The 72,089-nt window shown below is 38.2% G+C and overlaps 4 protein-coding genes and 1 long non-coding RNA gene across 5 annotated transcripts; 2 read left to right on the forward strand and 3 right to left on the reverse strand.

Moving 5' to 3' along the window:
* Positions 1-20,120: 20,120 nt before the first annotated feature.
* Positions 20,121-21,629, forward strand: LOC113287742 (vacuolar protein sorting-associated protein 28 homolog 1-like). Its single transcript, XM_026536576.1, has 2 exons — positions 20,121-20,270; positions 20,587-21,629. The coding sequence occupies exon 2, from the start codon at positions 20,761-20,763 to the stop codon at positions 21,388-21,390; it is 630 nt and encodes a 209-aa protein (XP_026392361.1). The 5' UTR covers positions 20,121-20,270; positions 20,587-20,760; the 3' UTR covers positions 21,391-21,629.
* A 325-nt stretch (positions 21,630-21,954) lies between these two features.
* LOC113287741 (syntaxin-124-like) lies at positions 21,955-23,643 on the reverse strand. Its single transcript, XM_026536575.1, has one exon. The coding sequence runs from the start codon at positions 23,317-23,319 to the stop codon at positions 22,414-22,416; it is 906 nt and encodes a 301-aa protein (XP_026392360.1). The 5' UTR covers positions 23,320-23,643; the 3' UTR covers positions 21,955-22,413.
* A 305-nt stretch (positions 23,644-23,948) lies between these two features.
* On the reverse strand, positions 23,949-27,340 carry LOC113287740 (QWRF motif-containing protein 3-like). The gene is made up of 6 exons (XM_026536574.1): positions 25,887-27,340; positions 25,640-25,759; positions 25,318-25,434; positions 25,122-25,211; positions 24,883-24,990; positions 23,949-24,369 (listed from the first exon to the last, which is right to left on the reverse strand). The coding sequence occupies exons 1-6, from the start codon at positions 27,096-27,098 to the stop codon at positions 24,316-24,318; spliced, it is 1,701 nt and encodes a 566-aa protein (XP_026392359.1). The 5' UTR covers positions 27,099-27,340; the 3' UTR covers positions 23,949-24,315.
* A 362-nt stretch (positions 27,341-27,702) lies between these two features.
* LOC113287739 (B3 domain-containing transcription repressor VAL1-like) lies at positions 27,703-34,378 on the reverse strand. The gene is made up of 12 exons (XM_026536573.1): positions 33,912-34,378; positions 33,214-33,295; positions 32,973-33,071; positions 31,571-32,439; positions 31,230-31,326; positions 30,891-31,065; positions 30,549-30,628; positions 30,038-30,445; positions 29,742-29,791; positions 29,205-29,318; positions 29,016-29,086; positions 27,703-28,870 (listed from the first exon to the last, which is right to left on the reverse strand). Exons 1-12 carry the CDS (start codon positions 34,046-34,048, stop codon positions 28,113-28,115), a joined length of 2,940 nt encoding a protein of 979 aa, XP_026392358.1. The 5' UTR covers positions 34,049-34,378; the 3' UTR covers positions 27,703-28,112.
* Positions 34,379-51,595: 17,217 nt separating this feature from the next.
* On the forward strand, positions 51,596-52,308 carry LOC113285710. The gene is made up of 4 exons (XR_003328879.1): positions 51,596-51,661; positions 51,774-51,833; positions 51,951-51,990; positions 52,091-52,308. It is a non-coding gene; the product is annotated as an uncharacterized LOC113285710 (long non-coding RNA).
* Positions 52,309-72,089: the final 19,781 nt, after the last annotated feature.

Consider the following 72,089-nt stretch of genomic DNA (forward strand, 5'->3'; position numbering starts at 1 on the left):
CCCTGATGCAGTGCGGTTGAAGGCTGTGAATATGTCTTGACGCTGCGCCTACAGAATCTCACATAAGTGTTTCATCATAGACTGCACGATTTTGTGGGCAAAGTCCCCGGAAATCATACAGCTCCTGACAGGAATAAAGTCTTTGTGAACTCGGGAGGGTTGCTGATTTTCTTTGCTTCGGTTTTGGAGAAGTCGTTCCTGATCTTTACGTGTGATGAAATTATATTTCTGATTCCCTTCTACTGGGCGTTCAAAAGGCAACGCTGGAAGGATGCAAGCTGCTGGCGCTGGAAAGATTTGGAATGGGCGCTGGTTTGGCGTGGACGCTGGCTTGGATTTGGTATGGTGCAGACTGTTGGCTGGGAATGGCGCGTGCTGTTGGCTTGGCACGACGTTGGCTTAGCACGGCGCTGGCTTGGCGTGGCGCGGACTTGTTCTTGCGGGCCCAGTTGCCTCTTTCCATACGTAGCTCAAATAGGAAATCATTTCCTTATTCAAATTCCAAAAGTGTTATGCATATGAAAGGGGTTGGCTCTCCTTTTTATTTCTATCTTTGTTCTCACGTCCTGGTGTTAGTGGTAGCAATAAAGTGGGCAAGCATATTCCAGCTATGTACTCCAGCGTTTCTCTTTCAATTTGTTTTCTTGTTTCGGGGAAAATCCTAGCCATAGGTATGCCTTCCATGAATCTGTAGAAATATTGTTCTTATCTTCGAATATCACTGTAGTAACGTCCGCTACCTCATGATAGTGTTTGGTAATCGTTATTATGCAAAGTAGGTACGTACGGGTAGGTGACTGATTCCACGATGAACTAGGCATTAGGGTTTCTCTGAGATCCAAAAGTTGCAGGCCAAGGTGACCGAAGGTCCTTCTGCGGACATGGTCAAACAACAAGAAGCGGAGGTCGAAAGGTTGTCCAAAGAGTTGGAGATGAAACAGGCGGTCCTCCAAATGACGAAGGACGCCTTCTTCGAGAAGAGCAATACACCGTTGAATGGCTTCCTTTGAATGCACTTCTGTCTTCTGAAATTCTTCTGTTTCGTTTTTTTTTTGAAAGGCAAATGAAACACCTGGCTTTATGGTTTTGATTTTCTGGATTTTTGGGTTGATAGACAAGTGTTACCTATGAGGGTTTTGGATTATTATTCCGGATGAACTGTTTTAGGATGATGCCATTTTTGGTTATGATTGTAAGTGACACAAACATACCAGGGAATATATGGAACCGTGAACGTTGTGTGTCGGTAGATGACATGGGATGAAACATAACATGGCTATCGGTTTTATCATTTCAGTGAAAACTTGAAATAGTAAACCATATATTTTTTCTAGGCAAGACTTACTCTATTTTTGGATCTGCTAACGAAAAATGAGTCAGGTGCAAGTCCGAGTTTTGTGAGAAGCACCGCAATTGTGGAAAGTCTCCAGTCATCCCTGAGTCACTTGATAATCGAGTCGTCAATCCCTGGGAGGATCATTTGCTTTTAACCTCTGGGAAGTTCCCAGTCACCCCTTGCCGTGTCATGACTGGTAATCGGGTCGTCTGGTAACTGAGTTGTCGATCCCTGAGCGGATCGTTTTCCTCTACCGTCCTGATGTCTGGGTCGAAGTATGAGATCGAGCATTGAAAATTGACATTGTAACCGAAAGACCAATCTCCCACTGTGGTCACCAATTATTTGAGGGTGAAAACAGTTTTGCTGGTTTCGGTAATTTCGTGTGATGTGGGTGAGAAACAAATCTAAACCCTAAATAATGTACTGCAAGGGAGTACTTTAGATTCGAGAGATCAATCTGTACAAGTCCAGACTAAACCAAGAAATGGTCGTTTCAGACTTACTTCGGTCACAAAGTGGAGGAGAATGGTTGGTTTTGGGGAGGGAAGCGAATAGAGTATTGAGATCAAAATAGTTGATTCTGGAAGAGTAGTTGTTTTCTGACTTGAATCAGAAAGTGGGAAGCTAACAGATGGGAAAGGTAGCAAACGTTTTCTGATTGTTGTATGCTCCTGACCAGAACTTGTTGTTCGGTGGAAATAGGTAATGCCTATTTATACAAGTCGAAGTGAAACGTACTCTGGTCTCATTAAGAAATGGAAAACAGGTGAGTAAATGGGAGGAGGTGGTAACTGATGGTTTATCAAAAGTGATTGTAGTTGAAGTGGTAAAACGGATTCGTATCAGACTTGTGAAGAAAACAATTTTTCTATATTTAAATTAAACACGCAAATAAATAAAATAGTTCAAACCTTTAGAGAAAAACACCAAGACTTGGATTCCACCATTGATCCATTATTTGATAAATTCTAATAATTAATATTCATGCAATTTTTCTTTTAGAGTGATTCTAATATTATGCCTTTTGTAGATTTTTGAAGTAATAAATGTAAACACCAAGCATGAAACATCAAGAGTCTTAAACTAAGCATGCTCCATCAAAATGAATCACAATTATTCAATAAAAATTCCATGCAAATAATCATGTAATAATATTGCAAATAAGTAATAAAGTTAGAATTATACCATAAATAAGGACCAATGGCTTCCTCCGTCGCCTTGGCTAAGGGGTTTAGCTCCTCATCCCAAAAACACACTCACAAGATAAATTCATGGCTAAAATAGGTGTTTTTATTGATGTATAAGATGAAACAGGAAATTGTAACGCTGTGAAAGTGTTACAGCGTCACCGTTACAAAGGGGTCACTGTTACAAAAGAGTATGGTAATTTAAGACTGCTGTAAACGATAACTATCTATTGCTGTGAAACAACAACAGTGGTATTCAAAATAAGTCTGCTGAAGAACGACGGACTCTGCGAGTCTGTTCTTCGTGTTCTTCAGAAGCTTTAATGGCAGCAGCAGCAACAGCGTTGTCTCCTCTATAATTGCTTCTCCTAGGCTCTCATCGACTCTAAACTCTCTCCTAAGGTTTTCCAAACTTTTCTTTGATGTAAACCAACACTTATATAGCCCAACAGATCCATAAATCTCGACTAAATATGCGATTATTCTTTTTCTTCTTCTCATGCAGTTGAAACGATAATCGCTTCTGTTGAGCTTTTTCACGTGCTGTTGGCTATAAAACAGCTACCAAACTCTTCCATCATCTTGAATAGGACCATGTACATGTTAATCCATCGTCAAAGTCCTCCAGAAATCTCTCAAAAATATTCTAAAAACCCAACAGAGAACACGTCTCTCTGTTGGAAACTTTGAAACCCTCTCTCGGCCATTCCAGCCCAATTGGTTGGTTCCAATCGATTGTACTAGGCCTGTTTAGTCCATCCAAGTCCAGCCCAACTGATTTCGGCGATTGAATCTCGTTAAAACTCCATCAAAATTCGATTATCAATCTGCCAGTGAACTTCCCACCAATTTTCCAATTCAGAACGTGAAGAAGGTGGGTGCCCTTATCATGTGTTGTTCTCCCTTTAGCAGCTGCCTGGAAATAGGTCACCCCTTAGTAATTAGGTTACCCCTTATCCAAAATCGAGGGTCCGTATAGTGATTTCTCTGGGACATTTTCCGCACTTTTTTCGGGGTTCCTCCGGGATATTCCTGGGGTACTTCCGGTACAATTCTGGGGCGCTTCCGGCACGTTATCAACGGAGGTCCAAATGCCGCATTTTTAGCCAATTTCGCCACAAAGCCTTATTCTTCCAAAAACACCTACAAATAAATAAAATAACCAAATAAGTACGATATCGAGCACTAACAATATATACAAATGAGCTATATTAGACACATAAATGCGTCTATCAAATACCCCCAAACTTATTATTTGCTAATCCTCGAGCAAATCTAATCTAAAATAAAATGACTACACTTAGCACGTGCAGTAAGCCGTTAAACCACTAGGTGGCCCTAGTGGCGGAGTGTTGTCTCCGGAGGGTTTACCAGAGGTGTACCCACAAAACCTTAATACTCCAGAGCTTAGCTATCTACGCAGAACCTTGGAAGGCACTAAAGAATCTCCTTGGTTGGCATACTTATTGACTATAGGAAGAAGTACCTTGATGCGAAATTCCAAAGTGACAGAGCTCTACTCAGATAGTTGCACTATGGACATCATATTCGGAGTCAAACTAATCACATGGAAAGATTAAGAAGATGGATATAGAAAAACATAGATGGTTTTGATGTTTACTAAGTGAACGACGTTTCCCATATCTGTCTGAAGGCCTCCGCCAAAATGAACCCATCCTAATGGATTGAGATACTAGTCTGACTAATATCAACACACTGGCATATACAAGGGTACCAGTGGTCGATAACCTAACTCTAGGTCAACACAACTGGCATATACAAGGGTACCAGTGGTCGACTTTATTGAATTTATTCCTTTTGGTCAAATGGTCTGGTCTCAATTTTTTTTTTTTTTTTTTTTTTTTTGATAACTACCATTTTTTTTCATCTCTTTTTCTTTTTCAATTTTTTTTTTTCATGGTATCTCAATCACTCTAATTCACCCTAGCATTGGTAACAACTTGAATCGTGGGCCCCACCTATCACTTAGAGAAACATAGTTTAAAAACAAAATAAAATAAAAATAGAAGTGAAAAGGACTCAACGAGATATGGTGAAACTATCATGTTATTTCTAACACCTGAGCTCTGTGCTTTTATGAATAGACTCTTCTAGATGTTTCCATCTAATCAGATTGGTTCTCAACTCCTACAACCAAAATGCTTCCATCCAGTTAGATTAGTTAGTGCAATCCTCAATAGGCATAATTTCTAAGCTCTGGAGTTTATTTATTGCAACTAAAAGCCAAAAAGTGTTTCTTCCCCCCCCCAAACTTAAATCTAACATTGTCCTCAATGTTTCTACTTATGAAATTAAAGCACATACAAGGAGAAAATGTTACCACTGGAGGGAAAAGAAATAAGGAAGGATATTACCGTATCACAAGAACGCGGGAGCCTCCCAGTAAATGCTAAATTTATAGTCATTAGCTAGACATCAAATACCTCAAAAAGAATTTTCACCTTCCAAAGTCGTATACCAATAGTCGAAACAATTGTGGGTCCATAAGACCAAATAGAACTGCCACTAATAGGAGACAAATAGTCAAGAACAGAAAAATGAGCAGAAAGAGCACAACCTGATCTAAAGTTTCTCGCAAGACAATTGGATTTATCTGGAGTGCCCAATTGGGCTTCATATGAGTGTCTCGGGAAACATATTCATCCGAAAAACGGGCCTCTAACATATGGATTTTCTCCTGGACAGTATCAGGAGGATCGGGTTGTGGAGTCTGAATAGACTCAGGGAATACCTCACTAGGCTCGAGTCCCAAGTTAGGGACTTCCAATGGGGATACTTGACTATCACAAGAATCATTACTACCTCCAAACATAGGGTTTTCACTACTCTCAGAACCTTTAATTATTGCTTGGATTTCCGAATCTTCGGAGTCCTTGAAATGCTCAAGAGCTTCTTGTAGTTCTACAGTAGGTTCACCTATCTGTCTTAGTAAGATTGTCTCATCAAATGCATCCACACAATCATTAAATAAAGTGTCATCCCAATTATCCTGAATTTGAACTAAAGTGCTAATCATATTCACTTCCTCTAAATCATTGGAAGGTTGTCTAGTAACATTAAAAACATTCAGTTCAGTGGTCATATTACCAAAGGATATGTTCATGAGTCCAGTCCTACAATTGATGATAGCATTAGATGTGGCTAAGAATGGGCGACCTAAAATCACCGGGACGTGAGCACTTGGGTCCTGAACTGGCTGGGTGTCTAGAACAACAAAATCAACTGGATAAACAAACTTATCAACCTCAATTAGAACATCCTCTATGACACCACGAGGGACTTTGACAGACCTATCAGCTAATTGTAGTGTCATGTTGGTCGGTTTCAGCTTACCAAGACCTAGCTGGGTGTATACATGATACGGGAGTAAGTTAACACTAGCTCCTAAGTCAAGTAATGCCTTATCGACCATGTGATTACCAATTGCACAAGATATGGTAGGGCATCCAGGGTCCTTGTACTTAGGGAGTGTTTGGTTCAGAAGAATTGAACTTACTTGACCAGCTAAAAAGGCTTTCTTATGGACATTAAGCTTACGTTTTCGTGTACAAAGATCCTTAAGGAACTTGGAATAAGATGGTAGTTGCCTAATTGCTTCTAGTAACGGAAGGTTTATGGTAACTTTCTTAAAAACCTCCATTATGTCATTAAAGTTTGATTCATTTTTTGTTGGTGCCAATAACCGGGGAAATGGGGCTCTGGGGACAAAACCAGGCTCAACAGGACCCTCATTGGTCTCTTTAGAGACTCTATCAGTCTCCTCATTTTCTGGCTCATAAGGGTGAACTACAGCATGTTCACTTTCAGGTATGTCGACCTTATTATCAACTTTCTTTCCACTCCTAAGGGTCGTGACAGCATTCACATGATTGTACGATTTCTCTCCTCTAGGGTTAGGATCAGTATGACTAGGGAACCTTCCATCTTCTCTCTCACTTATAAACTTAGCTATTTGTCCTACTTGAAGTTCTAACTTGGCAAGACTCTGGGAAGTATTCTTCAATTCCTGCCTAGTTTCTTGTTGAAAGCTCATGTGGTTCTTTGATAGCATGTCATGGTTACTTACTAACATAGTGATAGCTTCCTCTAAGGTAGAGATCTTTTTCTCGGAAGTGTTCTGAAACTGGGTTTGACCTGAAGAGTTCTTAAAACCAAAACCTGGGGGAGGCTGAGAATTGCTAGACTGGCCTTGACTCTGGCCCTTAGACCAAGAGAAATTAGGATGGTTTCTCCAACCAGGGTTGTAGGTTTCTGAGTATGGGTCAAACTTCTGACGGTTCTCAAACCTAGCATTGTTATAGACAGCATGGGCTTGTTCTTCACTAACCTGACCTTCCCATAATGAATTATCGGGCTCTATTCCACAACTAGAGACTTGAGAGGCTCTATTAGGTTCAACAAGGGACCTATTTTTAGACTGGCCCATTTCCAAAGCTTCTAACCTTCTAGATAAAGCAGCAAACTTAGCATCTGAACCAAAACTTGTATCTACCACATTGGTGCTACTTCTATTGACTAAGAGTCTTTTAGGGGGTTCAACACAAGATTCCCACTGTTGGGATTTTTCAGCGATAGCTCCTAAGAAGGTAAAAGCATCATCACATTTTTACTAGTGAACTCACCAGCGCACATAGACTCAACCATGGCTTTGGTCGAATAGTCTAAACCATCATAAATAATCTGTACGAGTTTCATATTATCAAATCCATGGTGAGGACACTGAGATAGGAGATCATTGAATCGCTCTAAAAACCTATAAAGAGACTCTCCCTCTTGTTGCACACTAGCACTAATTTTCTGCCTAACAGCTGCAGTTTTATGCTTAGGGTAGAATTTCATATAGAAGGCAGCGATAAGTTCCTGCCATGTTTCTATGGATTCAGACGGTAGGTTGTTCAGCCAGGTCTTGGCTTTGTCTCTCAAGAAAAGGGAAACATCTTAAGTTTCAAGACTTCATCAGTAAGGTCCTTTATCCTAATTGTCCCACAGATTTCCTCAAAGTCCCTAATATGAAAATAAGGGTTCTCATCATCTTTTCCTAAGAATATAGGGATCATCTGAAGAATACTAGGTTTTATCTCGAAATTAGCCGTAGTGGCTGGCAATTTAATGCATGAAGCTCGGTTGGTCCTAGTTGGGAACATGTAATCTTTCAAAGTTGCCATCGCTGGCACAACAGAAGTACTAGGGGTACTTTTATCACTCAGAGATAAATTCTCAAAACTGAAGTTTCCAAAAACAGGGCTCTCAAAAGAAGAGTCTTCGAGCTCCCTGCTTAAATCAGAAGAACTACTAGGTTTTTCGCTAATCAATCGACCTAGAGTATCTCTTTTCCAAGCCCTATTAACAAAATCGGGCATACACTAAAAAGTTCAAAAAGAAATAAAAAAAATCCTAACAGGAAGGTTCTAGCAATCACACAGCAGGCTGACTCGACTTTACCACAGCAAACCTAAAGATTTCTAGCAAACAACAAGCATGATGGCTCCACTTAGATTGTTTCTAGACCAGCTTCTAATCCTTCGAAAGGGAATTCGTTACAATTTGAGCAAACCCCTCTGGAATCAATCCAAGTTAAAGCAAGTTGAATCGAGGCGAGGGAAGCTCAGTGGAGCTTTGATACCCAAAACCTCACCGATCCTATGCGGCGCAGTCACGCATTCAACTCGCAGAAACCGTCAAGAACTTCGAGGTGTGCTTAAAAGAGTAACCAATATTTTTCGAATGATTGTCCTGTTAAGCTCGATACCCTATAGGTCTCTTTCTAGTCCAAATTTTAGGCTTAGGTTCGCTTTAGGTTTCGTTTTCCTAAGGCGGGCAAGAAGGGAGCGGTGATGAAATCCGAACCCTTATCTTTAGGCCAGGCCTTGCCCTTTACTAGGAATAAAAACAGTCCTTTCGTCCTCACATAATTCCTTAAGGAGTACAGTAACTCGCTTGCAGGGGATTCGCGAGTGTTTCGATTACCTCCCGTACCAGACGGGCGAAGAACCGTGTAGTCGACTCGGGCCACGACTCCTATGCCGTGTGCGAACCCGAGGGGCCGAGACGATATGTAATCGTCGTCCTTCCCTGCAAACAGTTTATATTTAAGGGTACCCTTCCGTAGGGTTTAAAAATAAAAATAAAAATGTCCCAAAATTAATGTCCAAAGTCCATAAAAAAAATACAAAAGAAAAGAAAGTCTAAAAAAAAAATTACAAAAAAAAATGTCTCTCTTTTTTTTTCTCTCTTTTACAAAATAAAGAAAATCTTCTTCTTTCGCTCCTTTAGCTTTTTTTCGCTCCCAAACTTTAAGTAAATCACCACAAGCTTTGGCAAAATTGTCTTTCGCTCCAATCTTCAAAAATCTGCAAGGAAACAAAAAAAACCCAAAAAACGTAAAGAAGAACAAAAATAATAAAAATAAAAAAAATCTAAAAAAAATGCTAACTAAACACAGGTCCGCGTCGGCGGCGCCAAAAATTGATGGTTTATCAAAAGTGATTGTAGTTGAAGTGGTAAAACGGATTCGTATCAGACTTGTGAAGAAAACAATTTTCTAGATTTAAATTAAACACGCAAATAAATAAATAGTTCAAACCTTTAGAGAAAAACACCAAGACTTGGATTCCACCATTGATCCATTATTTGATAAATTCTAATAATTAATATTCATGCAATTTTTCTTTTAGAGTGATTCTAATATTATGCCTTTTGTAGATTTTTGAAGTAATAAATGTAAACACCAAGCATGAAACATCAAGAGTCTTAAACTAAGCATGCTCCATCAAAATGAATCACAATTATTCAATAAAAATCAATTTTCCAATAAAAATTCCATGCAAATAATCATGTAATAATATTGCAAATAAATAATAAAGTTAGAATTGTACCATAAATAAGGACCAATGGCTTCCTCCGTCGCCTTGGCTAAGGGGTTTATCTCCTCATCCCAAAAACACACTCACAAGATAAATTCATGGCTAAAATAGGTGTTTTTATTGATGTATAAGATGAAACAGGAAATTGTAACGCTGTGAAAGTGTTACAGCGTCACCGTTACAAAGGGGTCACTGTTACAAAAGAGTATGGTAATTTAAGACTGCTGTAAACGATAACTATCTATTGCTGTGAAACAACAACAGTGGTATTCAAAATAAGTCTGCTGAAGAACGACGGACTATGCGAGTCTGTTCTTCGTGTTCTTCAGAAGCTTTAATGGCAGCAGCATCAGCAGCGCTGTCTCCTCTATAATTGCTTCTCCTAGGCTCTCATCGACTCTAAACTCTCTCCTAAGGTTTTCCAAACTTTTCTTTGATGTAAACCAACACTTATATAGCCCAACAGATCCATAAATCTCGACTAAATATGCGATTATTCTTTTTCTTCTTCTCATGCAGTTGAAACGATAATCGCTTCTGTTGAGCTTTTTCACGTGATGTTGGCTATAAAATAGCTACCAAACTCTTCCATCATCTTGAATAGGACCATGTACATGTTAATCCAGCGTCAAAGTCCTCCAGAAATCTCTCAAAAATATTCTAAAAACCCAACAGAGAACACGTCTCTCTGTTGGAAACTTTGAAACCCTCTCTCGGCCATTCCATCCCAATTGGTTGGTTCCAATCGATTGTACAAGGCCTGTTTAGTCCATCCAAGTCCAGCCCAACTGATTTCGGCGATTGAATCTCGTTAAAACTTCATCAAAATTCGATTATCAATCTGCCAGTGAACTTCCCGCCAATTTTCCAATTCAAAACGTGAAGAAGGTGGGTCCCCTTATCCTGTGTTGTTCTCCCTTTAGCAGCTGCCTGGAAATAGGTCACCCCTTAGTAATTAGGTTACCCCTTATCCAAAATCGAGGGTCCGTATAGTGATTTCTCTGGGACATTTTCCGCACTTTTTTCGGGGTTCCTCCGGGATATTCCTGGGGTACTTCCGGTACAATTCTGGGACGATTCCGGCACGTTATCAACGGAGGTCCAAATGTCGCATTTTTAGCCAATTTCGCCACAAAGCCTTATTCTTCCAAAAACACCTACAAATAAATAAAATAACCAAATAAGTACGATATCGAGCACTAACAATATATACAAATGAGCTATATTAGACACATAAATGCGTCTATCAGTAACCTGTAATGCTTGGAATTGATGTTCCATAAAAGAAATCGTTTCACCATTACTCCCTGTATTTACTAACCGCCTCATCCTTATGACACTTTATAATAACGAGAGTAGTGTACGCCGCACGATGTAAACCGCCAAACCAATACCCAATGAGCATCCCCAGTTTGTGACATGTGTTGATGACTCAAGTGTTTTCGTGGAAAACATTTAGCATGTTGTTTTTGTCTGGAAAGTGGAGCTTGGGAGACTTGCCGGCTCGGTGGTGACCTTCAATGGTCGAGATTTTGCATCTTAAGAGGAAGGTAGTCGTTGATTATTGCAAACTTTCGTTTGGTAGCCATTGGCATGAGAGTATGATCAATATGGCTTTATTATGTCCCAGTTTAGGCGCGGCCAAAAGTTAGGTTTTTGGCTTTATTTAGGCGCGACCAAACTAGGGCCAAAGGTTGCAATGCGTTAGCTGGTAACCTTGGACGGCTAAGATCTGCATCTTAGATGAAAAAGTGGTCGTTGATTGTTGTAGGCCTTCGATTTGGTAGCCGCATAGGGAAGGCCGGCATGGTGGTTGGCATGCCATTGACACATGTGGCATGGCATGCCTTGGCGCGGTTTGGCGTGGCCAAAGCTAGGGTTTTGGGCCAAAGGTTACCATGCATTGTTTGGCGACCTTAGACGGCTAGGATTTGCATCTAGGATGGAAGGGTGGCCGTTGATCTTCGCACGCCTTCGTTTTGGTAGCCACATGGGGAAGGCCGGCATGGTATGGCGCGGCAAGGTGGTTGGCATGCCATTGGCACATGTGGCATGACATGCCTTGGCGCGGTTTGGCGTGGCCAAAACTAGGGTTTTGGGCCAAAGGTTACCATGCGTTGTTTGGCGACCTTGGACGGCTAGGATTTGCATCTAGGATGGAAGGGTGGTTGTTGATCGTCGCACGCCTTCATTTTGGTAGCAGCATAGGGAAGGCCGGCATGGTGGGGCCAAGGCCAATGGCGCGGATGGCTTGGCATATTGGGGCCAAGGGTTTGGTATGGACGACTTGGCATGGTGGGGCCAAGGCAAGGTGCGGTTGGCTTGGATTGGTAGGGCCAAGGTTTTGGCATGCCATTGGCGCATGGTGCGGCTTGCATGGTTGGGGCCAAGGCAAGGCGCGGTTGGCTTGGCATGGTGGGGACAAGGGTTTGGCATGCCATTGGCGCATGGTGCAGCTGGCATGCCTTGGCGCGGAGATGTGGCTGACATGGTTTTCCATTGGCACAGTGGTGCGGCTGACATGGTTTTCCATTGGCACAGTGGTGCGGCTGGCATGGTTGGCATAACTTGGCGCGGAGATGTGGCTGGCATGGTTTGCCATTGGCACAGTGGTGCGGCGGCTGGCATGGTTGGCATGCCTTGGTGCAGAGATGTGGATGGCATGGTTTGCCATTGGCACAATGGTGCGGCTGGCATGGTTGGCATGCCTTGGCACGGAGATGTGGCTGGCATGGTTTGCTATTGGCACAGTGGTGCGGATGGCATGGTTGGTATGCCTTAGCGCGGTAGCATGAGAATTAGGGTTTGGTATGTACGAAGATGATGTCGGTCAATACTAAGGGTTCTGCCGTGGAACATGACACATGTATATAAAAAAGAAAAGGTACCCTGGTAATTCTTATCGTAGGTATGTTGAATGATTCAATAAATGCGCTAGTGGTTGTAGTGACGTCATGTCAGATGTAAGGTTTTACGATTTTAACCCTAAGCTAAAAACCACCATCAACAATAAGACATTTAAATAATCGTATGAATGCTATTGTTATTATGTGTATGTATAAAGGTGAATATTTCATCTTAGCAAACAATGTTTACATTTGTTTAAAGGAAGTACATTCATGAACTTGTTTTATGAATCGAAAGGGAAATTGCTAAGCTTATTGGTATCGTTATTCATTGCATATCGTTGGATTACCAATATGTGTGATTTAGTAGAACCGATCATAAATTGTTATGTATCTTGGTAAAACTAATCACAATGCCTGACTTATATATTAGTATGACTTTTATTAGTGTAACCGATCCTAAGTAGTCGACTAAGATGGTATGATCGATATTTGTAATTGGTGTGACCAATCCTAGTAATTGGTGTGACCGATCCTAGTAATTGGTGTGACCGATCACAAAAGAGTTGTGTAATCGATCCTTTTAATTCGTGTAACCGGTCCTAGAAATTGGTGTAACCGATCCTAGTGACTTGTGTAACCAATCACAAGTAATACCATGAGAATATGGTAACCGGTCCTGGTAATTGATGTAACCGATCCTAGTAACTAATGTAACTGGTCCCAGTAACCATATTAAGGTAGAACTGATCCTTGTGTTTGGTAGAACCGTAAACCCATGATTAGTTATTTTATATTTGATCAATCACATAGTTGTTCTTGGAATACAGATGAACCAATTCTAAACTTGTTTGGAAGTGTGGTATAATCGATTCCAATATTCTAAATATGAAAAAGGATTTACAAAGAAAAAAAGATGTCGACATACTTTGAACATGTTCAGTAACTCCTATCTTTTATTGTTCAAAGATATTCCTTAATAACTCAAGGATATCATGGACCGAAATAAATTAAGAATCTTTTAATTAAGGTTGTTAATTTTATATGCTTTAATTACCAGCAATTAAATGCATATCTTTAGAAAATAAAAATTGGTAATGTGCATTTACTAAATGGATATTTTCTTGAGAGTTCACAAATATTGGACAAAGCATTTCCAGGAATTATGAAAACCGATTTTGGGAATTTATTGCATATCTTAAGAACGATTTTGGAAATTTCTTGGTGTCCAAACATCCTTGGTCAATAAATACCCAAGTTTGCATTTCGAGCAAACTATCCAAAGAGCCAAGCAAACTTCATCTTTTTGTTGTTTCTGGTGGAGCCGTCTATTCGGAGAGGAAAGTACCCTAATTAGGCGAAATCTTTTACGACCGCTCGTTTAAAGACTTCTGTGGGATCAAGAAGCGATCTACGAGTATCGTTGGTGGGAAACTGGATATTGCAATTTATTTTAGTTCTCGATTGATTTGATTGACTAACGGTTGTTGAACTTTGATTGCACCTAGTTTGTTTATTCTTGAGAATCTTCTCTTCTGATATAAGATTCACTCAAACTAGATCGAAGTATCGACAGTATCTTTAGAACTGTTCGTAGATCTAAAGACGTCTTGTGATAATCCATCGTTAACAGACTCCGTTCTGTGTGTAATTGATCACAAGAGATTCAAGTGGTATTGTGCAGGTGTTTATTGAAGATTAAAGAAGATCTGAAGACAAATAAGATTTCTGATTTGGTTTTTATATCTTTGGGTGTGCACAAACCTTGATCGGCTAGGATCCAATTCGAATTGGATTTATTCGATTGATTAGTTATGTAAGATCAGAATCACCTTATAGTTTCTTGTTTGATTCTATATTGATTGATTGCAAATCTAAACTCTGCTACTTCGGTAGTTGTTGGATAGATTGATCTGGCCAGGTAAAGGAGTTTATTTTTTAAACAGAAGAGGCTTTTCTTATGACTTGAGATATCTTCATCTGAAAGAATCAAGAGTTGTTACCAAACAGATTTGTAGTTCCTTTACTGTTTGGAATATGGTCCAAATGAATTGTTCCAGTGCGTGCACTTATTGAATGTCGGAAGCGCAGGGATACTGAATAAACTAGGTGAATTATAGGTTTAGTTGCTTGGTCTCAGCTATACGAAGTTTGTTAGATTTTGTATATCGGCTTAATTATGAGAATTCAATTTGGACTAGGTCCCGGGTTTTTTTTTGCATTTGTGGTTTCCTCGTTAACAAAATCTTGCTATGTCATTTACTTTTCTTTTCTGCAATTGTTCTTATTATAATTTAAAGTAAATTACACAAACGTTAACTCCGTATTACTTGATAGCGATCCTATAGAGTTTGGTTAAGTCCGAACCTATTATCAAGTAATCACACTTTGGTTGTTGTATTGTATCGATCTCGTATCCATAGGCGATCACACAAAGTGTGAATACCGATTTGTAGTATTTTCTCGACTTTTTTCATAGACAATCACTTTCGCTAAGAAGATTTATAAATGGATAAATTAAAGATTGTGGTGTATTTGGGCACCCTCGTCTTTTCATGTTTTAATATTACGAAACGATTATGAAGTTAAATTTTAGGGAATTGTATTTAGTATATCCATATAAACAACATACTTATGATTTGATTTTAGGAATTTTTTTATCTTTGTATTTGGTATTTTAATAGTTTCAAGGAATTGTATTTAGTATTTTTCATGTAAATAATTAGTTTTATAGTTGTTGGATGCTTATATAAAATTAATTTATGATCGTCCGGATGATGTGAACATTACTTAATCCTACCTGGTATGTTTAAATATTTGACGTAAAATGATGTGTAGTTATTTTCAACTTGGACATGCATTCACAAAGTAGGACTTCATGTCCCCAGAATATTTACACCAATTAAGATAAGTGTCCCCAAAAAAAATCAATGCGCAGACTTCCTATTTCGGCCAATACAAAGCGGGTTTAATCACATTTCATCGTGAGAATTCAGAAAGTTTATTTAGGTTTTACATATTTCGCATCCCCGCTTTCCCTAATTCCCACTCCAGTCACATAATTTTTGTTTTATATAACTCCTTCTAGGTTGGGTAAATAAAACTCACCCAACTTTATTTTACAGGTGACTTTATCTATATCTACCACCACCGTATTCCTTTGACTCATCTCTCTTGAATATAATTATAAATTTAGTAATCCGCTACTAACCTCTGTAACTTGTGACGGCATCGCTGCAACATCTTTTATATTACCATCACTATTATTATATATGTATTGTTCTAGTGATATAAGCATAGTTTTACTGTTACAATAATGGTACCCGAAATGAGAGGAGCGACAATCATAACCAATCATAGAATCGTTGTTTAACTAGAGATGTTGAATGATCCAACAATCCAAGGAACCATTTCTTTCTTTATTACATGTTCCAATTGATCCACGGAAATCAAATGAAAATAGAGATGCTAAGAGCAACTGCAGTGGACGACTAAACCCAAATTTGGTGTCGAGTGGGCTGGCGTAGTGGGACGGACCATCGATCAAAATTTGATCAAAGAATAAAACCCAGACCAAATTTGGTCAGTGATCAAGACCAAACCCAAATATAGTCGGGCGTTTATATAATGTCCGCCTACACGACGGGCGTTGGTATAATGTCCGCATGTAGCCGCGCGTTCGTAAAGTTAACGCCTGATTCAGGGGCGTTGGTATAATGTCCGCCTGGATGGGGCGTTGGTATAATGTCCACCTGGATGGGGCGTACGTAAAGTTAACGCCGGACACCCAGGCGTACATAAAGTTAACGCCTCTCTTGGGGCGTTGATATAGTCATGATCCCACCATTAACTAGTTTTGAAAACTTTGCTTGGGGCGTTGTCTTTATCAACGCCCCATTTTTTTTATTTTTTTATTTTTTGAATCCGGGCGAACGTATAATCTCCGTCCCACACACCAGGCGTTGCTATAGTTCACCCCCCATATCAGACGTTATCTTTATCAACGCCCCATACCAAGCGTTATCTTTATCAACGCCCCATGCCAGGCGTAATCTTTATCTACGCTGGACGATGAAGCGGACTTTATATCAACGCGCGACCAAATTTACTCGTCACCCGCTACGCCACAGGACGGACTAAACCCAAATTTGATCTTTTTTTTAGTCTTTGGTCTTTAGTTATACTCGCACCACTGTGGACGCTCTAAGGGAACAGATACTTAGGTTATTATCTTATTTAACTAGGTTTTCATTATAATCAATTATCCCAATTTTAATAATCTTGAATCAATGGGAGTGGATAATTTATTGTCCACGCTATTATATTATATAACAAAATTAAAAAAATAAATAAAGAATTTGTAATTCTTCAAACCTAATAAAAATGGTGATTTGATGATTTGGTGGTTAACCATAGAGCTCGAGTTCTGGTTACCCAGTTTAAAAAAGGTTATAGAAAATATGATTTGTAAAGTTGGGATGGGAATTAGGAAAAATGGAGACGGAAAATAGGTAAAACCTTTATTTAAGGACGATGCGACTATGATATGGTCGGGCCACATACTTCAAGTATGTGATCCTTCTTTAAATGTTGACACGTCGTACAAAGTGAAGAAAAAAAATTGAAAAACACTTTTATTACCTAAATGTTTTTTTTTAACTTCCTACTTTTTCTCAAAAAGTATAACGGGTAAGGAGATTTGGAGGGGCAGGTTTTTTAGTTTTTTTTTTTTTGATACGAAAAAATAATTTGTTGCTTAATGAGTAGTGAAGTTTTGATCCGTGGTTAAAAGACCACAGATTACACTGTCAAAACCACCATAGGTTTCTAATGTCAAAGCCTCCTCTCTAACAGATTTGGCAATAACATCGCCACTTGGTTATCATCTCTATTAACAAAAGTAAAATTATGTATTGAAAACTTGAGATTAAGTGTCTTATCTTTTTTATTGCATTCCTATTTTCCCGTTGAATGAGCAGAGAAGATCCGGTAACTGATTGTATGACAAGTTTTGCATCCGCTTCAATGTGAATTTTAGTGAGCTGCATATCTCTTGCCCACGTTAAATCCTCACGTACTGCCATACATTCACCAGCTTCAGGACTTAGTGCTCCATATCTGTAGCCTCCTTTGATTCCAAGGCATGCACCTGTGTGATCACGAAGAATGAGACCAAAACCAAGTTGGTTGGTGTTGTAATCAAAGGAAGCATCTACATTTAACTTAAGTATGCCTTCTGATGGAGGTTTCCAACGCGACTCTTTGGGAATATTCTGAGCATGATAACTAAATGATATTATATACAATGAGACGCCAGATGGTAATGAATTTTATGAACATATGTATGTGGGTTCAGAAAAACTCCCTGAAACACGACATCACATCTGTCTTTCCAAAGTATCCAGGCTCCAATCATAACAACGAATATCCATTTTTCTTCGCGAATAATATCAGTTGCAGAGAACCATCTTGTTACCCATTCTGAAACAGAATTACAGTTTTCTGTATCTGAGTCAATATTAATATGAACTCCCCTTCAAACTACCCTTGCATGCCGCATTCGAATATAAAATGTTCAATAGTTTCCTCAGAACAACCACATATGTCACACTGTGTATCTCCACTTTCATTATGATAAAACAGTTTGCTCTTAGTTGGATGTGACTCTCTGATACATTTCCAAGAGCAGTATGACTTCCCCATAAAGACTTCTAGACCTTAGTGTCCACAACAAATCCATTTAATTGTACTTCATTGGTACTCAGAGCGAGTTTCTTGTAAGTACTTTTGACTGAGAATTTTCCATCCCTAGCAGGCATCTATACAGTAACATCTTCTTTAGAAAGATCAATATATAAACTCTGAATTTTATTGGAAGTATCAGGGTCAAAAAGCTTATTTAAAAGACTTATATCCCAGTTTTGAGTCTCAGGAATCATAAGTTCAAAAACTTCTTCATAAAATATGAAAGTGTCATGCATTGGGATTGAGGGATGAGGAATACTTGGTATCCATCTGTCTCTCCATATTTTTGTTCTTTTTCCATTATTTATCTCCATGAAGTAGTTTTGTTGCACAATTTGAAGACCTTTAGAGATTTTAGTCAAAACACAGGAGCAGTTTTTAGATGAAATGTTTTGATGAATGATATCTCCATTCTTGAAGTATTTTCTCCTTAGAAGTTGAGACATCAGATTATCTGGTTCATTGCATATCCTCCTGGCCAGTTTGGTGAGTAAACCTAAGTTCAGTTTCACAAGATCTCTGAAGGATAAATCACTCGATTCTTTTGGAACACAAACTTTGTGCCATGCTATAGGGTTACTGCCTTTGTTGGTTTTATGTCCCAGAAGAATTTTCTTTTTATAGAAGTAAGCAGGTTAATTATAGTTTTTGGAATCTTGAAAGTACCCATCTCATAAATAGGTACAGAGTTCAAAACATGTTTAATCATAGTACCTCTGCCAGCTTGAGATAAAGAAATGGAATTCCAAGAAGAAAACTTATTTTCAAAGTTTTCTTTTGTTGACTTGAATGACTCTAGTTTGGAATGACCCAGAATGAGTGGTGAACCCAAATATTTCTCCTTAGAGTTCATCTTCTTAACACCAAGAATGTGAGTGAGAGTATCTGCAACCTCAGGCTTAGTCCTTTTACTGAAATGCACTGCTATTTTTTCAAAGTTTATCAGCTGACCTGACTGAGAGCTGAAATTGTGAAGTAACTCCAAAAGATTGTTAACTGAAGTGAGATTTGCTTGAGTGAAAAACAGGCGGTCATCTGCAAATAGCAAATGATTAACGACTGGAGATAAAATAACCACTTTAATATCTTTTATGTTTTTTATTTTTAATGTTGGGACTCAGTAAGTTGTCTAGAAAGAGATTTCATAATTACAATGAAAAGATAAAGTAGAAATTAACGTTTAAAGTAAAAGAGGATCACCTTGTACTGTCCTTCTTGTAGGAAGGGCAACCACATCGTAGCCGGGGCGATTTAAGGGGGAGATTTCAACCGACTTCGGTATAATAGTGTTTTGGGGCACATAGAAGAGTAGGGTTGAACATGGTGTCGGTTAACCGTTGGAAACCGACCGAACCAGACCAATAAGCAAGAAACCGAACCAAACCATTTAGATTTGGATTGGTTTGGTAAAAAATGTTGAAAAACCGACATTACTGGTTTGGTTTTGGTTTGACCTGAAAACCGAACCAAAAACCATTGGGGAACCGATTAATTTTTAAACTTAATTTCTACCGTTGATTTAAAAGTATTAGATTCTACCCATTAATTTAGAGGATAAATAGAAACCCTAAATCTAATATTTCATTATGATACTCTCCCTCTTTCTCTTTCTCCTTCTCTCAGCCGCCTCCCTTCTCCACCCCCAACTACAGCTGCTGCTACTCGACTTTTTTCTTCCCGTCTTCCTTCTTTTTTATTTGTCAATATCTAAATTAAGATATATTATATATCTTCATTTGATCTCTAGAATTAGAGTAAGCTTTAACTATTCTTGATTTTTTTTTGTCTGTATATTTGTGTAAACCAATACTATCGGCAACTACGATTTTTTTATCTGTAAATTTGTGTATTTTTTTTTTGGTTTGACATAATTATTGGTTAACCAAAAACCACTGGGACAAACCGAAACCAACTGGAACCATTTGGAAACCGAACCAATGATTAATGGATTGATTTGGTTTAGATTTTTAGAAACCAATAATATTGGTTTCGGTTTTGGTTTTGGTTTGGCTAGAAACCGAACCAAAACCGACCATGAACAGCCCTATAAAAGAGCGTCCAAATCCAAAACGACAAACCGGTTTGGTCCGGTACTACTATTTTCCGGAAATTGTACGCGTTTACTTGTTTGCTTCTCTCCATCCCTAATAGTACACACACGCAACCTAACCCCCTTTCTCTCGCACTGCAAAACATTATTATTCTTAAAAAATTTCTTCTTACCTGCAGCGATCTGGGAAGTCTCAATCATCGATTCTTCCTGATCCATGTTAGTTATCTCTATCTCTCTCCTCCATTAGATCTGTTGATTTTCTGAGCAAAGATATCATGTAATAGTGTGTAGAATTACATATAATATCTTCATTACCATCTAGGGTTGCTCGAAATTATACTTCTATTTATTTAGGCTAAAACTACTCGTTTCTATCGGTTTACTTTACACCATGAGTAACGCTTTCATCCTTGTGTACAATTACCCTCGTAATCATCCAAAACAGCCATTGAATTGCAAATATTTTCTTGCAATTATAATTTTTCTTGATGTAATCTGAAGTTTGATCTTTCCATCTTGATTTCTGTTACAGTTGTAAGCAAGAAACCTCTAATGCGCGTGACCCATTTTACTTCTCCAAAGGTACACAACTACCGAAGAAAACTAAAAAAACCCTTGAAAATAGAAACCCCTAATTAGATTTTTGTCAGTAGAAGTAGGATTTGAACCATAACTGATTTAAGAAGGTGATCACAACTCAATTTCAATGGAGGTGAAGCTCTGGAATGATAAACGAGATAGGGAAATGTATGACAACTTTGCAGATCTTTATGCCATCATTAAAACTACTGAGAAGTTGGAAAAGGCTTATGTTCGCGATTTAATTTCTTCGGTGGAGTATGAACCTGAATGTTTGAAGTTGCTTGCTCAGTTTAAAACCTTGACATCAACTTTAAAAGTTATTGTTCCAAGCGTTGATCGATTTATGGATACTTACAAGATGGATTGCCCTGCTGCTCTAAATCGTCTGGTCACTTCTGGTGTTCCTGCAACTGTTGAGCATCGTCAAGCTTCTGCTGGTGCTAACAATACATCTGCAGCAACTGTTGCGGAGTGTGTTCAATATTTTATAACTGCGATGGACACTCTGAAACTGAATATGTATGCTGTGGACCAGGTTCATCCAGTACTAGCTGATCTTTTGGCAGCACTCAATAAGCTTAGTATGCTGCCACCAGATTTTGAAGGAAGGGTGAAGATGAAGGAGTGGATTGCCAGATTATCGAAAATGGGGGCTGCAGATGAGTTGACAGAACAGCAATCTAGGCAACTTCACTTCGATTTGGAGTCGTCTTATAACTTGTTCATGGCAGCGTTGCCTAATCTTGGGTCTTAATCAGGTTTGAGAAAGACTGTAAATAGAATGGTGCGTTGTCTGTTTTCGTTTGGTTTTTCTTTTTCTTTTTTTTCCTTTTTTGTGCTTTATATTATCTGGAAGGATTACTGCTTGGAGCAATATAACTGGTACTGTAACAATTTATGAGTATTGAAACGGGTTAGAATGAGATGAGTTCTTTTGTTACAGATAATGAACAATCTTTTGCGTGTTTTGTCATAAGAACTGATTTCGTACAACCAGCTTGCGTATTCATGTATGAATTCGACTATTAAAGACCGAAAGCTGTCATAACAACATTTTCTGAGTTTCTTTGAGAAATAACATTTATTTCAGGCCCTTTAAAATCAGGAATGTGCTGTTCAGGATCCATTATTAATGTTCATGCCATTGGTCTTCACTTAACTAGCTATGAAAGCAGTAACAACTGAAAGATCATGCTGAACCTCTTAGTCGTTCTTAATGAACTCGTTGGTAACAGTCAGAGCTTCCAGGAACATATAATATAATATATTGGCAGGTTGAAATGGTGAATGTGATATCAGTTGGAATGGATGTTCTACATTTGAAACATAAATTTTGTATTTAGAGGAGCATAAGATATCAAGTTCATCTCCAGAAAAGGAAAGGTCGCGTGGAAAAGCTCCCGTTTAATTTCTGGTTCATCTCTATTCAGTTTAGATATACTTGGATACAGTCTCCTTTCACATCTTTACATTCATGGTAGTAATATAATACAACAATGTACATAATCCCTCTGCGTGATCAATACATGACATTGCAGGGTAAAAGCTCGACCAAGCTGCCAACACGATCTTCTTGAGGATTTACATTTAAAGGAGATGCTTTCTACTAACAGCTCTTCTCTCCTTGTTTCTTGTGCTGGAACATCCTTGGAGTCCCGTCGAGATAAGCTGATTTGATTTTCTAGAAGACCAGCAGGGGGACGTCTTTCCCGTTTCTGAAGAACCAAGAACATATGCCTGTTAGGTGCTCCCCTTGCCTATCTCTGTCTCTCTCTACCTAAAAAGGCCTAAGTTGTATCAAGATTGGTAGTAAAAGCAAAAAGATTAGTGCAGCACCAAGCAATATGGCGATGCAGGTCCACTTTCTTGAATTCTTTTGGTAATCTCTAGCCTCCTGGAGTTGATCAGTTCCTCGTCTGACAAATGAACTAGCATGAGCAACATGACTCTCAATGTCATTAAGCTGTTGACCTTGTGCTTCTACCAGTGCAGCCATATCTAAGAAGACTTGATGAAGTTCAATCAGGTTCCTCTCGATCTCCTTCACAGCATCATGACGTTCTTGAATTTCTGAAATTGTATCCATGATCTGTCCTCTACCTTGATCCTGAATGGCTTTTTGCAGGAATGTCTCACTTTCCCCACTCGATATTAAGTTCTCAATCAAATCTTCGTTGGCATTCTCACCCGTGACAGTGAAATACCTTCTTCCAACTGTCTCTTTATACTCGTCCGCCATTTTTGCCCGTAATGCTTGGAAGTCATCCATCATATCCTTGAGTTTCTTCCCTAACCCTCCGACTACAGAAGACCTTGTTCTATCAGCAGAACTCCCTGGCCCGCACCCAGGAATTTTTCTCTGAGCAGCATTGGATCTTTCAAGTGCTTCAAGTTTTCCCTTGATGACTTTAACCCGTTTCAAGACCTGGTTAACATCGGCATCCATTCGGGACCTTAGTTCTTTCACGGTTTTAGCATTATGTGCAGTTTTGGTTTCTTCATTTGCATCCTGTAATTTCCTGTAGAGTATCTCAACACCCTTCATATCCTCCTTGACACTCTCTACATCTTCAAAGAATTTATCGAGATTTATAGTCTCCTTCCCAGCCTCCATATCATCAAGGTAGGCCTGTTGTTTCAGGTCTGTGTATTTTTTGAATGAACTTGAGAACAGGTCGTTCATCTTGACCAGCTTGTTCTATGAATCCTTTGTGTCAATGGTGGTGGTGTATTTTTTTTCCCTTTTCTCCTGTGTATAAGCCAAGCTTGGGGCTCCTGCTTTTCTTCTTAGTGCATTTTTCTCATGATTCTTCTGGCTCCTTTTGTTATTGGTATTGGTTTTGTTTTTGTTCTTTCCTTGATTGTTTGTTAGAGTGTGGAGAAGAATTTGGGCGAATAGAAGAGAAGGTGAGAAGCAAATCTTTTTCCTCTAAAAAGTACAGACCACAATTGCAAAGACAGGATTAGGCAAAATGTCTTAATGAGGTAAATTTGTTAGAGGTTTGAGGTGATTAAGAGATAACAACCAATCAAACTTCAAGTCTGATTCGGTCATCCTTTTTTCAACCAACCATAATAACTACCTCCACATGATAATTTACTAGGACATCATTTTGCTGGATTAGGGATAATCTATTGGACATCAAATAAAATAAAAAAAAATCAAGTCACTGGTCTTATTTGTGGCGTTATGCTATTCTAAGCAACAGGTAAAGTGATTTGAATCGGTACTATTTCCTTCTTTAATTTTTGGTGGTTCATGTGAGTATTCCAGCAGTCATGGCACCATATTTGGGCAATGTTATTTGAGGCGTGTTGTTTCAATGAAGGCGCGCGCTGCGCTAGAATGACCCACTGACTCGTTTTTCGTTTGACGGAATTTTAGACTTGCAACTTCAATTTTTGGATAATCCGAACGCATACCAAGATTGTTAGTCCGTACTATTTATGTAACAACAATAGAGAGCAAAGGCGTACAGTGAATCTACCCTAACTACGACTCTACTGTTATTACTACCTCTTTATTAATGGATGATGTTGTTAGATTTGATGTGCTTGACTTAGATAAACCGAAGTCTAGCTTGAAAGGTTTATTACTGCTTGGTTGTTTGGATTATGATCCATGTGCATGGAAATCCATCTGCTAGCTTGACAACTATTCCTTCTTGTTGCTCCTTGACTATTGCTGCGATTTCATCTGAAGAATGTTGCATTTCAAGCTTCTCTCTTGCATCTGTAATTGAAACAAATACACATTTGAATTGCAAAAATGTGAAACCCAGACAAAATTTATGCACTGTAATAACCAATTTGTTACATTAAGTATGAGTTTTGATATTTTGCGGTCTCAAGAGTCTTTATATGGGCCAGCTGATTTTTACCGCATTTTCATCCACTTTTTTGTTAACCTTTTTGAAGCAGTTTGTTCCTTAACTAGACATTCTTTAATATGAACATATTTAAACAGAGTCTAAATGTGCATACCATGACTTTTTTTGTAGGCTTTATCACCTATTATATTTCCCTATACAAACACATCCTTTTTTAGAGGTATTTTCTTACTTCAGAGACTAGATCAGATCATACAAGTAACTAAGCGCACGTCTTTGATCTTTTGTATATATTTTTGTTCTTTCTCAGTTCCGTGTTGACTTCATAGGGATGTTTCTGTTTGATGCATGCATATAATGCATTTAATGTGAAAACAGAAGAAGCAATGCAGATGGATGGTAGAGAAATCTGTTACCTCTAGGGTTGAAACTGATCCTAATAATTCAAAACATTCTTCTAACAGTAACTTCTCTTTTGACACTGCTTCTGCTAGCTCTGAGAGTAATGACCCTGTCTTCTCAGCCTAGAATAAAAAATCCACAGTATAAAGGTAGGATATGTTAAACATACGACATTGAGAAGCGCAAGAGCTGATATATCGCACACATGCAACATTGAAAATGCAAGAATGGATAACAATCTATTAAGGCCTACCGCAGGAGCAAATTCAAATAACATTGTCTTAATCGATGCTGTAAGATCCGTTGATTGTCTTAAGGCAATTGAAGCCAACTGTGGATCTATCTGTAACATTACGATCACTAACTTGTAAGTACTCGAGTTTTATAATGAAACCATATGGGGAATCTATTAGTTCCAGAACCGTAATATGGAGTAAAAATTGTTATACCTTTGCACCCTCAACAAGAGGAACTCGACAAACAACTGAATGCAAACAATCCTTTGTCTCGGAAATTGCTGAGTGATGCTGCCTTTCCATATCTCCCCAAGCTTCCAATAGCTTAACCTACATAACAATCAGTGTTGTTCCAAATGTCAATCCCGGTGGGGAAAATTCCGACTACCTTAGAGAACCCAAGTTCAACCGAGACAATCAGAACGGCGATTTTGATAGTCCAACACAGACCAAATTGAATTTGTGAAACTACATAGATATAAAACTGCTAGTGTTGTAAATTTACGAAGTCCATTGGAGAACAACAATGTCTGACCTGAGATTTGAGGATGGTGTTTAGTTTGAACTCAAGCCTCTCTTTGTCGAATTGAGTTCGCTTTTGCACTACCGAAGATCGAAGATTTGACAAACTGGTGGATGCATTTAACAGGTTCTTCTGTTATTCACCACATATATACACATAAGAAAGAAGGGATTAGTGTTCAAAATTGTTTCAAACCTTAACTTTAATGAATCTACCTTTTAAGAGTTACATACATTATAGCATATATGCATCTACATACCTCAGCTTGACTCTTTCTTTTAGCACCAACAGTATCAGCTTTAGCATTCATAAATCTCCACTGAATCCATCGATTATGAAGAAGTCTAAGTTGATGAGCATTCTCTCCAATTCCCCCATGCCCTAACGAATTCGAAGTTGACGATGTGGAAGTTTTCTTACTTTTAAACATTTCTAACCCTAAACTAATCAAATTACCAACACCTTTTGATTTTGAAGGACTATTTGGAGGTTTCATATTCCCTGTTAGTTTCGCTTTATTACTGATCTCATTTGCTGGTGAACCTAATGATGATCTACCTGGTGATAAAGCCCATTTCGAAGTGGTTGTCGATCCAGACGCTGTCATCGAATTTACTCTCTTCATCATACCATTCTTTGTCGAATTATCTACCGGCGTTTGAATATGCGAATCCGAAGAACCACGACTAAGTCTACTTTGTGTCGTTGTTATTGACGAATCATTATTCAAATACCTAGAAGATACATCGATTCCCCGTGAATTAGATGTTAAACTTGAGCTAAGATCACTTGATTGCTCAGACTCAGAACTTAAAAGATCCACCAATAAATCCGAAGTTTTCCGATACGACGAAGATCTTCTATTTAAACTCAAAGCGTTTTCATCAACTGATAATCTTCCAGGAGTAACATTAGAAGTAGTAGAAGCTCTGGCTGAATTAGTACCAGTGGTACTCTGTTTTCCTCCTGATGATAGCCTAAGTTTTCCAGCAGCATACCTCAATGATCCGCCAAAAACTGGAAGATGATTTTCTTTCTCAAATCTACTTAATTCAGATGAATAACTTTTCTGTCTATTAAGTAATGGATTAAGATTTTTGGAAGACGGTTTTTGTTTTATGTCAATTTTGGTTCTTTCGATTAATCTTTCATGTCCAAGATGATCTACTAATGTACCTAGATTTTGGGATTTTGCTACTGTTGTTGGTGAAGAAGATGGCCATAATAATCCTTTACTTGATATGATTTCATCGATACAGCTTCGATGTTTTCGTGTATCAGCAAAGGATGATGATGACAATATTGATGTTGACGATGCGTTACTCTTTCTGCGCACTGGTGATGATCCGTTTTCCATTGATGTTGGAGATAGAAATCTTGAACTTACTTCACGAGACTTTGATGATCTTCGCAGTTTAGGAGATGAAGTTCCGATTTCTGGTACTGTTTTATGATCAGTTTGATTCTTCATACTTACTTTTTAACAGATGAGTTTTTTTTTTTTTTTTTGATTTTCCAGAGAGAACAAGAAGGGAAATCGAAGTTTGTTAGGGTTTTAAAAATAGACGGGGATAATTATTGTTGAGAAGAAGTTGGTAACTAATTTATAAAATGGCGGCAAAATTAACTAACTTATTATTACTATGCCGGCTTAAGCTGGCTATGATGTTTTCGTTTATTTGAAGATGAAAGAAGGTTGTATTTACTAGTGTTTTGAACTAAAGACGTGACAAACGGGAGAAGAAGAAGAAACATTCTTTGCAGGCGAAACACTCTCACTAGATTAAAGCATTTACTAGTGGAGATACTGCCATGTGGTAGTGGTGGATGGGATTAGTCTTTGGCTGGCTGAAAGAGTTTATGGTTTATTAAGCAGTTGACCAGGATTGCGTGAAATTAGGTTATTAGTTGAGAGTGACGATATAACGTGGCAGGAGGATATCTCATCTGAATATACGTTTTAATCTCGCGAACAAAGACTTGGCAAATCCGGTGTGCATAACTCAAATTATGAGTATTCGCGACTGCATAAACATAAGCCCCTAAAAGTCCAGTAGTGCATTCACAAGACAAAATTAAAAAATTTATCTTGAATATAATGGGGCAACAAATTTCTGAATTCAGCATATTTTAGGAACTGTATACACATCAGAATACATCCTGTTGACGTGTCATAGTGGAGCGCACCTATTTAATGTTGACCAAAAAAATGTCAGAAATTAAGCCCTCACTGCCTGCTCTCAAGTTGGCATGGACAAATATTTCTGACTGCTGCGTACATATCATCTTCAATCAGAAATCAAGTACACCAAGCCTCAAACTCCTACTCTCTTTTTCTTTAGATTCTCTATGTACAAGGAAAAGCCGGTTGGTTTACGATATCTGTGCGAATGATGCTACTACTGTGAAGGAATATATACAGGGAAACAAAAGCTAAGACAATGGCTCACTGTGAACATGGCAGATTATGTATGTCACAAATTTACTAACCAGTTGTTGATGTGGATACCGGCACCAGAGTCGTCACCGGGTGGTCCTGGTCAGTATCCAAATTGTATCTACCATTTCCATATGAACCATCATTCTCAAGCTTCACGGCTCCTCCTGCATCATTTCCTACACCTTCTTTCTTGTTGACAACCAATTCTATGTAGCCATCAGAACTTGCTAACATTTGTGGCTGCTCCCCATGAGACATGGTCCTCGCTGTGTCTCCTAAATCTGGAACAGTTGAATGCTCATCCTCTCTTTCTGGTTGTATGTTCAAGTCAATTCCACCTTTAAATGGGGATGACGACAATTTATTTCCAATTCCGTTTTCATCACACTCCTTGATCATCTTACGGCTTGAAGCATAGGTTTTGTTTTTCTTACTACTGCTTATTAGTCGATCATCCTCGTTCTCTATATTCTCTTCCTGTTTCTTTCGTGCAGTCTCTGCTTCCTTCTCTAATTGACGCTTCTCACGACGCTCCATTAGGGTTCGGAAACGGCGCCGAACGGTATCGCAAACATTGCATGTGCATGTATCTTTGTGCTTTGGCCCCTTTCCACTTGGGGGCTGGCTGCAGACAATGCACGTGCAACCTGGCTTATGTCGAGGGTGCCTTGTGGTAGTCTGTTGGGTGGAAGCAAAAGCTTCATGATTTTCCTGGGTGACAACGTTTGCAAGAGCACCAAGTCCTTCGGATGCTTCAACGGGATCTGAATCTTTGTTTTTGGCCTTGGCATTTTTCGAACCATCTAATAATAGACAGAAAAATAGTCAAGAATGCTGCTGAACCTTAAGCGATACTGCACCAAAACTAAAATATACCAAGTTCTTAGGTCCAAAACATATGCATCAAACAAAGGATATATATCTCATTATGCTTTAAGTTGTTCATACCATTACTAGTAGATGAGAGTATATCTTCAAGCTGCTCCAGAGTTAATTCCTGAGCTGATGAACAAGAAGACCTAGTAGCATAGATATGTGCACAAATGTCAAGAAAGTCTGTTTTATTGCCTTGGTCATTAGCTGTTCCAAGGGAAAAAGTACGCTATTAATGATATAACTCACTGAAGAGGACTGTACCTTTCGGGATCCCATAAGTTATCTGAGCAGATCCACCTTGAGGGAAGAAGTGCATGTTCAGGAAGTTTACGCCACTTGGAACACCGTTCACACTGAGCCCATTGATTCCTTTCACTGACAAATGAACATGGTATTGGCATTCACATGGAAAACATGTATGCATGGACAAGTCAAACACAACTATGCATTAAAATAAAAAAACAGCTTATTTCAAGTACCAAAAAAAAAATTCAAGAGAAGGAATGATTTTTACTGATACACAAGTAAATCTGAATGATGCCGCAAGTCAAACAATGTAGATGGTTATTGTTTGACCATGGATTTAGGCAGATCTATCCTGTATTTAAAGATGACATTAATCTTCGAATTATATATTATTAACACCGTAAGGTAGCATTCCCGTCATTTAACAAGTTCATAGCCTTGCAGCCTCAGAGAAGAATTAAGCAAATTATTCCAAGGATGCATGTCAGAATAGAACATGATATTGACCCATCAAAAATAATTATTAGCTAGGAGAAAGGAAAAGGTGTCTACCCCACATTATTGGTAATGAAAATTGTAGGCCTCCCAATAATCGGTGCTTCCTGTAACAGAGAATCACGTTAGTCATGCTCAGGAAACTTTTCGTTACAAATATCATGGTACACTAGAGCAACAAAAGGTAGTTATCCATAATCAGTGGACGGCGTGTTCTTTCCAGAAACCAACAAGACAAGTTCTTTCGGTGTTCTGAAAGAACCATGCTGGAGAAAATTGAGTTAAGACATATACTGAACCAGCCGCCAACAAGAACACCTACTCAAGAGAATGGAAATCGATAATAAGCATACCTCATACTCCTCAAACGAGTGCCCTTCAATTACCACAACACTTGGAGCATTGTCACGCCGATGGCGTAACAATCCTTGAGCTTCTTCCCATGTAAGTTTGAGCTCTATTTGATCCTCAGTTTCCATTCTTAAGCGTTTACTTCTTGAACCAAGAGTGCTGCTTTTCCTCTTACTAGGAAGGACAGAAGGCTTAGAACATTGCACATCTTTAGCAATATAACTCGATTTGTCAACCTTAGACCAGTCAATTGTGGGGTCTTCTGAGTTAAACTGGTTGATAGAAGAGTAACTAGTGGATTCCATCCCTCCCATTAATGGAGTTGAAACAACTTCACAAGGTTTAGAATTTCTAATATTGCCTTCTGGACTTTTAAAAATGCCATCTCCAGCTTTACTCGATTGGTTGTCCTATCCATATGGCAACATATATATATATAATATCGAAATCAGTTTTCCCGGTCTCAAGTCTTATAAACACGGTTGGGTTCTATATACAATAGTAATGACAAACCTGGTCACACCCTGGACCATTTGAAGCCTTGCGACATCCCATCACCAACTTTCCCTCCGGATCTATCCGACTGAATGTTACTGAAGAAATACCAGCAAATATGCCCGAGTCAAATATAAAGAAAGAAAAATAAAGTACATTATTCACCAAAGGGCGCAATGAAATAAGAGTGGTAAGAATAAATCCATCAAACATGAAAATTAGGACAAAGCCCTAACATATTCCTCCAATAAACTAAAGGGAATGTTCCTCACCGACCAAAGGGCCACAATTTCGGATTGCAGTTAATAAGAATTATGATTTGATAGATAAATCAAAATAAAAAAATAGTTGATTGGATACCTATATCACCAGCTTGCAGTTGCATTGACTGAATGCAAGGTGTAACCCCTTCTAAAACATACATCCTGCTGTTATTATTGGGCCAGAAACGAAACTGAAATACCCATTCCCTGCCTTGTAAATCTTGAACTTTGAGAGGCAACCCTTCTGGATTAGAAATGGTAGGAAAATAAGCCTGTTCCACAGAAATTCTTATTAAAACAACACTTGCTCAAAAGAAGCATGTAAATGCACATCATCTAAACATGTTCATGCAAATAGACATCTTATATTCGCAGTCAAAAGCACAGCAAAAAAAGGAAGTAACGGAAAAACGTAAACTGACAGAGCAAGTATCACCTCTGCACATTTTTTTGGCAGCACCAGACGCCCTATCCTGCCAGCATCACTAGCACTTAACATTTTCTCAAACAAGGGTGTTATGACAGAATTAGAGCTAACGACTAGTCAAGAATTCAAATGTTTAATAGAGGTAAAGAAATAAGGAGAAAAATGAAAAGAACACTAAAACTTAAGCCAGCAGTTAAAGGAAAATATGTATCTGCAACAGTCTACTGAGTTTCTCTTCTTTTTTCCCCCTTTTTAAACTCTTCATTTAGATGAATTTCAAGTGAACTCTAAGCAAATGTCAAAGTAACATCAAATTAAAACTAAAGGGGAATATGTAATTTAGTGGATACTCTCCAGAAATTTGCCGAAGCTCTTGATCAGTTATCCTGGGAGAATATCTGGGAAGTGACTGATTGCGGCTGCGAACATCCCCTCGAGGCCTTCCATTACGTATTTGAGCCTCAGCAGATAAGTCTATTCCACCCAACTGGTTGGGATAAAACGGTTTGCCTAAAGGTGGAGGGTGTTGTAGGTGTGGCTGATAACTAGAAATCCTATTTGGAACATTTGTCTCATGATGTGAATAAGGTAGAGTCAGACCAATATATGGAGTAGAGCGGTCATCTTTTGCAGGACATGACTGTACAGAGACATTTCCAAATGACTGTGTAAGTGTTTCAAAGGTAATATTTGTTGACGCAGATCTTCTATAACCAGGTTCAGAAATAACTCTGTTTCTCACATCTGCCGCAAAAGTCTCAACGGTAATTCCTGGTGCAGAACTTTTCAAGCCAGGTTCAGCAATCACACCATTTCTTGCATCTGTTGGATCTCTGGTTCCGTTGAGATTGCGTAAAACTTGCTGTCGATCTACATACCCATCTTCCCTATGGAAAGGATTAAATTCCTTGATAGTGTCAAGACTAGCAGTTCCATTTGAAAATCTATCCACCACAGCAAGGTTGAGGCTCGTCGAAGGAGCTTTTTCAGATGGATCTTCATGTTTCTTATTCTCTAAAGAAGTGGAAGAAGAGTTATCCCCTCGAGGATGCACTTCAGACTGAGCACCCGCAGCACTCCACGGAGTAGAAAGCCACCGTCCAGCAACTGGACTTGGTCCGCTAACTGCGCTAGGTCCTGCACCAGAATTCCAGTTCTTCACAGAGAGGTCTTTAAGTCTCTCTGGCATCGATGAGGACGGCCATAGTTGGTTTGAAGCCTGAAAATAAATAAAAGGCATTGAAGTTATTAACTGAATAAATGAGTAAAATTACTAAAGATAGAGGTATAAGCATTTGCAAGAACTTTGGAAAAATAGGCATTTGACTTCTTGGTGAGGATGAATTGGAAAAGATAGTTTGGAAATTCTGAAGGAAAACTTCAAACAAGATAAAGCAAGAAAATAGTAATACAATGTCTCAAATGTCTCTAAATTATATTACTAAAATCAGTAAAAATAACTAGAACATGCCAGTATAACTCTAGTCACTAATTTGGATTACGGACTCGCCTAGGTGAAACTTGTTCCTACGGTACTAAATGATTTGACAAGACATAGTACAAATACCAATACTCACAGTACTGAGACTAAAAACATACCAACGTATAACTTGAGTAAAATCCTCTGTTTCAATCAATCAGCTAAAATTAACACAACCCAATGACCCAGTAATTATTTCCGGTTATGAGAGATCATTTTGACAGCTTAAAGTTTGGTTCTAGATGTGAGGGATTGACCAGTAGTCGACTTACCATCATGATGTTCTTCCTAGCACATCCCATGCAATCAACACCTCCAGCATCCAGTAGTACAAATGCATGTGTAGAAACAATGCATCCACAGTGCACTCGCTGCAAAGAGACATTTCACATTTTAAAACTATGATCGCCAACATTTGGAAAATAAAGAAAGATAATTAATGGCATAGTTTGTTTGACATCTTGATAGTGACAAGCTGAAAAGAGCAAAAATGCCAAAATTCCTCTTAATAACCTTTCCACAAGATTCACAATTCCTCCAACCAGCAGCATTACTGTGAAAAATATCGCAGAACCTCCCTTCTTCGTACGCAGAACTAGAGTCAGACAGATGATAGAACGGAGATTACAATATGCAGAAACACTTGGAAATCAAGATACTGATTAAAACTGCATGAGAAAATACAGAAGGAACAAACCAACTGGAAAGAGATTTTTACAAAAAATTTGTACTTGACCCTCCAAAATCCCACAGCATTAACAAGTCCATTAGAAACAGCAAAGCACACAATTTAACACTGAAACCCAGAATATCCAAGTAATAGGTAGAACCAAAAAAAAAAAAAAAAATCAATAAGTGGCAGAGTGAACCTCAAAATGTCCAACTAATATTAACCCAAATCAGCATTCTTGAAAAATCATAACAATCAAGTAAAGAACTGATTGGAAAAACAGAATAACGAATCTATTCAAGCATTAATCAGTAGATTATCCACAAAACTTAACATTCATTTGGCTATTTTTCTACTGAAGTAAACTGAATCCTCACAAACCCCAAATTTTCCGTTACAACAAACCTAATCAACTAATATAAAAACCCAAAACAAAACATTTACCAATACTTTGAATCCTCACGACACAAATAAAATAAGAAATTAAAAATCTTCGATCTCTCCGTAACAAGAAAAAAATAAAATAAAGAAATTAACTTACGCGCATCGGTCACATAGCTCAGAATAAACGCTGGTTCTGAGACGCCATCCTTTCCGATACCGTTCTGATTTAGTATCTTTACAGTCTGGATTAAAACAGATCTTTGTAGATGAAGAAGATGAATTAGTAGACATCATCTTCCGAAGAAAACCCTAGAAAAATTCTACAGAAGAACGGTTCCTTGATCCGTAATAATCATTACGTAGCGGAATAGAGAAGAAAAGGAAAACAAAGTACAAAAGGGGTTTTCTTAAGGAATAAGGGTTTTAGTTTTAGTTCTAAGTTCTAACGAGAGAAATAGAGAGAAGGAGAGAATGAAAAGGAAAAAGATTATTTATGTATGCTTTTTCACAACAAAAAAAACACAATGAAGCGTGCCTTAAGTTTTGGCGTCGTAGTAGTCTCTCTCTCACTAGACGAAAAGACTCCGCGAGAGAAAGGAAAACAAGATTGCTCTCTTCTCTTCTCTTCTCTTCTCGTTCTCCGTCACGTCGTCATCCGTAATTAAATAATAAAAGTTCCATTTTTGTGATCGGAGTTTTTTAGTAAGATTTCTAGACTTGAGACCTATGTAGTAGTGTCATCCGTCTGCATCATTGGTTTCAGACCGTTGGATTTGATCAGAGAAGGTTATACGCCTGGGCTGAGAGTTGTGTCTTATCTGGTTTTATTCTTTTTCTTGTTAATTTACTATACCAAATAAATTTTTATTATTATTAATAATGATCAATGCATGGCCCGCTTACGTCATGTAAGCACGTTACCCCCCATTCTTAGGACTTAGGTACGAATTGATTCTCTCTCGTCAGTCATCACCATTTAACGGATGGATGGATATGTGTTAACGTACCTGCCAATTTCACAAACAATCATATCAACTAATAAATCAACTACTTTTCTCTGTGAGTCCATTTGTTAACGGAATGTGTGTACTGATGACTTGAGAAACACGAAGCAAACGCAGATTTTGAGATAATACATGCTGCAAAACCAAATTCAACTTAATGATTCAGAAGAGCCCTGGCGGCTATAGCATATATAGTCATGAGGAAACGGTGGACTTTTTAGATTACAAAAAAACCTAAGCAGCTAATCTGTGTTAATGTTGATGTGGACGCCCTGGCGGCTGTAGCATATATAGCCATGAGGAAACGGTGGCCTTTAGATTCATGTGTAATTGCAAACTACAGTACAATTCCAGTCGGCAATCAACGTCCAACTCCAAACAGTAAATCATTTAGTTTTATTAAAATAAAATTATAACCACGTAATTTCATTACCCAGATAGTTTTCTTATCAACCCCTCTGTAGTTAAGAATTTCATGGTCGGAACGGGTTGTTCAATTGCTTCTAAACATCGTCATCAAGGATGTATACAAATATTAGAACTCTCATTTCAAAAGGTCTATACAAACATAAGAATAATCATTTCAAAAGGTCAAACAATTGAGTTAGTATTCTTAATCCCAATAACGTTAATTGGTTTAGAATGTCGTGACTATGTGCAGATTACTATTCTTAATTCCAATACGCAAACATGTAGTAATTCAGTTATTATACTATATGCTAACATAACTTTGCACGCAAGGAAACTTGACGAGAATATTGAAAAGGCATGCAAAAGGGACCGAAACCAACATATACGTATATCAATTGGCCACCTATTGATCTACTTCCCATATTGACATTGATATAAAGTAACAAAAATTATATTGGTATTATGACAAGGAAAACAACATGGATAACGAAAGAAGAAGCATACATTTCTGAGGGACATTGGAGGCCAGATGCAAAGGGTAAGTTGAGGAGAAAAAACTTTCGACAGCTTCCTACTAAAGTCAATAGGGAACTAGAGTTGTGGAGACAGATTCTGGAATCGAGGGTCTTTAAACTCCGTAGGACTAAAGTCAATTATATGAAATGCGAATTGAATGATATTAGGTCTGAAGACGGGATTATCTATTTAGACGGTCAATTAGTGCCTGAGAATGACTTTCAATGTTCGGGATCGATGCTCCAAAATAACGGTGGAATCGACGAGATGTTAGCGATAGGATTCGAGCGGAGTGGGTGAAATGGCAACAAGCATCTGGCATCTAGTGTGACAGAAGAGTCCCACAAAAGCTCAAAGGTAAGTTATTTAGGACGGTGATCATACGGTGATATTGTATGTCGTGGAATATTGGACTAGTAAAAGTCAACACATTTGGGAAATACATGCAGCGGAATTGCGTACGACGCGATGGACCTGTGAACACAAGAGACGTGATCGAATTAGGAACGATAATATACGCAATAAACTTGTACACCCGTTGAGGAGAAAGCTTATCAAAATCGTCTGAACAGGTGTTTGTGGGCGAAAACTGTTTGTGCTGGTTTTGGTAAATTTGGGCATGTGGATGAGAAACAAATCTAGACCTTAAATAATGCATTGCACGGGAGTACTTTTGATTCGAGAGATCAATCTGTACAATCCTGACCTAAACCAAGAAATTGACGTTTCAGGCTTGCTTCGGTCACAAAGTGAAGGAGAAGGGTTGGTCTTAGGGAGGGAAGAGAAGAGAGTGTTGAAACCATAATGGTTAATTCTGAAGATGTGGCTTGTTTTATGACTTGTATTAGAAAGTGGAACTGGCTTGCAGAGTGAAAAGCTGTCAGTTCCTGGTGATTTCTGGATACTATGTTGTTGCTGACAAAATCTTGTCCTTTTGTCGAAAAATAAGTGAAGCCTATTTGTACAAGTCATATTTTAACGTACCTTGGTCTCGTAGGAAGTGGAAACGATTGAGTGGTGGAAGAGTAGAATAACGTGTAACCGTCAGACATTATGCTTCCATGATGAAAGAAGTGGATCCGTTTACACCGTTACTTCTCACCATCACTAATTGTCCCGTTTCATGACACTCTCTCGTAACTGGCGTACTGCACGCCGCACGTTGTAAACCGCCAGACCAATACTCTGATGAGTATCCCCCAGTTTGTGACATGTTTGATGTCTCGAGTGTTTTCGTGGAAAACATGTAGCACTTTGCTACGTGTGGCAAACCAAAATCAAGAGACTTGCCGCAGGAAAATAGCATGTGATGTTATTAGGATCGTCTTGGTTGTTCGCCTAAAACTTGCCACAAGTCTGTCAGTTCGGTGGCGAACTTGAATGAATGAGATTGCATCTCATGAGGAAGGGTAGCCGTTGATTGTGGATACCTTATGTTGGCGCTTGATAATGGCACAATGGCGTTTTTGGTGTATGCCAGTGGCACTACGGCATGACTGTCATAGTTCGTGCATGCCAGTGGCACGGTGGTGTAAGTGGCGCCTAGCGTAGCCATGTCCACTAGATTTAAGTGGTTGGTCGCCTAAAACTTGCCACAAGTCTGTCAGTTCGGTGGAGAACTTGGGTGGATAAGATTGAATCTCATGAGGAAGGGTAGCAGTTGATTATGGATACCTTCTGTTGGCGCCTGATAATGGTACAGTGGCGCCTTTAGCGCATGCCAGTGGTACTGCGGCATGGCTGGCATAGTTCGTGCATGTCAGTGGCACGGTGGAATGGCTGGCATAGTTTGTGCATGCCGGCGGCACGATGGTGCAAGTAGCGCCTGGCGTAGCCATGGCCACTAAATTTTGGCACATTGGTGTTAGACTCAAATGTGGTGTGGCAACATCAGTTTCAGCGGCCACATCAATCCCAATGCTCTGTGGAACATTGTTTTGGCTCGATTGGCGAAGCAACTTTGCCTAAATTAGGGTTTGGCATGTCGAAACCCTAATTAGCGCATAAGGCATGCGGCATGTGGCCGTGGATGGCCGGGATGATTGGATCAAATTAAATATAAACCATTTAAGTTGTCCAGCCAAGTTGGATGGATGAGATGATTCACATAAATTTGTGTTAACTCATGAAATTTCGTAATCAGAAAATTCAGATGTGGGACCCTCACTAAAATCGTTGTAGAATTCTCGTACGAACTCGGATTTTGACGGTACGCCCCTCCATTCTGATCAGAAAAGAATTTCCTATCTCCCACGAGGAAATATTTAGGTTTTGAGCTCGTTTAGGAGGTGAAAACAGCCCGACAGTGAAACTCGGGAAGAATTCAGGAGGGATTCTGTCAGTTTTCAGCCATGACCTAGCTCACCTTTTATGATGTATCTTTTAGATCGTTACTCCGATTGATTTGAATTTTTAGTAATGTTATGCTAGACATCCATACGAAACTTTTGGCATGTAGCTCATACTAAAATTGTTTACCAAACGTTCTCAGTTGTTTGTACAATCTTTGGGAAGCCAATTTGGCATGGTGACCACTTGACGCAATTCCACTTATGTTAATATTATGGCAGGTTTAGAGCAACCTGATTGGTCAATAAGAAAGAGGGGGCGAGAAAGCACGAGTGTGGCTACACTTATGGTGCGCGTGGTAGGTTTAGTTCGACCTGATTGGTCGATGGGGAATAGGTCCGACAAGTATGGGGCCAGCCAAAACTCATGGGAGTGTGGCAGGTTTAAAGTGACCTGATTGGTCGACAAAGGAGTAAGGGTCGGTTGGGTAGCATGGGGCGTGGCTAAGTGGCGCCGGCTGGCCTATGGCATGGCCACGCTTCCTCTCATTGTTACTCTTTCACCGCGACTCCTTTATTCTTTGCTTTCTGATTTTTGATAGGACTTTGCACCTACTAATCAATGACGGATCAATTGCTTAGTCTGGGATTGTTTCTTCGTGCACCAGTCTGGATAAATTTCATGTGAACTTATCGAGTTGCTCAATAAATACGCCAGTGGAGAGGTTGAACACTCATCACTTTACATGGCTCCGTTTCTTTGCAGAGTGGCACATTAAATGTGAGGTTTTACGATTTTAACTAAAAACCACCATCAACATTAAGTCCCCTGCTTAGCACGTAACAGTGGCATTTTTGCGGGGTAAGCATGAGATGGTGACGTATGAGGATAAAAATCGAAAGGGAAGAAATTAAGAGATTTCCAGGAAAATTCGACTAACCTTTGGCAGGAGGCATGAGTAGTCTATGATCCTTGTGTTGGCATACTTCTGGCTTGGCCACAGGGTGCTGATGCCATGGAGTGTTGGCGCAGTGATCCTTAACACAAAGACGAGTGTTGAGGTGGTGAAACCGTCAGAACTATGACAACATCAGTGAGTATTGAGGAGTTTTAATGTCTCAACAGTAGGAGGAAAGATGTGTTGAGGCAGTATGCCTGACAACATAGTGGTGAGTGTTGAGGAATTTGAAATCTCAACACTAAGAAAAAGATGTGTTGAGTCAGTTTGCCTGGAAACATAGTGGCGAGTGTTGAGGAAATTTCCACGTCTCAAACTAACGGAAAATATGTGTTGAGGCAGCTTGCCTAGAAACACGGATGTGAGTGTTGAGGAATTTACACGTCTCAACACTAAGAGGAAATATGTGTTGAGGAAGCATGCCTGACAACACAGTAGTGAGTGTTGAGGAATTTACTCGTCTCAACACTAAGAGGAAAGATGTGTTGAGAAAGCATGCCTAGCAACACAGTAGTGAGTGTTGAGGAATTTACACGTCTCAACACTAAGAGGAAGGATGTGTTGAGAAAGCATTCCTAGCAACACAGTAGTGAGTGTTGTGGAGTTTACACGTCTCAACACTAAGAGGAAAGGTGTGTTGTGGCAGCATGCCTGGCAACACAGTAGTGAGTGTTGAGTAAATTACATGTCTCAACACTAAGAGGAAGTATGTGTTGAGGAAGCATGCCTAGTAACACAGTAGTGAGTGTTGAGGAATTTACATGTCTCAACACTAAGAGGAAATGTGTGTTGTGGCAGCATGCCTAGCAACACAGTAATGAGTGTTGAGGAATTTACACTTCTCAACACTAATAAGAAGGATATGTTGAAGAAGCATGCCTAGCAACACAGTAGTGAGTATTGAGTAATTTACACGTCTCAACACTAAGTGGAAAGGTGTGTTATGGCAGCATGCCCGGAAACACAGTAGTGAGTGTTGAGGAATTTACACGTCTCAACACTAAGAAGAAGGATGTGTTGAGGAAGCATGCCTAGCAATACAGTAGTGAGTGTTGAGGAATTTACACGTCTCAACACTAAGAGGAAAGATGTGTTGAGGAAGCATGCCTAGAAACACAGTAGTGAGTGTTGAGGAATTTACACGTCTCAACACTAAGAGGAAAGGTATATTGTGGCAGCATGCCTGGAAATACAATAGTGAGTGTTGGGGAATTTACACGTCTCAACACTAAGAGGAAAGATGTGTTGAGGAAGCATGCCTAGCAACACAGTAGTGAGTGTTGAGGAATTTACATGTCTCAACACTAAGAGGAAGGATGTGTTGAGGAAGCATGCCTAGCAACAGTAGTGAGTGTTGAGGAATTTACACATCTCTACACTAAGAGGAAAGATGTGTTGAGGAAGCATGCCTAGCAAAACAGTAGTGAGTGTTGAGGAGTTTACACGTCTCAACACTAAGAGGAAAGGATGTGTTGAGGAAGCATGCCTAGCAACACGGTAGTGAGTGTTGAGGAGTTTACACGTCTCAACACTAAGAGGAAAGGTGTGTTGTGGCAGCATGCCTGACAATACAGTAGTGAGTGTTGAGGAATTTACACGTCTCAACACTAAGAGGAAGGATGTGTTGAGGAAGCATGCCTAGCAACACAATTGTGAGTGTTGAGGAATTTTCACGTCTCAACACTAAGAGATTTAAAATTTATTTGATATGCCTAATAGATATAAAACATTTAGTTTAAGGATAGTTACTTAGCCTTGTCTCCGCTAGGCATGTCCTTCACGCATGATTGGGCTTTAGGTGTATCAGGCTCTCCCGTGAGTAAGCAACGTGACAAAAGTCCCCATGTGTAATTGTCCTGAGCTTATTTTCTCGTGGAAGATGTGCTTCCATTGCATTCGCTAGTAAGGCGGTGACTGCGTTTAAACTTCTAAACCTGAAGGAGGCGTCAGTCCCCAAGTGTGGATTACTTTGATTGCACCGCCTTGAATCCACGCCTCTGTGATTTGATACAAGCTTATTGTACTCACATGGATGGGATGATTGGAACACCACATGGACGAAATATTCTTTGTAGTGGTTGTTGCTATGGTGAAGCTTTGGATGGTATCAACAAACGAGCAACAACGGTTCCTGGCAGCAGCTGTGATCATAAGAGACTTGGCTGGTTGCGATCACAATCCTTGACAGGGAGGAGTGGCGGCAATGGGAACAAACCTTGGCAGGAAGGAGTGGCTACTTCTGGATAGAACGTTGAAGCGGCTTCTGGAGCGAATAGTTGAAGAGGAACGGCTTCTGGAGTGAAAAGGTGAAGCGGAGGCTTATAAAGCGAAACGTTGAAGCGGCTCCTGGAGCGAAACGTTGAAGCGGAGCAGCTTCTGGAGAGAATGTTGAAGCGACGGCTTCTGGAGAGAACGTTGAAGCGGCTCCTGAAGCAAAGGTCGAATTGCCAATGCAACATGGTTGAGGACCGAAAATATATCTCGGCGCTGCACCTTGGAGAAGTAGAGAATCTCACACACTTGCTCCAACATAGATTACATGGTTTTGTGAACAGAGTCCCCAGAAAGCATTAATGCACAACTCCACCAATTGATGTTTAGTAACATTTGGTTTAAGACAATCTAACGCCCGAGTTCTGAATCCCTTGACTAATTATTCGGATGTTCATTGTTTCTCTCCTTTTGAGTTGTGGCCATGTCCGTCTGAGACTTAGCAAGAACTTCTTGGCTTATCAAATCATCAATGGTAACAGGGGGTTGGCTTCCTCTGTCTCCTCCGGTCTCTCGTCATGATGGTGGAGTGACAACAGCTCTGGTGACAACTAGGGGCATCACACTTGAAGAAACAATGGGGTGGCGGCAGCGGCTTTGTCTCTGGTGATCGGAGGTGTAACGCCTGAGGGAACGTTTCCTATGCCGCTGGTGTTGGTGGCAGAGTCTGCGGCGTCGTGGGTGTTGATCATGTTGACAGGTGGTACATTGATGTCACTGGAAGGAACATTGATATCAATGGTGTTTTCACCGTCGGTGGCATCAGGGTTTGTTGTTGACCCGGACCTGAGCTCTACCATCTTGAAATTGAGATTGAAAAATGAAATTGGAAATTGGTATTGCAACCGAGAGATTAATCTCCCACTGTGGTCGCCAATTGTTTGTGGGTGAAAACTGTTTCTGCCGGTTTTGGTAAATTTGGGTGTGTGGATGATAAACAAATCTAGACCCTAAACAAAGCAATGCACGGGAGTACTTTTGATTCGAGAGATCAATTTGTACAATCCTGGCCTGAACCAAGAAATGGTCGTTCCAGGCTTGCTTCGGTCACAAAGTGAAGGAGAAGGGTTGGTCTTAGGGAGGAAAGTGAAGAGAGTGTTGAAACCATAATGGTTAATTCTGAAGATGTGGTTTGTTTTATAACTTGTATCATAAAGTGGAACTGGGTTGTAGAGTGAAAAGCTGTCAGTTCCTGGTGATTTCTGGATACTATGTTGTTGCTGACAAAATCTTTCCTTTTATCGAAAAATAGGTGAAACCTATTTATACAAGTCATATTTTAACGTACTCGGGTCTCGTAGGAAGAGGAAACAATTGAGTGGTGGAAGAGTGGAGTAACGTGTAACCATCAGACATTATGCTTCCATGATGAAGGAAGTGGATCAGTTTACACCGTTACTTCTCACCATCACTAATTGTCCTATTTCATGACACTCTCTTGTAACGGGCGCATTGCACGCCGCACGCTGTAAACCGCCAGACCAATACCCTGATGAGTACCCCCCATTTTGTGACATGTTTGATGTCTCGAGTATTTTCGTGGAAAACATGTAGCACTTTGCTACGTGTGGAAAGCCAAAATCAAGAGTCTTGCCGCAGTAAAATAGCATGTGATGCTATTAGGATCGTGTTGTCCGGTCGCCTAAAACTTGCCACAAGTACGTCAGTTTGGTGGCGAACTTGAATGGCTGAGATTGCATCTCATGAGGAAGGGTAGTCGTTGATTATGGCTACCTTCTGTTGACGCCTGGTAATGGCACAATGGCGTTTTTGGTGTATGCCAGTGGCACTGCGACATGACTGGTATAACTCGTGCATGCCAGTGGAACGGTGGTGTAAGTGGCTCCTGGCGTAGCCATGACCACTAGATTTAAGTGGCTGGTCACCTAAAACTTTCTACAAGTCTGTCAGTTCAGTGGCGAACTTGGGTGGCTGAGATTGCATCTCATGAGGAAGGGTAGTCGTTGATTATGGCTACCTTCTGTTGGCGCCTGATAATGGTATAGTGGAGCCTTTAGCGCATGCCAGTGGTACTGCAGCATGGCTGGCATAGTTCGTGCATGCTAGTGGCACGGTGGAATGGCTGGCATAGTTTGTGCATGCCAGCGATACGATGGTGCAAGTAGCGCCTGGCGTAGCCATGTTCACTAAATTTTGGCACATTGGTGTTAGACTCAAATGTGGTGCGGCAACATCAATTTCAGTGGCCACATCAATCCCAATGCTCTGTGGAACATTTTTTTGGCTCGGTTGGTGAAGCAACTTTGCTTAAATTAGGTTTTGGCATGCCGAAACCCTAATTAGCGCATAATGCATGCGGCTGAGGATGGCCGAGATGATTGGATCAAATTAAATATAAACCATTTAAGCTGGCTAGCCAAGTTGGATGGTTGAGATGATTCACATAAATTTGTGTTAACGCATGAAATTTCGTAATCAGAAATTTCAGATGTGGGACCCTCACTAAAATCGTTGTAGAATTCTCGTACGAACTCGGATTTTGACGGTCCGCCCCTCAATTATGATCAGAAAAGAATTTCCTATATCTTTACGAGAGAATATTTAGGTTTTGAGCTCGTTTAGGAGGTGAAAACATCCCGACAGTGAAACTCGGTAAGAATTCAGGAGGGATTCTGTCAGTTTTCAGCCATGACCTAGCTCGCCTTTTATGATGTATCTTTTAGCTCGTTACTCCGATTGATTTGAATTTTTAGTATGTCATGCTAGACATCCATACGAAACTTTTGGCATGTAGCTCATACTAAAATTGTTACCAAACGTTCCCAGTTTTTTGTACAATCTTTCGGAAGCCAATTTGGCATGGTGACCACTTGACGCAATTCCACTTCTTTTAATATTGTGGCAGGTTTAGAGCAACCTGATTGGTCAATAGAAAGAGGGGGCCGTCCAATCAAGAGTGTGGATACACTTATGTTGTGCGTGGTAGGTTTAATGCGACCTGATTTGTCGATGGGGAATAGGGCCGGCAAGTATGGGCCCAGCCACAACTCATGGGAGTGTGGCAGGTTTAAAGCGACCTGATTGGTCAACAAAGGAGTAAGGTCCGGTTGGGTAGCATGGGGCATGGCCAAGTGGCGCCGGCTGGCCTATGGCATGTCCACGCTTCCTCTCATTGTTGCTCTTTCTCCGCGGCTCATTTATTCTTTGCTTTTTGATTTTGGGTAGGACTTTGCACTTACTAATCCATGGCGGATCAATTGCTTAGTCTGGGATTGTTGCTACATGCACCAGTCTGGATAAATTTCATGTGAACATATTGAGTTGCTCAATAAATACGCCAGTGGAGAGGTTGAACACTCATCACTTTACATGGCTCCATTTCTTTGCAGAGTGACGGCACATTAAATGCGAGGTTTTACAATTTTAATCCTGAACTAAAACCCACCATCAACAACAGGAATCATTAAGCATGTGGTAGTTATAAACAGACGTAGAGGTCGACCAAAATTGAGTAGGGTTCCTCACATTGGACTGATCTTGCCTTCTTCTCTGGGATCTTTGGCACTCTCTTCTCGTACATTGTGACTTCTTGAGAGAGATAAATAGTGACGAGCGCTAGTCTTCAAGTTCTATATTGCAGGATAAAACGGGTGGAACTGACCCACCTTCCAAAGTCTTCCAATTATCACCTAGCCTAACTGACATACCGAATAGACTAGATGGATCTGATCCACCTGACGAAAGACTTTAGAAAGTAATGAAATGGGTCGAAACTTATCTGAATAGTTGGCGTTGGACTGACGTGCTTGAAGTCGGCGATAGTGATGGATACGAGGAATATTCAAGGAGCGCTTCCTTAGTGTATTCTCTTCAATTATGATATGGCGTTTATTGATAAGAGTAGGGCCGAGGTCGAGAGGAAACTGGATCCGTAGAGACGGACTTTGGAATCGAAGAGTTTTAGACTCAATAAGACTAAAACTGAGTACATGAAGTATGAGTTTAGCGACGCTACGTATAAAGACGAGGATATTTATTTAGCCGGGAAACGGCTACGCAAACTTTAGTTCTGTACCGTACTTAGTTGAAACCGTTTGCGAACGGGTGCGCAAACTTGGTACCCGGACTTCAACAGTTAAATAAGTTTACAAACGGGTATGCAAATTTAAGTACCCTGACTTAAACAGTTGAAAAGGTTTACAAACGGGTATGCAAACTTCCGATCCTGAATTCCGTCAAAACAGTTCGTACACTAAGTACACAGACCGTAATGTATCCCGACATGGGTTTATATGTGCAACAGAGTTATACTTACATTCACCGGCTCGGGACTGACCTTCATATCCTCAGTGTCCTAAAAAATTTGAGTTGAAAATCCCCATAATGAAGTTACTTTTTCCTTGGTCCTACCTTCGCCTGCAAACCAATACCTTAAGCCACTCAGCCATCCCTCAAAGTTTTGTTGATCGGAATTGGATTTCCAGGTTGGATGCTCCTAGATCGTTTGTATAGACAAACTTTGGGTGCTAGAATCCAAAGTTGAGAGGGAAACAACCCTAATTGTATGCCCAGTCATTATAACATATTCTGACAAAACAAGTTACTTTATTATATGACATTACTCGATCAGCCTCTACTAATTGGGATGTGGGCACTGGGTGCTACGACCATCCCTTTTCTCTTTCAATCTATTCTCATTTTTATTCACTAAGCATTTGATTTCTCCTAATAATAATAGTCATTCTTATCAGCTATTTTTCGTTACGGAAAACAAAGATTTTAGATCTTAACTCCCATTTCAATCATTGAAACATTCTTAGAAGACGATAATGGATGTCTCTCACAAACCATTAGCTAATAAGAAATTTGCAAGTCATCGAATGATCAATACGAAACTTTCTAAGTCAACATCAAATGACTGTCTCACACAAATCATGTAAGATGTTTCAAGAAAATTTCCACATGATCATCTTTTGACATAAAGTCAAGAATAATGATGAATATGGCTAAGACAGAAAGCTACCAACACGTATTTCGAGAAATAGATAAGCGAGTTATACTCAGCTCGGAATATCAAATGTGTGTGATACGAAAGACTATATCGTATACGACTTTTGTCTCAATAGGAGATAAGTAAGAATAGAATAGACTTCTGAGGATAGATAAGTTTTAGTATCCACATACCTCACTACAAGAAAACTTGGTTTAAGTGACTAAAAAATTTCCGACTGCCCAATATTTTGGTCGCTTTAAAAGTCAAGCGACGAAACTTGCGTTTACCATACACCTTGGCCGCTGTTAACCAATATCCATTAAATTTTAGCGATTAAAGGAATTTGTTAATCGCTCCAACTCTTTTCCAGGTAACTTATAACAACCGCATTAGTAGGTTAGTAGGTATTTACTTCAAGCTATGATTACGCAGCGATTCATAATATATTTAGTCGGGAAAACTTGTCTGAGCGACTAAAGTATTAGCCACCACCCATTAAGAATAGATTGTGAGATTCAAAAACATCTGTGAATAATCTCTTCTTACTCATGCCTGGAATTGATCTTAAACACCAATACCGAAAATCAAAATCATGCCTGGAGCAATTGATTTAAAACAACTAAACCAGAAACTTAATGGGGATAGGTTGATCAATTTCTTGTTCCTCTCACATGTACTTTGTTTTAAAATGGGTCCAATCAATGTGATCTCTGCTTCTAAGTAAGAGAACTCCATGGAAAATTAAATTAATTATTTCTCAGAAAATACAAAAAACTCCATGGGAACTTTAATTCACAAATTACAAAACCTCAAGCTTGCCAAAAAACACCCAGATTGCACAAAAGAAACCTTAATTTTACATAATCCAAATATCAAAACCTTTCAAAATAACAAAATCTCACCTCTATCACAAAAGGCACATCTGAAATCTTTGATTTTCCTTACTACATCAACACCCACTTCTAATTAAAGTGAAATAAAAACCCATTTTAGAAAGAAAAAAAAAAACAAACAAACAAATTAACAAACAAACAAATTCCATAATTTAAAGAAAAGTAAAGGAAATACAGATGAAATTCGAACAGAACGTCAAATAGAGAAGTTTACAAAGGGTAATTGAATTAAACTGCTCCACAGTGCTAATCATATAACCCCGAGAGATCAAAAGAAACTCATAGTGTCTTCGGATGCTTTTCCTAGAGAGAGGTGAGATGAAAAATTAGGGGAAGGGATGAACAGAGTCTTGAAGGATTCATACTTCAATTTCAACCCAAAAGAATTTGGGCGGCAAATTTAAATTAATCCGCCAAAATTGCTTGCCAACTATTCTAGACCCAATTATCTTTTGAAGCCAAATGAAAACTGATGCGACAGTTTTTCCACCCTTGGATAAGGTAGTTATCCGTGTGAGCCTTTGTGTTTACATTATATTCGTCCGATTAAAAACTTTAATTCACTATTGGCTTATTATATGCCATATAGATTAGCTTCAAACTTAAAATGAAAAATGACGCCTAGATATTTACACCGTTGGATAAGGAAGTAATCCATGTGAACATCTGTGTTTGCACTATACTCGTCCGATTAAAGACTTTCCTTTTCTATTGGTCGATTATATACCACACGGATTAGCTACAACATTTTAGTTTTTAGTTGTTTTTTTCTTTAAAAGCAATTAGCTTCGCCATAAAATTCCACAATGAAGAAAAAATATCTCTAGTCTGGACCCTAGTTAGCAATTCGGGATACAATAAATGTTCGGAACGGATACACACGGGTATTATACGTATTTGTAAAAAATAATCATCTTAGAATTTCAGTCTGGGGAAAGATGATCATTTAAAAAAAAAAACAAATCGGTGGCAAGATGGACATTTCACTAATTTTCGGGTAAAATAGTCATTTTCACAGTCCCTCGATTATTTAATGCACCTAACTCCGACAAGGGTGTCTGGCTATTTAGTAGAATTTCGTCTCGGGTGCAAAATGGTAGTTTTATAAAATTTTCAAAATAATGGAATAATAAATAGTTCACTAACTTTCAGGTAAAAGGGTAAAATTATCATTTTCACAGTCTCTTGAATATTTATTGCACTTAACTCCGATAAGGGTAGTCTGGTCATTTGGTAGATTTCATTTTGGGGGTAAAATGGTCATTTTATAAAATTTTCTAATTAACGGCAAAATGAACATTTCACTAACTTTTGGGGAAGGGGTCAGAGTCATTTTAACAATCTGTAGAATATTTACTGCACTTATTTCTGATAAGGGTAATCTGGTCATTTTCACAATCTCGTAGCAAGTTTCTTTATCGAAGTTGACGAATTTGTGTGTGTGTGTTGATGGTGTTTTCAGTTCAGCGTTAAATTTGTAAAACCCTGCATTCAATGTTCCGCCACTTTGCAAAGAAACGGAGCCATGTAAAGTGACGAATGTTCAACCTCTTCACTGGCACATTTATTGAGCAACATTTTCTTATGAAATTTACTCAGAATGGTGCATGTAGCAACAATCCCAAATATTCTGTAATTTTTGGCACCTTGCCTGTATTCAATTAAGATAAGTTTCTTTGAATGCTTTCTGTGCTATGTTCTCCGGTTGAACCCTTAATGTTGGTATGGCATGACGATTTGTGTTCACTCGCAGCAGAGTAACACGAAGTTCCAAATATCAAGGATAAGGTCTTTGCATAAGGTATTCAATCAGAAAGCATGCTGCTCTCTGGCAACGAACTTAAAAGAATTCTGTGTCAACACATAGAATTTAACATATTACCTTGACTAACTTGCAAAAGTTAGGGTTTTTGCGCCTTGCGCAGTATATCCGACCTTGCAGTTTTGGTCCCGGATACGTTAAGCGAACTAAATGAATATCTGAGTTGACTTAATAGTCAACCATATAAACCCATGAAATCCAAGAAAAATCGAGTAACTATTGAACAAAATTGATTGATAACGGGTGAAATTCGTTTCAAATTAGTAGGCAATAATACAATTATACCCATGGAATCCAAGGAAAATCGCGTGGAGCGAGCGATGTTGGATAAGGTTAATATATAACATGTGAAATTGACTAAACAGTATGGACATGCGGCTAAAATTATCAATAACATGAGAAGCCGACGTAATCCAAGAGAAAGTGAGTGAGGTCGACCGACAAAACTGTTGGTATTGAAACCGGTGTTGTATCCATACCCGGTTCATAGTTTGTATCTCGTTAGACTACATTTGAAGTTTGAATCGACACTGAGCTTCATATTTATCGATTTCGATGATGTATCCTGCTAAGTTTGAAGTCAGAACCCTTCTAGAGCTTCGTGGTTCATAGTTTGTTTGTCGCTATATCGCATATTGAAGTTCGAATCGACACTGAGCTTCATATTTATCGATTTCAATGATGTATTCTTCTATGTTTGAAGTCAGAACCCCGCCGAAGCTTCTTGGTTCATAGTTTGTATGCCGTTATACCACATTTTAAGTTCGGATCGACATCGAGCTTTATATTTATCGATTTTGATGATATATCATGTTAAGTTTGAAGTCAGAACCCTCCCGAAGCTTCGTGGTTCATAGTTTGTATGTCGTTATACCGCATTTGAAGTTCGAATCGACATTGAGCTTCATATTTATCGATTTCGATGATGTATCCTGTTAAGTTTGAAGTCAGAATCCTGCCGGTTGGTTCATAGTTTTTATGCTTCTTGAGTCTAACAGTGTGAACTAAAGCTACTTCATGACCTGTTTGACTAGTCAAAATTACTTCATGACCTACGTGACTAATCGAAATTCAAACCGAAAGCACAAAGAGAAAGCACAAAAGCACAAAGAGAAAGCACAAAGAAAACACACTTTCTTATTTTTTCTATTGGTCAGATTAGTGTCATACGGATTACAAAAATTAAGGGACGGTGTAGATTCGCTTTAGCATTTGAGAAGCTTGTGTGTTCTCTTTGTGCTAGTTCAAACTCGTGTATTCGATTTTATTATCAATTTTCGATATGAAAAAAATCCAAAAAATATATCAATAAATTTAGGATATTATTATCGATATTCAGTAATAAAAAAATTCCGAAAAAAATATGGGAATGAAGAATAAAAATAAGAAAGTGTTTTTCCTTTGTGCTTTTGTGCTTCAGATTTGAATTTCGACTAATCACATAGTTCATGAAGCAATTTTGAGTAGTCATACTGGTCATGAACTTCAAATATGGTATAACGGCATACAAGCTATGAACCAAGAAGCTCCAGAAGGGTAAGATTCCATGGGAATATTCTCATCAAAATAAAAGGAAAAAATAAATCAAATTCACACATGTTTCCTATCTTTTTTCCATTTAAGTAATGCATCGAGACAGGACGGGATAACACTAAAAAAATACATCGTCAAGGAGCACGGCGAAATCCCGCACAACCAAATCAAAAGAATGGTTAAAATAAAATGTCCGATACATATCTAGTCATTCTTAAAGATGAAAATTTTACATGATACCGTCCCTCAAATATTATCATCCATCACCTCTATGGATTACATGCACTTAATATTTTGGTTTTATTGCATCGTTCATATACTTTAACTTTAATATATGTGATCGATGTATACACTCTTATACAACCTTGGTATAGGGGTGGCAAGGAATGGTAGAGGGGCGGCAAGGAATAGTAAGACAAAAAGGGTCATTAGGTGGTAATTCAAGTGCCCCTTATCAAATAAAATTTGGAAATGACCAATTAACCCTTATTGTTAATAATCAAGTTTAGTGTTTGAAAATCAGTTTGAATTGGGATAATAATGGGGAAGGACAATTCAGTATTTTCTACCACAAAAGCAAGGGTAAATTAGTCCCTTTGAAGTGAAAAGGGTAATCTAGTTAATTAACAACCTCATAAGACACCCCATAACCAATTAGAGGGACATTGCTATCACCCTTACCGCCCTCTACCATTCCTTGCCGCCCATATACCAAGGTTGATCTTATAATATAAAATCTGACATAGCGAGATCTTTTATTCCTCCCGAAAAAAGAAAACAAAATGAGCCTACATGGACCAAAATCAGCCATACCACATATGGCCTAGAACCAAACCGAGATCAACCAAAATATTCTCCACCATAGCCAAAAGTTTCCTACGTGGCCCATGTAATTTGACGGAAAATATGCAGCGCAATAATCAATGCTTTACATATTAAACGAATTTTCCATTTGACCAATTCAAAAAAAAGACCATGTTTTGAACGGGGCACAAAATTTCCAGTTACATTTCCAAGGGAGGACTACAATGTGTCTCACATAGTCACATGGTACAAGAACAATCGAGAAGTTCCTGACGTGGCATCTTTAATCTTAGCCGTCAATTTAGTTCAGGATCTCTCTAATCCTAAGGGTTGTATTTCGTTTCTCCTTGGAAACTTATAGAAACCCTAATTTTTTTGCTCTAAACTCGTTCCGCCGCTAACTCCATTCAATCTCTCTCCCCTTCTCTCTTCTCTTTCCTTCTCTGTTACAGGTTGAATGCCTCCCTCGTCTCAAATATAAATTGTCTCTCTTGTAATTGATAGAGGTTATTTGTTGATGTTCATCAATTTTTTACTGATATTTTTTATTGATTTACGTCTCAGTTCTTACTAAAACGAAAACAAATGGATTTTCATTTTACCAGCTTTTAGTGTTCTGTTCAGGTGAAGGTTAAATATGTATGAACATGTTTGTCATTACTTACATTTTTCAGTTCTTTATATTTCTTTGTTTTTTCTCTCCAACGGGTCTGATCTTTTTTTCTTTAATGAATAAATCAGGTGTAAAATCAGGTGAAGTTTACTTCATTGAGCTTTAAGGGTAGGTACCAGATGTCAAGTTAGCTTCTTGATTCAGTTTTTGATGTTATTGTATGTCTAATTTAAAGTTAATGTCTGTATTTGTTTGTTTCTAAATGCAGGACTCAAGTTTTTCACTTCTATTTTCGGAGGGATGTTCATGAAGTAGATCTAGAATCAGTACTCACTTTAGTGATCTAAGAATCAGAGCCGAAAAACAGATTAAATGGTATAAGGTCGCAGCAGTGAGATTCTCTTAAGTGTTTTTGAGCTTTTTCAGTGAGATTTGAGGAACTATGATGGGTGCTACAAAGCTGAAGTGGTTTATCAATGTTGTAAAATTGAAGTGTATTTGATAAAATTATAAAATTGTAATTTGATAAAATTGAAAATTGTAAATCTTTAGGTGTAAAATTGAAGTGTATTTGATAAAATTGTAATTTTTCTTTTTATTTTAAAGAAATGAAATTGTATTTTCTTTTCTTTTCCCTGTAATAAATGGTTGTAAATCGAATTTATAATAATAATAATAAAATTGATCAATTATGTTCATGATTTGGTTAATTATTCTCTGTATTAGTTTTGATTTGATATTGCTATTCATCTGAATCGGAATTGGTGTAGTCAGAAAGCCCTTTTAACTAACCGGAATTAATATTTTCGTTGATGAGAGTTTGAGCAACTAACTTCAGACAAATTGCTTAAAGACTATACCAGCGACATTAAGAATTTCAGTCAAGTTGTTCAAAGTCTATACAGATTAAAAACTAATACCTCAAAAACTCAAGTAGCAAGCATCAGGTTTTAGCTGGTTCACTCATGTACCATTTAAGTACATTACTCGCTCAAGTAAGTTGGAGTATATTTAAACCCATGACCTTAGTTAGTCGATGCATGGTAGTTGGAAAACGTTTTAAGCGATTACCTAGCTGCTCTAGGTCTTTACAGATCCCACCTCTTGCAACTCCAGAGCGAGTGCCATTTTTAATCGCTCTAAGGGTTTGAGTGACTCAAAACGGACTTTTGCAACTTAAATCGACCGGTTGCTTAAGCTAGTTTTTCTTGTAGTGCCTTTTGTTGACGAAGTTCCTCCGAATTCTTCAGTAGATCTCCGTCTTCAGTTGTAAACGTCGTGAAGTCTAAATATCAACTATACAATCTATCCTAGTTTGTACTCTATGCATAAACTGCACTTGACCACTGCTAAACCCAAGTTCCGTCCTGCACACAATGAGAAGCGGGGCATCTTCCGGTGCACCACCTCCGTCACCGCTTTGGATGCCTATTCTGTGGCTATTATTCTCCAGAAATTATGTTTCACTGGGTTTGAAGCCATAGAATCGAACCTTCAGAACATACATCTTACAGGTAATATAAGACTAAATACTACCCATGTGTTGTTTCCTATGTTTTGACCATTTTGAACCTAATAACCATAATAGAAATTCCAGACATTATGACCGCACAGCCAGATTAGCTTTGCCACCAATAACATTCCAACTTTAAAGATGCCTCCGAGAATCTTCTTCCAAATCAAACCACAACATTATTTGAGTTATAATGTATTTTACGTGGCCCAAATTTTCTTCGAAGTTAATTTTACTGACCTTTGCAACCTTTCTAATGCAAATGTGGTTGGTTTCTTAAAAACAGTCACCAACATCCAGTTGCTTCAAAGGTCTGATGGGCAATCAAGCCGAATGCGCGAGATCATAATTGAAAATCTCAGGTGAGCGCACTTTAACTTTACCATCACTGAGTCCGTTAGTGCATATGCATAATCAAATTCTTTTTTCCTGTAAATTCTAATGAGTAAAATTATTGGGGGTCATTTTGATGGAAAACAAGGTATGTTAGTAAACAACATTGTTAATTTGATTGTTTTGTAGAACTATGGATATTAGTGGAGTTTCACCGGGCGATTTTGGATTCAGAGGGAAAGAATTTGAAAAGGGGGTTGGATCATTTTATGGTGTGGAGCTTATTTAGCAATCTCATTACGTTTTTACTTATTTTCTTTATTTGTCTCTTGAATTTTCCATATTTTAATTGAATCATGCATAGTTTGAAACTGCTCACAGTGATGAGAAACAAAATTTTAAGGATGCTCAACTTCGAGGTCGCCACATAAAAGCAGAACTCATATGTCTATCATGCGTGGTCTTAAAAACGGTACGGTGGCCCATCGCCTAAGTTTTTTTTTTCTTGTGATCATTGTTTATTGCTCTGTAACTAGATACCTAACTATGTGTGAATTCGATTAGGTGCCATTACGTGGCCCTGTGCATGAAATTGTCAGTCTATAGATCATATTTCGGATTGTAAGTGCCATTAACAGTGGTTAAATTACAGACCCTATGTTGTTGGTGAATCTTTTAAGTTTGCAGCCATGATGCGTAACCTGAAACTCCACTATATTATAGGTCATTAAGTATTATTTTGAAGGTGATGAGCCTGTAAAGAGTTAGTTCGATAATGGCGGTAAAATTATAATCATGAGAAATAGAGTGGGTTGATATACTCGGGAGGGCTTCATGTATGTCAATACTAGGACAAGACCTGAAAAAGCATTATTAAGATCTTTTATCAACAGAGTGTTGATTGGTTGTTGATTATGGTACCACATTTACTATTTGCATGAGTTTTCACATATTCAATGAAACCTACGATACCCGATTTGAAAAACATGTTTTTTTACGAAAAGTTTTGAATTGTATGCAGGAAAGCATGCATGAATTTTTTATGATGACTTGGATGTAGATGAGACGAGCGCACTAACAGAAATATCGTTTTATCGAACATAACAGTTGAATCTACTACCCTGTTGAATTTAGCACTCTGTGGACAGCTTTCTTCTAACAGAAAGAGTGGATGGAAACGTACAGACTACCAGAGGGAAATGCACTCCATTATGGTGCTGAGATCAACCAACGTCGGTGGTTTCATAATCTTTTGGAACCAGTAATTGAACCATAAATCATTTGTATATATTATGTATGGTTTCTTCGAGGGGATTACATTTCCGGTAATTGGTGATGTCTTAGATGCCGTAGTTTACCTATTTACAAGGTTGTGGTCAAAACAATTTCTAATACCAAATGTTGGACGTCCTTAATTTGTACTTGGAAATATGAGCTCCAATCCCATCCATAGTTATTATTGATCTAAACTACTACATCATATTTCTTTATCTAAGAGGTATACTCTCTGCAATTTTGGTTGATCATCAAGTGGGTAATTTGTTAGTACGAGGCATTGAATTCCACCCTTTTACGCAATAAAGGCTACTTGCCACTTGAACAGAGAACTTTCATTTTTATTCTGACCTTGGTTCATATTTTGCACACATCTTCAATTCCAAGGTGTTAGTTGGTAACCTGCGAAAAGAATTTAGGGTCCAGATTAATAAGGGATAAAATAGGGGTACAATGGAACTAAGCCAGAAGCTAAAACAAAATTCTAACTAACACAAAGGTATAGTTGAACTAAGCCTATTATCCTGTGAAATATTCTGTGCCGTTTCATTCCCTGGAGAATATCGAAGAAAAAAGAATTTAGTGCATAGTCGTAAATTCAATCAATCAATTATATATCCATTAAGACTTTTTCACCAACAAAATGTGCCCTATAAAACAAACCAAGAGAAAACTAATAGTTTCATTGATTAACTCATTTTAAAAAATACAAGAAACCAAAACTATAGCACAAACTATCATTTAACATATACCAATATCAATATTGACTTAATATAATCAACTGGACGTGGTACCCAAATCAATATTCTTCGCATTAAAAACTTTTTTAGTAACACCATCAGTTGCATTCTTTATTGGAACTTCACCGTTTTCTATTCTCTATTTGATTGTCTCCATAACAACAAAAAATACTAACCTTAAATTCCACTTTGTGAAAATGGATTCGATCAATTGCAGATAAAAATTTGATTGACCGTTTGAAGTTTTATAGAATCAAATTAAAATGAAAACAATTTCAGAATAACCAACTCCTATGCTATCATTAATAGGAAAACTCAATTATAAAATGAAATCAATTTAATATCAACAAACTCCTCTGTTATCACCCACACTCCCAATGACTACGCCTTCTAAAGTGAATTCAACACATAAATTTTCATTAAAAAAACACATAATTATGTGACTTGGGCGATAAACCAGAGGATAATATAAAGAAGAAGTCGGACGTGGTTCGACAGTAAAGCACCCCAAAATGTAACGGTGTGAAATAGCCCGTGCGGGTACGACACGGGTGATTCCCTAGTATTATCACACAACACCAAAGTTCAATTGTACCACAACTTTGAAAATAGTGCTATGGTGATATGTATCACTTCCCCTTAGTCAATACTTCATCTCACAATGAAAACCACCCCCCTTACATAATGATCCGTAAACCATAGTGTGTAGTGTGAACTACAAAATAATTCTCCCCCTTTTTGTCAATATAAATTGGCGAAGGTGCAAAAATTATGGGATCATAAATGAAATTCTCATAGAGATACTTCTTGATCAAAAGAGAACATATCAAGTTTGTTTCTATGATTTCACATAGTCGAAACTTAGTGTATTCACCAAGGAGTTAATAAAGATACAAGATAATTCATACAATATTCCACGGCTGCACTCCCCACAAAGATTTGGCAATTAAGCAAAAGTTCAGTTAAGAACTCTCCCCCATAAAATGTCATTCCCAAAAGGAACAACAAGAGCGATCTTACTTTCACAAGAAAAGAAGGATTTCTGTGGACATTAACAAATCATATGAAACATGAATTTGTATACACAAAACTCAATTAAATTAACCACAAAGGAACCTTAATGATTAATTTAAGCGAAAATGCTCAACATAAGAAAACTTACGGAGCCATACAGTACTTTTACATAAAGTGGATCATGAAAAGATCAATACTGCGGAATATTCAAAGGTTCATTCTATTTTCCATCAATATTTGCATAGTGACACAATAGACTTAACTTTTGAGCATATATGGAATAATCACAGTTCACGGATGTAAACCACGTATCATATACAAAATTATTTTTGTAATATATAAAACCAATAAAGATTAATACTGCAAAATCATCTTCCAAATAACTTAGAATTTAAATAAATAAATCTAAAAACATTGCAAGATGAAAAATGTTGACAATAACTATGTGTAATCACAATAATTGCTATTCCAAACCATATTTATCCTTCTTAAAAACACAAGAATAAATTCTCATAAGAAGTTTCCTAGGCTTTAAGATCCTTAAAAAATTCTTTATCGTCCCTGAACTCCTTATCGTCAACAAATATTGGTACGTAGGGTTTATGAAGAAAGGAGTCAATCCCAGCATATCTTCTCAACTGATGACGTACCATGGCCTTCTAAATTGCAAGAGTTCTTAACACAATAGCCTTTATTTGCTGCATCTCCATCCTTGTTTCTGTCAACTCTTCAAGAACACCAGAATACTTCTGAAGATTTGAGGGATTAGCCCTTGGTTTCTTCATATTCTTCCCCTTTCTCTTTAAAATTGTAGTGGGATGAGATATACCATTTTCCTTCATGATTGATGGCTTAACAATCATATTGACATCTTTTCCATCAGAAGACATGATGCTTGGAGTCTCTATGGAATTGAGAGAAAACTCAAAATATCTCAACAAGCAGTCTTTTGAGAAAAAGAGTTTTTGAGAAGGAAAAAGAGAATGTAGGGTTACGGAACCTATATAGAGTAGGATTCACGTACGACTAAATTACAACCCTAGAATTGGTAGAATTGTCTAATTTAACCTTCTTCTAATAAACACACAAGGTAAAAACTTTTCAATACCATTTGTAGATATGAAAAGCTTATCAGAAAAATAGAGATAAAGAAAAAATAAACTCAAAAAGAAAATCCTTTTCTAAATCCCGATCAACCACACATGTCTCTTTGATTTCGGGCAGAGAGACAAGATGTACCAACAACACACTTAGACTGTGTTGGGGCGAACAATAATTTGTCCACCACGTGATTTCTGAACGGAAATCTCCTTTCCCGGTTTCATAGATTGCTTATACCTAGTTATTTTATGCAAAGGTCTAACTTTTTCTTTAAAAATTAACTTTTTTGGAGCTGAGTTGAATTTACTTACCTCTGACGCATTTGTCATTGAAACAAATTTGAGCTTATTTGCTAGACGATTTGCTTTCCGTTGCAGTTTGTTGACATATCTTACTTTATGCTTGTAGTTATAACACTTAGAAAGTTCATGACAATTTAAAGTACAATAAGAACATGTCAAAGTGGAGGACGATTCAGGTACCGTGGATGAACATGCTGCTGGGCATAACGAAGTACTTGAGATATGTGAAAAACAATTTTTGTTAGACAAAGTAAAATCCAGTTCATCCTCCAAGGCTATCGAAGAAGATGTTCCAGAAAGGCCATCAAGATTCATATGAGTGTTTCTACAGTCATCAAAATTGATATTTTGACAAAGGAGTGGTACACTTGATTTTTCGTATTCATTTGAATCATAGTGATCAGACATTTTATCAAGAGTTACAGCAAGACCTTTGTTTCAAATATATTTTTACGATTTAGCCATTCGTTAGCAAAATGACCAAAACCTTTACACTTGAAGCACTATGGCGTATCTTCATCATCAGATTCGACAGTATTTCAGTTTTTAGGAGGAACACGGTCGTGAGGCTTAACTGATGACCTAGGCTTATCTCTGGTGAAACGTTTACTCCTCTTTAACAAAGGATCTCTAAATTGTCTCGTGATCAGAGAAAATGAGTTATCAAGATCTTCATCTGAAGAGTCAGTCTCAATCGGATCATCCACCGAGTTGCCAACACTTTTACTTTTATCAAGTAATTTAGTGTTCTTTTGTGTTTTAAAAGCAATATCGTTTCCAATTTTGGATGAGAGATCATGATCAAAGATCTTTAGCTTTCCAACAAGTGTATTCCTGGAAAGTATATCAAGGTTATTAGAATTGTATTTGGCTGGAAACAATCTGAGAATTTTCATCACAATGTCCTTTTCAGGAATGGTTTTACCCAATGCAAAAGATGCATTTACAATATGAGACACTTTGTGATTAAACTCATCAAATGATTCTTTATCATCCATACGAAGGTTTTCCCAATCAGAATTCAGGTTTTGAAGCCTAGCTTCTTCCTCAGAGGAATTTCCTTTGAATATCGTTTCTAAGATATCCCAAGCATCTTTAGACTAAGTGCACGTAGTCACATAGTGCTGAAGATCTGGGGTAATGACATGGATGGTAGCATTTAATCCGTCAGAATTTTGCTTTGCAGCTAGAATCTCGGCAGGATCTTATGCACCAATATCCTTTGGAAAAGTTACATCACCTTCTGTAACAACTAGAGGATTATAGTCATTAACTACACGAACCCATGATTGAAAATCACGTGCTTGGAGAACGGCACACATAGCAATTTTCCTCCATAAGTAATTCGAGCCATCGAAGACTGGCGGTACGTTTATATAGATAGCACTTCTGTCCATAGAGTCATATTGCTACAAACACAGACTCATGAGATCTTAAACGTGTTTGCGTGCTCTGATACCAATTGAAAAAGCGGGGGTCTAACAACCAAACCCAATATTTCGTTCGGAAATCTGTATGGGAAATTCCAAGAGAATCAAGACTCAACCACAAAAAAGTATCCAAGAGTTATATCTCAATTTCTCAAATAAATCTGCAATCGAACAGATAGAAATCTGTGAGCTGGACCAGTATGAGAAATAACTTGAACGGTGCTAAAGACCAATGTTCAAGCGTCAATCAATTTCAATAAACATTGAACTACGTACAGCCTGTGATATTTTAATTATATAAACAAATATAATGCGGAAAAGAAATAACACAGACACCAGAAATTTTGTTAATGACGAAACCGCAAATGCAGAAAAACCCCGAGACCTAGTACAGATTGAACACCACACTGTATTAAGCCGCTAAAGACAATGGCCTACTATAAGATTAACTTCGGACTGGAATGTAGCTGAGCTATAACTAATCTCACACTGATCAAGGTACAGTCGCGTTTCTTATGCCTCTGAATCCCAGAAGGACTTTACACACTTGATTCCCTTAGGTTATCTCACCCACAACTAAGAGTTGCTACGACCCAAAGTCGAAGACTTATAAACAAATTTGTCTCCCACATAAATACCTATAAAGTTTTGTTCCGTCTTATGATAAACCAATGTGCACAGGAACCAATTGATAACCCAGTCTTATATTCCCGAAGAACAGCCTAGAAATATCAACCACCACACAATAACTTAGCTATATGATAATACTCAATACGGTAGAACAAGTAAGATAGAATATGCAACTACAAAAAAAATAGTTGGATCTGGCTTCAGAATCCCAATGAAGTATTTAAGTTGTTAACCTAATAGTGGGTTTGGTTGAAGAATTTACGATTTCCAGGAATTTATAATTCCACGGGATTATAAATTCTGGGATTTATGTAAATCCCTCGTGTGTTTGGTAACTCAGTTGAGATTCCTAGGGTTAATAAAATTTTCTTGTGTTAAATTCCATGTATTGTTTGGCACTGCTTTAAGAATCTTAAAATCATATATATATATATATATATATATATATATATATATATATATGGGATTTGGAGTAAAACAAAAGTCCATAAATCCCCTGATAAGTTTCCCATCAAATTTTAGGGGGGAGGGGGATGACTCCATATGGAGGATTTGCTGGAAATGTGAATCCCGTCGGAAACGTAATTCCAGGGATTTTGGGCAACCAAATGTAGCGAGGGAAATGTAATTCTACCAAATCCCCTGAACCCATAAATCGCATCTTTAAAATTCTACATCCAAACCCACCATAAATGGTTTTAGGAAAAACCTAGGTTAAGAACCGACTCTAGTACACAACTAGTATCACACATGATGTGTGGGGATTAGTTTTCCCTATTGCTAGAGTTCTCCCTTATATAGCTTTCAAATCAGGGTTTGCTTAGTTATCTTAGAAACAAAGCATCCGGTGTTCACCGTTAGATGAAATCCTGATTTAAGATGCGAACTAAGTTTTGCTTGAAACCAAAGAAATATCTCTCCATCGTTATATGAACTTAGATTATCACACACAAATGAAATGTACTTCATTTAGATATGGGTAATTGTACCTATTAGTTGGTTCAATAGTAGTTAACCAAAGTTAGCCATATGAACACTTTTGTTTAATCCACATTCATCTAACAGATATAGATCAACTATGATGATCAAAAGATAACTAAAGGATCTAATTTTTTTCTTATAGAGTTGTTCAACTGTTCATTATATTATAGTAAAATACATGAACAAATTGAAGCAAAATCGGATTGATTCGGAATAATCAATTCATGAAAATTTAAGCCACGGTTTGCAAACATTGCATTCCTTATTATATAAATGTATTTGTTCATGAGTATGAAATCATACTTTACCGATTTAAGAACTTGAACCGCTTAAGTTTGCGAACGGGTATGCACATTGCACACGGAGGCTGAATCAATCAAGAAAATAAGGGATATCTTTAGGATTTTGGTCTGGTGGTCTTCGACACGTGGGATAGGTTTTGAGACCGGGCCTGAATGGGATTGATTCTTTGATCGGTCCTAAAACATGATTGCTCCAGGGATCGGTCTTGAATACTTGTGGTGGAGGTTGCTGAAATCAATGAATAAACTCGATCATCGATTCATCCCTAGGTATTCCTATTATCACATATAAAAGGCTTGTCGCGTCATCCATCATTATACCGTCGACCTGAAATAAGGGGTTCTGCATATATAAATAGGTCATCAATCGACCACAACATTAGCTACAACTACAATACCTCTTATAGTCTTCTTTCAAAAACTCTGATCTTTCTCTTTTTTCTTTCCTCCTCAGACCACCCCTGATTCCTTTTATGACGGAAGCAGTCTTCGAACGACCAGTATTTTGTTTTAGTCGCAGATTGTTCACCTATTCAACGCGCGACTCATACCACATCCTAAACTTCCCCTCAAATTACTTTATTTGTATTTATGTACAGATAACTTTAAAAATAATAGAATTGTAGTTTAATATCGACGAAGAAAAAAACTCAATGAAAGGGAACAGGGGAAACATTGCACTGGATCACAATATGTAAAAAAATAGCAAAAACACAATTATTCGTATAAGTCATCCTTTTTTATTGTAATAGAGAAAGATAGATATGTTTATGTTTCAGAGACAAAACTGGATACTACAGTTGGGATGAACATCATACAGGTCTTAGACGGGTAAAAATTGTTAAAAGCATAAATGCTTCTTGTCATGTCATATGTTGCATGACGTTAAGAAAATATACCTAAATGCCAACTAATAGTGGAGTACGAAATTTTAGAGTCACAAATCAAGTTGTTGCGCACTTTTTTAACCAATGTTTATACACACATTTAACATGCTTTTCCAGCGGTGACCCATTTTAATTTCTTTGAATATCTTTGGGAAATTTCAGAATTGGAAATACTTTGTCTTCCACTCAAACCTTAGTCATAACACCATAAATAGTGGAGATTGTATTCTTAGAAACTCATCCCTTGAAACACTTTCTAACAGTTTGTGAGGGAAGCCAACTCGTTAATAGAGGAGAGTAATCTAATTAGATGAAATCTCTTGGTTGCGTTCATTTAAAGTCTTCTTTAGGATCAAGAATATTTTAGTACTATTCAGTTGGTGGGGAATGAAACCGTATTGTCCTTTTAGTTTTCGACTAGTGATTTTATTTGACTAATGGTATAGTTATCCTTGATAAATCAAACTTGATTATTCTTTGGTCATTATCTTCCGATATAAGACCGCTAAAGTTTGTTTGAGGATTGACTATTAAAAATCTCGTGATTCAAGATCTGTACATATAACTTTTGATGAATCTAGGTGAACAAATTTCATTAAGTGTGTATTGATCTTTAGTAGGAATCAAGTTGTTTGTGTAGCGTTTACTTTGGAGATTGAAGACTTTTTCTTTTGGGTATTCTGATATTTGTGATTCTTATAGTACACTTGATTATCTAGGACCCACACAAGCTGTTTATTTTGATAGTCATCAAAATTTTTAGAGGGTTCATAAATGAGGTGGTTACTGAAATAGATTTAATCCTATGCTAGTTCGAGTTACGATTCAAATGAGTTAAGATCAGAAGTTCTCGCAACAGGTTAAGCGACTCAAGATAGTGAACTATGTCTTGGGGATTCACGTACGCAGACCAGATTGGAATGCGCAGGGATACTAAGAGAACTGAAAAATTAAGAGTAGTTTACTTGGTCTGAAATGTATGAAGATGTTGTAGTCAATTTGTATAGCGAATTAATTCTGAGAGTATTCAAAACTTGACTAGGTCTCGATTTTTTTTACCAAACAGTTTTCTTCATTAAATTTTTTTTATGTGTTCGTGCGATTTACTTTACTCCCGCATTATATTATTTATCTTTATAATTAAGGTAAATACACTTGTACGTTAATCCACTTGGTATTCTATCCCATATTGGTTAGGTTTCAAGTTTACCAAGTTACACCTTATTGAAATAATCTTTTCGCAATTGTTTTTCAATAAGCTCACACAAGGTATGTTTGTAATGATACAAAAATATTACGGTGCACTCGGTACCTTCGTCGATCCTCTCAAAATCCCTAACCACAAAGGCATAAGAGGAACCTCTAGCATGACCACCAACTATTTCAGAAGGATTACAAAAGTTATTTAAATAAGTTGCAGACAAAAGTAATGGATATCATTAGAGGAAGAAAACAATACATATGCAGCAAAAGATGTCACTGCCTTTTAGTGTCTGTAAAGATGTGGTGCTTCGGCACCATCTGACACTTTTTCAAAGACGAAGACACCACTCAATACAAACGGATATCCTCCAACTCTCCGTAAACAACAATAAGCATCAGATCCCATGCAAAACAGAAGATCCTCTACAGATAAGCCACTGCAAACCTCCATTTCCTTTAATGTTGATAAAAAATGCAGAACGTGGGTAACCATATTCCATATTTTATCATAAACTCAAAATTCAAGTATTATTGTTTGCATTATCCTAGTCCAATTTTAAGAATACTTTAAAATGTACTCCATGGAAGAGCATAGGACCACCGAATAGGTGCTCCTTAAAACTCTCTATATATGTAACATTTACCTCAAAGACAAGTACTCTGATCTTGATCCCCATCTTGGACCTCACTTGAATATTTTATCAATGAAGTGCAAGTTCTTTCTCTTATATCCCTATACTTCTATTTTAGCTTAGGCCAAGCACTATGGTGACCCATTTTCCTTAGCTATAGCTTATTTGAAGCTAAGGGAAATAGGTCTCGGGCCAACCTAACTATGCAACCATTTTATCCCTTAGCTACATTTGAAGTAACACCCTGTGTTTTTAGCATGGCGCATGCTAAGAGATGCGCCATGGCCTGAGATGAAGCTTCATCCAAAGCTTCCGTTGCTTGGTAAGTGGTAGATTGTCTTAAGGCCAATATCACACCAAAATAGTGCATTATGTTTGGCATTTGGCTAAGGGACAAATCTCGCATCAAATGATGCATTAGGCCAGTTGGGTAGGTGGCCTCGAGATTGCAGCATAATCATTGCGCATTATGAAGGCTATTGGCCTAGAGCCAATGCTGACAATCATTGTGCATCAGGCCAGAGAGGGCTGCCGAACGAATGTTGCGCAATCATTGTGTTGTAAGGAAATCATTGTGATGTAATGCTTTCATTGTGATGTAACACAAGCATGTCAATTTGGTCCCCTTTCCATACTTGTAGAAATTGCAATATAACATATATAGGGAGGGGCAGTTGGTTGAAGGTGCATATGCGGACTATGTACCAAGTAAGCTTCATAGCTTAGCCGGAAGAGTATAAATGATGCCTAAGGATCATTTATGTTGTGTAGCCTTGCGAAGAGGGCATTTGATGCTAAGGCATCACTATGCCATATCGCGGACCCGATGATGTATAATCATTGTGCATCTTGACGGAACGAGCTATACGGACCAGGCTATTACTACTATTGTCAGGTCGCGAGTTTGAATTAAGTTGTTGTCCCTTCGTGGATGAACTACAGTCTGTATTTGATCCCTTTAGAGTAGGGAAGGGTACGTAGGCAGCCGCAATGAGTTGCAGCATTGCCGGTCCAGCACGTTGTCGTTCATATCATCTAATTTAGGGATGATTGCGGTACTTTGGCTTCTCATATCATTTGGCTTGGTAGATAGATGCAAGAGATGATTGGGGCCATACTTTATAAGGCTAGTTGCATTCCATTTCTTGGATGCTCATACTTCCTATCAAGGCATTCGACGTAGGTATGTACCAATAGTACATTGGACATACCCAGAAAAGTAACTCATATCGGTATGCAAGTAGCGAAGCCTGCATGAGCCTAAGGGAGATGGAATTAGGCCTTCAATGGCCTATGTGCAATTCCAAGCATGCATTATTCCTGGACAACACTCCAAAGCCAGTGATGCATGCAAGATGCATCGGCCATAGCCTTTATGGCTTTGAACCCTTCGCAAAACAAGGGTAAGTTGGAATGGTGTAAAAGCTAAAATAGTTACATTTTTCTCCACGAGCATGCTTGCAAGGGAAAATGAACGTGCATTTGCCTGGATTTAAGGCCCGGATCGTAACATCATCATGGCGCATCGGGGAAGTTATGGCATGCGCGCCAGGCGTAATTTTCCGGTCCGTCACAGTTGATATCTGAGAAAGTTCCGAGATAACTCTAGGGACTATGCGGAGTGGACTCATTATCGAGTAACTTCCATAAATGGAAACTTTGAAATTTGAGGTAGGCCAACTTTTTCGCGGAAAATAGTTTGTAACTGCTATGCCAGTTACTATGCGAATCGATTTGAGCTTGCTTGAGTGCTGTGAGTTTGCATGGCCTAAGTGGCACCCCACTTACGAGTGGATATCCGGAAGACCGTCTGGGACGCTGGGTAGACAATGGGACTGATCATCCCCACACGTTGGCAACTGACCAATGGGGTGCGTCGTCAGGCCCGGCTAGCATCCCACTTACGAGTGCTAACCTGGATGACCGTCTGGGATGGTGGCAACTGGATCCTGTTCCACACAGTATTAGATGTTGTTGACATCAACTTTGTGAATATTAGGGATTCCTGAGTGTGTAGTATGGGATGCACATTTAGGATACCTTGTCGAGATATCCTTTTAGCAACTGGCCAATTGAGATTCTTGGTAAAGTTGTGGACTATTTTTGGATTCCTGGGCATGCGGTATGGGAGGTTTTCTCAGAAGGTCTAAATTGTTGTTCATAACAACTTGAAGAAACCAGTGATTTCCGAGCATCTGGTATGAGACTTTTGTTCAAGAATCCAAACCGATGAGTTTGTCAACAATAGTTTTTGTTTTTAATTTCGGGGACGAAAATATTTAAAGCGGTGAATAATGTAACACCCTGTTTTTTTATCATGAAGCATGCTAAGATATGCGCCATGGCCTGAGATGAAGCTTCATCCAAAGATTTTGTTGCTTGGTAAGAGGTAGATTGGATTAAGGTCAATATCGCACCAAAATAGCGCATTATGTTTGGAATTTGGCTAAGGGCCTAATATCGCATCAAATGATGCATTAGTCCAGTTGGGTAGGTGGCATCGATACTGCAGCGTAATCATTGCGCATTATGAAGGCTATTGACCTAGAGCCAATGCTGCACAATCATTGTGCATCAGGCCAGAGAGGGTTGGCCGAACGAATGTTGCGCAATCATTGTGCTGTAACGCAATCATTGTGATGTAATGTAGTCATTGTGTTGTAACGCAAGCATGTCAATTTGGTCCCCTTTCCATACTTGTAGAAGTTGCAATCTAACATATATACGGAGGGGTAGTTGGTTGAAGGTGCATATGCAGACTATGTACCAAGTAAGCTTCATATCTTAGCCGGAAGAGTATAAATGATGCCTAAGGCTCATTTATAGTTGTGTAGCCTTGCGAAGAGGGCATTTGATGCTTAGGCATCACTATTCCATATCGCGGACCCGATGATGCATAATTATTCTGCATCTAAACGGAACGGCCTAGCCATTACCATTATTGTCAGGTCCCAGCCTTGCAAAAGAGTTTGGATTAATTTGTTGTCCCTTCGTGGATGAACTACGATATGTGTTAGAACACTGCTCGGTTGAACCCACCAAGCATGGGTATGTCAAGATTGGTTATCATATTTAGTTCCAAAACTTGAGTCGATATTATGTAAACTACAGTCAACTTCGATAGGTTAGACTAGAAATGATAGAAGTATTGTGCTCCAGTTACTCACAAATATATGAAGATGGATTGAAGACAACAAATACATCATCCTTCAGCTTGAGGTTAGTAACTATGACTTGACTTGTTCCATATCTATCTTGTGTCTTTCAAATCTTTTAGATTGAAAACATAACATGCAAAGTTATATTATTATGATCAAATTGTTAAGGAATTTATTGAATCACGAAGTATAACGTTTATCTTTAGAACTTCGTAGATATGACATCGACATAATCTTTTGGATGCTATTATGACTATGTATATGGGTAAAGGTGAGGATTTCATCCTAGGGAACAATGTTTTACATGTGTTCTAAGGAAGTAAATTCATGAACTTGGTTTATGAATCGAAAAGGAAATCGCCAGGCGTTATTGGTATTGTTATTCATTGCATACCTTGTGAACAACCAATATGTGTGATTATTATAACCGTTCATGACTTGTTTGTGTTCTTGGTAAAACTATTCACAAAGAGCTGACTTATGTAGTGGTATGACTTTTATTAGTGAAACCGATCTTAAGTAATCACCTAAGATGGTGTGAACATGTACAATAATTTTTTGGTATTGGGAGAACCGATCCTATGAACATGTGCAACCGAATACAAGTTTATACCATAAATAAGGGGGAACCGATCCTATGCACATGTGCAACAAGGGGTAAGCGATCCTATGAACATGTGAAATCGGCCTCAAGAAATCTCAACCCAATCTGAGCACGTTTTGTGTTTTTAACACAAAAATTTATCCAAAAATAGATTTTCGAATTTTCTATTAATCTAGAAATATTAGAGATACCGAAAATATATTTGGTTAATGTGGATACGTGATAATGTCAACATTAAGATTTGAGCATCTTATTTACAGAAATTATGAAAATCGAATTTTGCTATTTATTGCATATCTTGAGAATATTTTCGGTTTTGGAAATTTCATGGTGTCCAAACTTCCTTGATCTATAAATACCTAAGTTTGCATCTCTAGCAAACTAATTCTTCGTGACAGCAAACTTCCTTGGTTGTGTTGTTACTGATGTAGCCGCCTATTCGGAGAGGAGAGTAACCTAACTAGGCGAAATCTCTTACGACCGCTCAGTTTAAAGTCTTCTTTGGGATTGAGAAACTCTATTAGTACTGTTGCTGGGAAACTAGAGGATTGCATTGTTATTTCAGTTTTCGATTATTGATTTGTTTGACTAACGGTTGTTGAATCTTTGATTGCACCTAGTTTGTTTATTCTTGAGAACCTTCTCTTCTGATATAAGGCTCACTCAAACTAGATCAAAGATCAACGTTTCTATCGGATCTAAGTCTTTCTAGATACGTAAGATAGATTCATTGATTTTCCATTGTTAACAGACTCCGTTCTGTGCGACAAATCAATAAGGAATCAAGTTTGTTTTTGCAGGTTGTTACTTTGAAGATTAAATCGAAGATTGAAGACTTTGAAGATTTGAAGACTTCAGTTCTTGTGTTTTGATTTTTTGATGCAACTTTCTGTGACTTGATTTTCGGGGATCAAAGAGGTTGTTTATTTTTAATAAACATAACCCTTTTTTTAAGATCTACAAGTAGTTGTGATTCTATCATAAACCTTGTAATCAAGACTGATTATTTCGGTAATCATTGTCTTGTTTGATCTTGTAATAGAGGAACTTCAGATCTGGTAGCTGGTCTTAAAAATTGAAGATCCTTAACTACGCTTATATCATATATTTCGGTATTGTGATTAAAAAGTGAGTTTTGTTACCAAAGAGTTTATCCTTGAGTGATTGTTGCTCCAAGAGGTTAATACACGGTAGAGATTGAATAGGTGGTGATCAAATAAAAATATTGTGGTGTATTTGGGTACCCTCATCTTTTCATTTGGTATCAGAGTACGCAAACACTAAAAGATCTAACAATATGTGTTTGGCGTGATCCGACCTATACGTTTTGAATCAAATGGTTGATTTAGTTAACGTACCTCCAGGGTTTGATGGCTCAAACTATCTATGGTGGAAAATGGAAATGGAATCTTTTCTTCAATCTCGTGACTTTAACACTTGGGTTTTAGTTATTAATGGATATGAACACCCAAAAGTACTGGTCGACGACTCAACCACTGAGTTTGGACTAAAGGAATTAAACGAGTTCAATAAAGAAGAAAAATTGCTTGCAAAGTAAACTTTCCGATGGATTGAATGCCATTATTCATGCTTTAACTCGAGACCTCCATTATCATGTAACCAAGTGTAAAACATCAAAGGAAGCATGGGATATTCTTAATATCGTATTTGAAGGGAATACCTCTGAAAAAGAATCTAGGCTTCAAACCATATCTTCTAAATGGGAAAACCTCTGTATGGATGAAGAAGATACCTTTGATGAGTTTGATCAAAAACTCTCTGAAATAGTGAATGCCTCTCACGCTTTAGGAAAAACTATTCCAGATAAAGATATTGTGTGTAAAACTCTAAGGTCTTTACCATCAAGATACGAATCTAAAAAGCATGCCATCATGGAAGCAAATGATCTTTCCGCACTATCTAGAAGCGCTCTAGTTAGTAAATTAAATATCTTTGACCTTGAATACCAATTCAACAATGAAGAGGATATTATCCTTAAAGCTGTAACTAAGACTTGTTCTTCGGATACAAAATCTGATAATTGTAGTGTTGATACGACTGTACGACAACTTAGAAAGTTATTAAGACAAAAGAAAAGGAGTTCTTTAAAAGATGCATCTTTTCCTTCCTAAAAATCACAGAAATGTGTAGAGAATAGAGAACAAAATGATAGCTGTTATTGTTCCAAGGATCAAGAGAACAAGGATTTCCATGAAACTGTTGAATGCACATCTGGAAAGGATATTGAAGTAACTTTAGAGTCAAAAGCACTTGAATGTGATAAACTCTGCAAAGAGAATGAAAATCTTAAAAGAGAACTTGATATTCTACATTAGGACATAGAACGTGTCAGCAATGGTCAGACTTATCTTGAAGTCTTGGAAGAATACAAAACACAAAAAGGTGATGATCGAACTCCAGAGTCAAAGGCACTCGACTATGATCTTCGTGAAGAGAATGAAAGATTGAAAAGGAAACTAGATGATCTGTATGAGGATATAGAAATTATCAGCAATGAGAGAGATTATCTTTGAGCCATGTGAAGTTACAGAGAGCAAATCGAAGAAGGTCATGATCGATAAAGGAAACTATATACAGAGGTGGAGAACCTAAAGAATACTAAGGTAAGTAATTCTGCCGAATCTGAAATTTCTTTAGATAATGCTCTCGAAAAAATAAAAATGTTGGAGAAAGAGAATATGAGTCTAAAAACGGACTTGAAAAAGGTCGATAGTAGCACAAAACAACTTGACTCAATGTTGAAGTCAAATAGAGTTCCTCGTGACACGCGAGGATTGGGCTACAAAGGTAAACAAACTTTGAATACTAAACAGGAAACAAAGTTTGTAAAACCTAAAGACTCTGCTGAAGAAATTGCTTCAAAAGTTGACACAAAAGATTGCTCTTCCATAAAAGAAAAATCTGTAGCACCTTCATCTTCATCTTCAACAAAAGACGGAAAACGTAAAATCCGTCAGAATCCAACGAAATAAAATCCACAACAAGGTAACACTAAACCCCATGATTCGTATGTTACCAAGCATTGCTCTTATTGTGGAAATAAAGGACACTTGGAAATAGGATGCAGATTACGTAAAAGGAATGAAAAAGCCATAGATGCACGTGTTTCCGCAAAATTGGCTGAACTCAATAATGCTTCTCGTGCTAAATCAGGACATCATTGTCCTAAAAATGAGCAAAATAATTATTGTAGTGATAGTTCAAAGTTTGCTTATCAGGGTTCTACAAAGTTTTCTCAGAATCACTCAAACAATAAAAGGAGAGATAACTTTGTAAAGACCATATTTGATGTTCCAAATTGGAGAAAGGCTAACTCTCAGAGTTTTCAACATTCTAGTTACCCTAATGTTTCCTCAAGAGATTCATCTTGGATTTCAGGAAGAAATAATCGGAAGAACAAAGCTGCTCCTGTAAAACCCATTTCTAAATGGAGTCCAAAGTCTTCTCTAAAGACAACCAGGAAGGTATCAAAAGATAGTCACAATGATGACACTCAATTGATAAGTTTCAATACTCATGATAATCAGAATATTGTGCTAAACGTTCTTGATCAAATGAATGTATCTCCGTGTTGTCATCGTTATATGAGATAGGTCTCATAATCGGTTAACTTTTTATGATTTTGTGACTTTTGATTTAGCGGATTTCATATCTAAATTTTTGGGTTGCTGAATCAAATAATCATAAAAGGATGATGACAATTAGTCTCATATGTGAGTCATGATTATACTATTATCAATTTATTTCTCATAAGCTGTGTATATAATATACATATGAGTCTTTGGTATTAGCTTATTACTATTGGCACGTAATAGTCAAAACCATTTCAACCTTTCGATTGCTTTTGTTGTTCTTATGTCTTTGCGAAAGGACGAGAAAAACAATGAGGAAAAGAGGATGAGAAATTTGAGGTAACAAATTTGTTAGTTAATCATTTTCCTGTTTAAGAAAAGCCTGAGTTTATATTATATATTTATTGCGTTTGTTTAACAAAATTTTGGTTCAATTGATGTTTATTACATGATGTATGTGGGGATGTGTGTGATTCAATTGGTTCTTATTAAGAAAAACTATTGTTATCTTGCTTTATTGTATGGTAGCAATTGTTTAAGCTTACAAAATTTCGGTGCAATTGCGGTAT

This window comes from Papaver somniferum, chromosome 6 (genome assembly GCF_003573695.1).
Source record: "Papaver somniferum cultivar HN1 chromosome 6, ASM357369v1, whole genome shotgun sequence".
Lineage (NCBI taxonomy): Eukaryota > Viridiplantae > Streptophyta > Magnoliopsida > Ranunculales > Papaveraceae > Papaver > Papaver somniferum.

Excerpts from the sequence above, each read along its gene's own strand:
- LOC113287742 (XM_026536576.1), top strand. The coding sequence starts at position 20,761 with ATGGAGGTGAAGCTCTGGAATGATAAACGAGATAGGGAAATGTATGAC.
- LOC113287741 (XM_026536575.1), bottom strand. The coding sequence starts at position 23,319 with ATGAACGACCTGTTCTCAAGTTCATTCAAAAAATACACAGACCTGAAA.
- LOC113287740 (XM_026536574.1), bottom strand. The coding sequence starts at position 27,098 with ATGAAGAATCAAACTGATCATAAAACAGTACCAGAAATCGGAACTTCA. Across the intron at positions 25,212-25,317 it reads CTCTTGTTGAGGGTGCAAAG|ATAGATCCACAGTTGGCTTC; the intron begins GTATAACAATTT and ends GTAATGTTACAG. Across the intron at positions 24,991-25,121 it reads TATTTGAATTTGCTCCTGCG|GCTGAGAAGACAGGGTCATT; the intron begins GTAGGCCTTAAT and ends TTTTTATTCTAG.
- LOC113287739 (XM_026536573.1), bottom strand. The coding sequence starts at position 34,048 with ATGATGTCTACTAATTCATCTTCTTCATCTACAAAGATCTGTTTTAAT. Across the intron at positions 33,072-33,213 it reads ATTGTGAATCTTGTGGAAAG|CGAGTGCACTGTGGATGCAT; the intron begins GTTATTAAGAGG and ends GTCTCTTTGCAG. Across the intron at positions 31,066-31,229 it reads TGCCAAAAAAATGTGCAGAG|GCTTATTTTCCTACCATTTC; the intron begins GTGATACTTGCT and ends TCTGTGGAACAG.